The sequence below is a fragment of the Henckelia pumila genome, chromosome 2 (genome assembly GCF_033568475.1).
Source record: "Henckelia pumila isolate YLH828 chromosome 2, ASM3356847v2, whole genome shotgun sequence".
In the NCBI taxonomy this organism is placed as follows: Eukaryota; Viridiplantae; Streptophyta; class Magnoliopsida; order Lamiales; family Gesneriaceae; genus Henckelia; species Henckelia pumila.
In genome coordinates, this window is record NC_133121.1 from 137848165 (window position 1) to 137920253 (window position 72089).

General features: G+C 33.5%; 3 protein-coding genes across 4 annotated transcripts; 2 read left to right on the forward strand and 1 right to left on the reverse strand.

Annotated features, from left to right (window-relative positions):
• Positions 1-20659: 20659 nt before the first annotated feature.
• Positions 20660-22846, forward strand: LOC140882300 (exocyst complex component EXO70H1-like). Its single transcript, XM_073288232.1, has one exon. The coding sequence runs from the start codon at positions 20759-20761 to the stop codon at positions 22634-22636; it is 1878 nt and encodes a 625-aa protein (XP_073144333.1). The 5' UTR covers positions 20660-20758; the 3' UTR covers positions 22637-22846.
• Positions 22847-23691: 845 nt separating this feature from the next.
• LOC140882361 (ankyrin repeat-containing protein At5g02620-like) lies at positions 23692-26613 on the forward strand. 2 transcript variants are annotated; one of them, XM_073288322.1, is made up of 5 exons: positions 23725-23756; positions 23844-23919; positions 24171-24718; positions 25031-25440; positions 25524-26613. In XM_073288322.1, exons 3-5 carry the CDS (start codon positions 24376-24378, stop codon positions 26400-26402), a joined length of 1632 nt encoding a protein of 543 aa, XP_073144423.1. In that variant the 5' UTR covers positions 23725-23756; positions 23844-23919; positions 24171-24375; the 3' UTR covers positions 26403-26613. The 2 variants fall into 2 exon arrangements, with proteins under 2 accessions (XP_073144422.1, XP_073144423.1); XM_073288321.1 differs by having other exon boundaries at positions 23692-23919.
• Positions 26614-27223: 610 nt separating this feature from the next.
• LOC140883152 (receptor-like protein kinase At3g21340) lies at positions 27224-30064 on the reverse strand. The gene is made up of 8 exons (XM_073289513.1): positions 29817-30064; positions 29194-29719; positions 28562-29037; positions 28163-28295; positions 27999-28067; positions 27850-27921; positions 27680-27751; positions 27224-27584 (listed from the first exon to the last, which is right to left on the reverse strand). The coding sequence occupies exons 1-8, from the start codon at positions 29944-29946 to the stop codon at positions 27437-27439; spliced, it is 1626 nt and encodes a 541-aa protein (XP_073145614.1). The 5' UTR covers positions 29947-30064; the 3' UTR covers positions 27224-27436.
• Between the last annotated feature and the right edge of the window lie 42025 nt (positions 30065-72089).

Genomic DNA, 72089 nt, shown 5'->3' on the forward strand with positions numbered 1-72089 from the left:
TGTATAAAATACTAAAATCATAATGTATGTGTGTGTGACAAAAGTGTGGTTTAACCATGATTTTTTATAAAAGTAACACACGTGCCTCTTCATATTAGTGATTTATTGAGCACGCGCCACTTATGCGATTGAACAAACATTTTGAGGTTTTTTTTTGCACCAAATAACCTCTGAAATATTGAAAATGCGTATTTGATCTCTTTCAGTACCGTTTGAAGTTAAGGATGAGATAAATAATGTAAAGATAAGTAATATATTGTAATAAAAAGTAAATAAGAAATGATAGTGAATATAGTATTTGATTTGATTGATATATTATAGTATGTTTGATTAGATTGATTAAATTTTATATAAAAATAGTAAATTACCATTTTGACCTTTTAATAATTAATAAAATATGGATATTATTATTTATAAAGGATAATGTAGTAATTTAAATTTAATGATTTGATTTATTTATGATAAATAATTAATGATTTGATTGATTTAAGATATATAATTAATTGATGGATAAATAATATGACAAAAAGAACGTGAGATGAGATAAGATAAGTTATACATAGATTAATAATATAACAAAACAAACGGTACCTGAGAGTATAATTTTTTTTATCTATTCAACTCATAATACACAATTTTTTAAAAAAACAATTATAAAATATTTAGTAAATATTTTTTTATTTTATTAATTATTAATTTTTTTTTCATATTATTAATTTTTCTGAAATTTTTTATATATTATAAGCAAAATTAATTTAAAAAATTAAATAATATTTCTAAATAATTTTATGTATACAATTATTTTAATTAATTTAAGTATTACATTTTATTTAAAAAATAACTGAACACGTTACTTAATTTAATATAATGATAAAATTTACGATTAAAATATTTTTCGTATAACTAATTAATATTAAGATAAAATAATTAATATTTTTTATAGTTATTTAATTAAAATTATATTATTTTATTAATTAAATATAGAATTGTAAACAAAACTAATTTAATTATTTATTTAAATGGGGTAATTTTCTGTATTTTATATATCTTCAAACCATGATATATAATTTTTCTTAAGATTCAATTATAAAATATTTATTAAACATTTTCACTTTATATTTTTATTATTTACCGCAAATTTTGCGACAATGCATTTTCTCGAAAAATTTAGATTTTTGTTCAATAATATATAGTCCTAAATCGAAAAATTAATATGCATGAACTTATCATTTTGGTTCAATATTTTGGTACTTTTAGGTATTTCAATCATTTTTTATGAATGCATGTTTAATGGAAAAGTTGGAAACATGAAGTGAGTTTAATAAAATAATGATAGCAAGATAAAATAATAATATTTTTTGAAAAAACAAATTAATTAAGAATAATAAATTTAAAATAAAAATAAAAATTAACAAAATGAAAAATGTTTGATAAATATTTTATAATTGAATCTTAAAAAAATTGTTTATTATGAGTTGAATAGATTTAAAAATTATACTCTGAAGGGGTCAAATATGTATTTTAAATATTTCACAGGGTATTTGGTGCAAAACAAACCTCAAAATATTTTCCCAGGCGCATGACTAGTGGTGCGTGCTCAACCAATCACTCATATGAAGGGTCACGTGTGCTAATTTTATAAAAAAATTTAGGGTTTGAGATGTCTATTAAAATTTCACAGGGATGAAATGTGTATTTTTAATATTTCACGAGCTATACAAAGTTTGAGAGTGTGTTTGATTGGAAAAGTGAACTGAATTTTTTTTTAAAAAAAAAACGTTTTTTTCTTAAAAATATATAAGGAAATTTTTTTTGTTTTCATTAATTTGTCCATGTTTTGGTTTTGGTTCATTAATTTTTAAAATTTGGTTTTGGTACACTAACTTTTAATTTTCAGTGATTTTGGTCCAACTGCACACATGTCAGCTATTCATTGGCACACGTAAATATTTTTCGGGTGACGTGTGTCAAAGTCTAACTGACACGTATGCAGTTGGACCAAACATCAAAATCATTTACGTATTCTTTTTTTTTCTTAAACACTTTAAAAAATCTGAACTTATTTTATCATTTTTTTTTAATCCAAACTGACCCTAAAACTAATTGTGCTATTGCCATTTAATTGTGATAATTCATCCAATTATATATAAAGCGGATAGTAAACCCGTCCAAAACTAGTCTAACTTCATAAAGGTTTTTGAGCCCCGGCCCGTCGAATTTAATTTTCTTATGTTAATGATTTTTTCCCCTTAGATTTGTCGCTATCAGAATTAATTTTTTTAAAAAGAAAATATAAGATCATTTAGTCTTCTTCAAGAAATATGCCCACGACAATAATTCACGGGTTTCTGATCATTAATTCCAACATTTAGTCTTCTTCAAGAAATATGCCCACGACAATAATTCACGGGTTTCTGATAATTAATTCCAACGGGGTAGTTAATTGATTACAATGGGGTCCCAATATTTTTGGGAATGTAGTGGAAAGAGACGAAGCAAGGGTAATTATTGTATTGCATTTTCTGCATGTCCAGATGGCTAATGTGCCACATTAGGTGGGCATTGATTACATATATAAAGCTACTTCCACAGATGACTAATGTACCTAATGTGGCACATTGAGTTACTTCAAAGTTTTACTTACAAATTCAATATGATAAGAATTTGGAATACGTATGTATATAGCTTCGAAGAGGACACTTGTGTTATAGTTTGGGCGGATGTATAGAAAAAAGTATTGTTGTTCGAATAAATAAATATTAGGCCGTGCTTAGATTTATTTCAAATCTTTAACTTCATCTGATGGACAGAACTGAAGCGAATTTCAAATTAACCCAAAGTTAATCGAGTTGTGCAATGTTAATAATAATTGTGATGGATTCAAATCCACAAAAGATATATATTCATTTGAAAGTAAAAAGTTATATTTACGATGAATGTTACACATAATATATATTATCTTTGAGATTATAAAAGTAACTCAAATTCATTTTTAAAACGTTTTTCTATTAAAGTGTGTTGGATGCAATAATTGTCCCTGCTTAGTCGGGCGATCGAATCATGGAGTTTGAGCTGCTATGTGATTTAAAAGATTTGAGTATCACCAGCTATAGCTTTTGGTAAAGCGGCAAACGCTCGGTCCTACAAAGTGTATTTAAGATAATTTTCTAATTTAAACGATAATTTTTTAGATGATTTGAATTCATCTATCAAATCATTGCACAAATCAAATCTTCTCTTCCAATCAAATACATCAATCCAAACACATTATATATTCTTTCTAAAAAAATAATTTCGCTTTAGCCTTTTAAAATATCAACGAAATGATATATTTGCATCTAGTTATATATTAGCAAACGTTGCATTAATGTTATATATATAATATAATACTGGCGTTTCTCGCTCGCGATGCGTATGTATACGTAATTATTTTTATGTTAATTAATTTTCGTGTTATTTTAAGAACTCACATGATGAATAAAATATTTAAAAATTTAAGAATGATAACTATCTAATCTAAAATTTTAAAAATACAAACAAAGACGCGAATGTCATTTTGGTAAAAAAAAAATTTAATTGCTGAAAAAAGACCATATAAAATATTAAAATGACTAATTTGTTTAATAATTTTGGTTTTTGTTGGGAATTAAAGTTAGGATATAATATTAATTTTATCTCAAGTTTTATCAATTAATTGAAAGTTAGTTAATTAAATGGTTTCTACTATAATAAGATAGTAAAAAAAGATAGTAAGATATAAATTTTGATATAACTCGTGAATCTTTTATAATTGCTAACGATTGAGGTACATGTGATACATGTAACATAATAAATAAAAAAAATACGTAAATAAAAAATTTGAGAAAGATAAAAATTTAAAATATATATTAAGTGATAAGCAATTCATTTAAATTTTAAATTAGCAAAAATATATATTAGTATTTTTATAGGTTTTATGTGTATTAGACGGTAGAGAGAGTATAATTTTGATTTCAACATCTTTCTTTTGCTAATAGAAATGAATACTTTGATTTCAACATCTTTCTTTTGTTAATAGAAATGAATGAGTATTTTTATAGGCTGAATATGTAATTTGACATTGGTGTAACATTATGGACCAAATCGGTTACTATAAATGTCTGAGGCTTTATATATATCTAGTATATCAACCTAAGAGTTACGTGTTTGAACAATATTTTTTTATTAATTTTATTTATATTCAAATATGAGTAATATAATAGATGTAAAAATTATCGATTAACTAAACTGCAATTTGAAATGTCGAAATTAAAAAAAAAAAAACAAACAAACGTGTAATATCTATACTACATAAGAACAAACTTGTTATATATATATATATATATATATAAATATATATATATATATATATATATATATATATATATATATGAATATAGTATGACCAGACAACAGACATCAATAATTCCCAAAATCTGAAGATATGCGAACAGATCCATGATAATGGCCCCAGGTTTTCTTTATATATAAAATGATAATGTAATTAAATGGGATTTAATTAAAAATGTTTAACGTATAATTTTACGTAAATCATGCATTAACTTTTGCGAATACAACAATTAAGTGCATGGCACGTTACGGGAAAAACTGACGAATCATTACTTTTATCCCTTCGGTCCCTCAATCATTTATGATCGATAAATTATACAATTTTCTAAATGAAATTATGTGGTTTCAAATTTAATTAAAAATGATACACATTTTCAAAAAAAAAAATTCAACCAAAAAAAGAAAGATTAATCAAGATAGCATTGAAAAATTCCAAACTCTGAGTAATATCATTTATATTCTAGGAAAGCAAGGGAACCATAAAAGATTTCATTGCATGTTTTAATTAGTATATGAGAATAAAAATATAAATTCCCAATATTCGTTAATATTCTCTTAGTAATACTCATTCCAATAGGATGTCTATTCGGATTTATTATTTTTTAAGTGAACCCCGCATGTATTGATAAATCAGGACCCTTAGATCTATCATTGAGGTAATGCCTGTAAAGGTAGGTTGAAATGAACCTGTCTATTCTCATAAATATGGGAATATGTATTCCTACAATTTGGGTTGAACTTGATTAATCATATTTATGTTAATCGACTGCGTTTACTTTAAATGATGAGATTGAGTAAGCATATATTAAAGTATGATTATTAAGATAATTTGATAGGATATAGAATGATTATGGATAAATAATAATATGTTTAGTTGGATGGATTAAAGTTTTTTTTCACTCTCTCACCTTGTAAAGATTTATAATCCCATGAAAAAATTAGGACTAAAAATTATTTGTGAATCCTATCATTAACGGCCCAAAAGATTTATACCAATTTTCAATTTTGCAAGTAACATAGGATTAGTCGGTATTAATTATGTAATCTTTCATTTATCAAGACAAGTAAACGCAGATGTGACAAAAATATTAATTTACATTTATAATCCTCGTACTTTAATTAAATTAATACGAATATAAACATTAATATATAAATTTGAAAAACTATTAACATAGAAGTTTGTAAAACTGCTTCTTCAAAACCTAAAAAATGTCATAACACACGCTTTCAATGGGTATCCGAATTGATGAAATAGATAAGTTTGTGACAAATGATCATTTGATTCTTTTTGCCAACATTTTTTCGAGAGAGCATATGACACCGGATTTGCTCAATACGCTTTACTTGGCTAGCTTAGTTTGTAAGCTATTGCGATAATCCGAAAATTTACCCAGTTCACTCCAAAAATAATGATTGCAGGTTTTCATCTCATTAAAAAAAAACTAACATAACACACACCAAGTGTGCCGATCCCTAGTAATTGATAATAATTATTCCTTAATGTTTTATAAGCAAATGAACTCATAAATCATTTTTTAAATAGAGAAATATTTATGTCACTGATGTAGCAAAAAATTGATATTATCCGATTAGAAAAAAATTGGGTAACTTGTGGAGATCTGAATAGACGGATTAATACTCGAACTGTTCCAAAGACCGAACTTCGTGGATTGTCACCTAGGGATGGCAACAGGGAGGGTTTGGGGCGGATTTTGCCAAATCCGAGACCCTTCCCGCCAAAAAAATATTAGACCCGAACCCGAACCTGCCCCACCCCACATCAAAATCCGGCGGATCCAACCTGGGTTTGGACCCGCGAACCGTTAACATTTATTTTTTTAATAAAAATTAAATATATTATCATTTATAATATTATAAATATATTTATAGATACATATCTATTTATTTATATGAAATATATATATACAGTATGTATATATATATTTATACGATATATACTGTACAAAAAAAATTATACATATATATAATCTACGGTATATTACTGTATATAATATATTATATATCTAAAATATATATACTATATATATAATATAATATATTATATAGAGCTACTGTATATATTAATATATACTATATATAATATATTATATATGTTATATATTATTTTATATGATATATATAAAATATAAATGTATATATATATACGGGGCGGGTCCGAGGTGGGTCTCGGGTTGGACCCGTTGACCTAGATCTGCCCCGCCCCGAAACCCGTTTGACCGGGTTTGAACCCGCCCCATCCGAAACGGGTTTGAACCCACCCCATCCGGAGCGGGTTTAACTTGGGGCCGGGTTTAAACCCAACACATTGCTATCCCTATTGTCACCTGCATCACAAAGCAAAGTGAATGACGCCGGGGGTTGTCAGGCGAAAACACTCCGACGTTCAAGTCAGTATTTGCCCAACGAAAGTTTTAGAGAATTCAAGCATGTGACTATAGAGTGCGTACCTTAATAATGAGAGGACTTGATCTATTTATAGATAGTCGGAGATTTTCAAGAGCTTGACCCTCTTATGGGCTTTTAAGAATTTGTGAAACTTGATAAAGTGTCCAAATAAATAATATGAGACCCAAATGAATTGAGTTATTGGTCTTGGACCGAGAGAAAATCAAATTGGGTCATAACCAGAGGCGTATGGTATGTATGGGCTTGGGTGGGCTCAAACCCAGCCAAGACCCCAAATTTTTTTAATATATATATATATAAGTGTAGTCCATAATTTTACCAAAGCCCACCTAATTATTTTAGGTTATCTGAACTCTATTTTATAATTTAATTATCTCTCTTAAAAAAATAATCTGTTTCTCTTCTTACTCCGAAATAGCTGCAGATGGTAAAAATAATTCATCGCGCACTTTGTGACTCTCATGACTCATCCATGTAGCTTAAAATTTTAATTTTCCAACCCCCTCTATTTCAAAGTCCTAGCTACGCCCCCTGGTCATAACACATCAGTCACCATTCCCATGTAGATGACCGATAATTGTGTTTTCGTCAAACGTTTGTTATTAAATTTGCTCGAAGTACATTTTAAAATAACGAACTAAATAGACTCATCTGCGTAATTTACTTGAAAAAGTATAATTATTTTTTGTTCTAACATCAATAAATATTCGCGCCTTTCACTCACATCAGAATTTATATTTATTAAATTGTGACCACTTTTCTTGGAGGAATCCAAAATGAAACCCCCGATGAGTTCATTTTGTATGCATTAGTTCGTGATAGGTTTATGTCTATTTTGTATGTATTCATATTGTTTTTATGTGTTTTTATGTGTTTTAGTGCATGCTTGTGTATTTCACTCCCCGGATTAATTTTGTAGGAAAATGAATTTCTGAAGAATGAATTACGGAGCAGCCTTGGTAAAAAATTCAAATGTAATTTTATAGAGACCCAAATCAAATCTCCACCGTTCAAAATAAGTGCAAGATGTTTTGAAGCTTCTGTGCAAATTTCAGCTCGATCCGACGGATAGAACTTAAGATATAAATTTTTCAAAATCGTCGCGCGAAGCAAAAAAATCCACTCGCTCGAGCAAGACTTGTGTCCACTCGAGCGAGCGAGACGTGTCAAAAATCTTTCGAGACGGAAAGTTGCTCGCTCGAGCGAGCGAAGCGTGCAGAATTTGTATTTTTGGAAACTCTTCCTCAGATTGGATGCTATCTTTTGAAGACCCTTGAACATATAAATACAAATCTAATCATCATATTAAAGGGTTCCAACACGCAGAGAACGCAGAGGGCGGCTACTACAACTTGGGAGAGAAGATTTCTCGTTTCTTATTCTTTTCTTATTTTTATTTTTAGTTAATGATTAAAACATTGTTTGAATCATGATTTTGGTTCGTGAGTAGTTTTTCTTTCGATCAAGGCCACGTGATTGGGCCAGACAAGTTTATGTAGAAAACTTGGATGTTTGTTTGGGATTTTTTTAGACTTGATTTTATTTTATTGATTATCAGATTTATATTTAACTTGTGAATAGCCTGATCAACTGTTTGCTTGCATGTTAATCAATTTCAAGTCGACAGAGGAGGTTTCGATTTCGATCACTTTGATAATCAACATATTGTAAAATCGACTAGAAATAGAATTCGGTTTCAATGTGCGGTTTAGGTGTTTACTGAATTCTCATTGTTATTCATGCATTCAAATTTGATTAGAATTATGAAAGATTAATCCATCAATATTTGAATAGGTTTGATTGTTTTAGAAATAGTCCTTTGAACAAATTAGGAGAATTCCCGTGAATTAAGATTAAATCTGAGTCTTGAATCAAATACTTGTTACATAATTTGTCTGGTACCTACGTGTGGCCTTGATCGAGCTTTTTCCCAAATTGAATTTTAATCCAAAATCTTTGCTGCGTTTTTACTGAGTTGAATTATATTTTCTATTTAATTTCTTAGTTTAAAATCTGAAATCACTCTTATTCATTAGTCTAGATTAAGTAGGAATAATCATATTTTGGTATTCATAATTATACAGTCTCTGTGGGTTCAACATCTGGATCTTTGTCCACTTTACTATTACTTGATCTGGTACGCTTGCCAGTAGATTCTTAATCATACCGATTTAAGTGGTCAAGTTTTTGGCGCTGTTGTCGGGGATTGTTTGAGATCAAAATTTTTATTTCGCTTGAGATTAGACTTAATTTTAATTTATTTTATTAAATTCTGAAATTTTTTTCTTTTCTTGGTGATTTTTAGGTACTCATCTGCTAGTGCATGCACCGATCTCGACACACCAAAGATCTCTTACCACTTGACTTGGAGATCGAGCACACACTTAGCAGGATTCGGAGAGCTAGGAGAGATATTAATCTGGAACTCGATTCAGAAACAGAAGAAGAGATGGCTGACAACCGTACTATATGAGATCTGATTAGGCCGCCAGTTGAAGGTTATGAATCTAGCATAGTTCGCCTCGCTGTTGAGGCGAACAATTTTGAGCTGAAACCCTCTATTATTCAGCTGATCCAACTGCAAGCGAGATTTGGGGGTACGTCTGTGGAGGACCCCTACGCTCATCTGAAGAGTTTTCTGTCGATTTGCGACACGTTCAAGGTTAATGGGGTAACATCTGATGTAGTCCGACTGCGGTTATTCCCATTTTCTCTACAGGGAGATGCACTTGAGTGGCTAGATGATCTACCTACCGGTTCTATCACTACTTGGACTGAGCTTGTTCAAACTTTTTTGAACAAGTATTTTCCTCCTACAAAGATGGCGAAGTTATTTTATGACATTATTTCTTACAGGCAAAAGGAGGGAGAGTCCTTACATGAAGCATGGACCAGATTTAAGAAGATGTTGAGGATGTGTCCTCAACTTAATCTCACTTAGATCCAGCAGACGCTGACATTCGATAATGAAGCTGATCCATCAGTGCGTTCTATGTTGGACGCTGCTGCTAATGGCTGCTTATTCGGGAAGACGCCAACAAAATCTTGGAAATTATAGGTAATATGACAGAGAGTAACATTGGGTGGCCGGATGTGAAGAAGGAGAAGAAAGCTGGAATTCTAGAGGTTGATGCTTTAATGGCCCTAAATGCAAAGATTGACGCTCTGACACACCAAGTGACACTTATGAAAGTAGCACAAACGACTCAAGTACAAGAGAATCTGCCAAAGGAACAGCAGTTATTTGAAGTTGAAGCGGCTAATTTTGCGGGTAACCAAGGACGACAGCCGTTCAACTCCTACAATAACAACTACAATCAGAGCTGGCAGCCCAAGCAAGAGGAGAAGAAACCGAGTTTTGAGGAGATTACGATGAAATATGTGGCTGGTACTGAGGCTCGGCTACAGAATCAAGAAGCTATGCTGCAGAAGTTGGAGACTCAGATGGCTCAGATAGAACCCAACTGTCTACTCGTCCTACTGGAGCATTGCCGAGTAACACCGAAACAAATCCCAGAGGCGTGAATGCTATCATGGTAGTTAATAGATCACAATCTGAAAAACTTGAGCAGCAGAGGGATGAAGAAAACACTATGGAGGGGTCGAAAAGTACGGAATTAAAGAAGGATGCGCGTACTGAAAATTTCTCCATGGCAGATAGAAAAGGTAAGACTTTAAAATTTGAGGTTAATGATAATGTTAATATTTCTAGTTTACCTTTTTCTCAAAGAGTTAAGCAGTTATTGTTTGATTTTCAATTTAAAAAGTTTCTTGAAACTTTCAAGAACTACATGTTAACATACCTTTTGCAGACGCTTTAGCTCAGATGCCAAACTATGCTAAATTTCTGAAGGATTTACTGAGGAATAAAAAAATTTGAATGATGTGACGTAGGTCACAATGCATGAGGAGTGTTCGACTGTGCTTCAGAATAAACTCCCGCAAAAATCTCAAGATCCAGTGAGTTTTTCTATACCTTGTCAAATTGGAAGTTTATCAGTTGATAATGTTTTGTGTGATTTAGGATCAAGTATAAATTTAATGCCTCATGCACTTGCTATGAAATTGGGTATATGCAACATTGAACCAGCAAATATTTCTCTTAAATTTGCTGATGGATCTATTAAATACCCAAGAGGAGTCGTGGAAAATATTTTAGTCAAGATAGACAAATTTATTTATCCTGTAGATTTTGTTATTCTTGACATAGATAAAAATTGTGAGGTGCCTCTGATTTTTGGGCGTCCATTTTTAGCCATGAGTCGAGCCTAAGTAGATGTTAAAAAGGGAGAGTTAGTTTTGAGGTTGAATGATGAGCAAGTAGTATTCCATATGTTTAAGTCGGATAGTGATAGTTCGAATTTAAAATCTTGCTTTGTTGTTAATTTTATTGATGTGATTAATTATGTTGGAGAATGTCAGCAGGTTCAGTTCTCCGCAGGAATTGGTTCCTTGAAAAATCTCTATAGAAGTGAAGAATGCAGTTGCAGGACTGATCTAAGATTTTCCATGACGGTGGATAAGCCACCTTGAATGTCGCCACTCAAGAGAGGACTATAGTCGGACTATAGACTATAAATTTAGCGCTGACTGGGAGGCAACTCAGTGTTATTTACCTTGCCTTTTATTTTATTTTATTTTTGGTTTTTGGTTTGTGTTTCTTTTTATTTTATTTTTACTTTTTTTCCCATGCCAGTTTGCCGTGCCTGACTGATATACCCAGCCTACTGCTACCGTCCCAGTACTGAGAAGAAAGCGGATGAATCTGCGACCAGGGGAGTGTTACTTTTCATTTTGTTTTTGTTCGTCTTGCATTTGTATATTTGTTATGCATTTTGTTCATTGTTTCAGAAGCATTGAGGGCAATGCTTTGGATAAGTATGGGGGTGTTATTTAGTTTTGTTTCGTAAATCATTGTGTTTTACATTCATATGGTTTAGTTCTTTGCATATAGTTCGTAATCATGCCTATCAATGTGTTGTTGTTTGTGTTGTGGATAAAAGTAGAATGATGACTGTTAGCCGATGAGGATAGAGTTGAAAAAAAATTATTTTTGGAAAATATTGCTTTTGATTGAACATGAGAAACTGTTGGTTGAATCGTGAATCATCTTAAACATGCATGTTAAACTGGTGTATTGTAGCGAAGTAATTGATAAAGTTCGTATTTGTTTGACCATTGCACGACAATAGATGCTTGTTGATCATGATAGTATCTTTGGATTCTTGATGATTGTTAAACATTGCATGTGTGATCTTGCGCGTACTTATAAAATTTTTGAAATTTTTTTTTGTTGAAAATTAAGTTAACTCCATCCGGGTTACGAGCAGAGATTGAAATCCTAATCTCTTATTCTTGACTAAGTATGCGGATTCCATGAGGTTAATAATTTTGAAATTTTAAAATAACAATTCCATCCGGGCTTGGACAATGATTGAAATCCTAATCATTGTTCCATAGCTAAGTTTGAGGGTTAAATGGGATTGATGCTCCATTCGAGCTATAGACGAGGGGATTGAAATCCGAATCCTATCTTAGTTATAGCTAAGTTTGCGGGTAATTACTGAGGCTTATAAAAAAATACCGGGTGCAAAATCCGGAGGTACGTAATTAATCTCAAGAAAGAGCATGTTTTTGTTTGAAATTGTTGAGATGACGGAGTGCTGAATTGTGATACTTGCATTGAATTGTCATAGGTCGCTAAACATTCTTAGGATGGATTCTTTTGAAGTTACACGAAACTGGAATAACATGGCACACACACGTTTATGTTAAACTGACAGTGTATTGTGAACAATCAGAAATTTGTGGTTTTCAATTTTTTAAGTTGGATTTATCGGAGGCTATGTTGTTCATGATTCATTCTTACTTATGTTTTTGTTTGCATATTGTTTTTGTATGTCTTGCTCGAGGGCGAACAAGAGTTAAGTATGGGGGTGTTGATGAGTGCATTTTGTATGCATTAGTTCATGATAGGTTTATGTCTATTTTGTATGTATTTATATTGTTTTTATGTGTTTTAGTGCATGCTTGTGTATTTCACTCTTCGGGTTAATTTAGTGCATGCTTGTGTATTTCATTCTCCGGGTTAATTTTGTAGGAAAATGGATTTCTGAAGAATGAATTACAGCCTTGGTCAAAAATTCAAATGTAATTTTATAGAGACCCAAATCCAATCTCCACCGTTCAAAATAAAGTTCAAGATGTAAGCTGTTGTCCAAATTTCAGCTCGATCCGACGGCTAAAACTTAAGATATGAATTTTTCAAAACCGTCGCACGGAGCAGAAAAATCCACTCGCTCGAGCGAGCGAAGCGAGCCCAGAAATCCTTCGGAATAGATTCATGCTCTCTCGATCGAGCGGAGCGTGCATAATTTGTATTTTTGGAAATTCTTGCTCGGATTGGATGTTATCTTTTGAAGACCCTTGGACATATAAATACAAATCTAATTATCAGATTAAAGGGTTCCAACATGCAGAGAACGCAGAGGGCGGCTACTACAACTTGGGAGAGAAGATTTCTCATTTCTTCTTCTTTTCTTATTTTTATTTTTAGTTCATGATTAAAACATTGTTTGAATCATAATTTTGGTTCGTGAGTAGTTTTTCTTTCGATCAAGGCCACGTGATTGGGCCAGACAAATTTATGTAGAAAACTTGGATGTTTGTTTGTGATTTTTTAGACTTGATTTTATTTTATGGATTATAATATTTATATTTATCTTGTGAATAGCCTGATTAACTGTTTTGAAACGACCCTAACTCTATAATTAATAAATAAATATGCGGAAATTTTTTTTATATATATACTTACTAAATAAAATATGCACATATATGCCCATACATACATGCACAGAATAAAAAGATTTAAAATAAATAAATAAATAACTTAAATAAATGACTAAAATGAATAACTTAAATAAAAATTGCATTCTTTAAATAAAATAAATATCTGAGTCAAACATTTAATTAAAAATACTGCATAAGAAAAATGATTTAAAATTTGCATGCACTGAAAATATTCAAAACCACAACCACTGAAAAATAATTAAAAAGTGTAACATGCTGACATAATTAAAACATGCAATGTGACTCAGACATCTATCACGGTCACGGGGTCACTGCATGTCCGCTCATATGTCCTCGCCGCCGGTAGGAGCTACATCCTCCTCTACGAACTCACCTGCACCATACCAGTGTAGTGAGCCTAGAGGCCCAACATGCTAACATAACAAGGGTTTAAAATAATTTAAAACAATTAAATATTAATACATAACATATACATGAATGAGCGTGCTTAGAAATATCATAACATATCATAACTTAAATTTACTTAAATAACATAATACATAAATATTGTTGAGCAATTAATTTTCTAACATCGCATGGTTGTATACGTAGTGTAACCTTAAATCATACATTAAATACTGATCAGCGTGGAAACCAACGTACGTGGCGGTGACGAATCACCTCTTAAATTGGCAGTAAACTGCCCTTCAATAATTCACATATGGGGACGAATCCCCCTCAAATTGTCACACTACTTCAACTTCCAACATAAAAATATTTTATTATTGCTCAACCTTAAACATTTAATCGTACCTAAAATTATTTCATGAATGCATGTACTTAAATAAAATGTGTGTCCTTCATATATATTTAATTTAATTTCTTACTATCATATAAATATTAAAATAACTTCAATGAATAAAAATAATTAAATATATATTCAGGACACATGCAATTTCTCATGGATTGTACTGGACTGCTGGCCCTAACACTCAAGCCCAATTACTTAAATCTGGCCCAATATCATACTTAAGCCCAATAAAATTATTCTAAGCCCAATTAAATAATTAAAGCCCATTAACAACCAATTCTGGCCCAATGGGCCCAAAAGCCCAAAGATTGACCCAATAACTTTCACGGGCCCTAAAGCCCATAAAAATTATTGGACTTACTTAATTAAATTAATTTAAATCCCAAATAATTAAAATCAACCCAAAATAATTAAATGGAGCCCAATAAAATTTTAAAATTTAATTAGGCCCATTAAACCTTTAATTAAACTTAAAACTTAAAAAAATAAAAATACCCGAGCCCAACTAACTTAACCCGGACCCGAACCCAACTAACTTAACCCACTTACTTCCAGACCCGACCCGGACCCAAGACCCGACCCGGACCAACCCTAAAACCCTAAACCCGATCTGCCCTATTCTCACTTCAGCTGCGGCCGTGAGCAGCAGCCCCTCCGTGGCTGCTGCCGGCCTGCTCCGGCCACCCCTGGCCGGAGCGCCGCCGCCCAGACGTAGCCCACGTCTGGGCGGACCTAACTTGCACCAGCCCCCAGCCCTATGCAGCCTACTACCATGAACCCGAACCCCTTCTCTCGGAAACCCTATTCTGCACCCTCGATGGCCGATCGAACCACTGTGGTTTCCTGGGCTCGTTTGGCTCGAACCACTCGAGCCATTCGAGTCCAGGCAACCCCCACAGTTCCTCTGAACCTAGACCAGCAGATAAACGTGCCATGGAATAAAGAAACGTGAGCATGAATGGAGAATACATCAAATCGAGCACCAAGAACAAACTCAAATAAATTTCTGAAAATTTTCAAGAACAAATCAACGCATACACCACGCACACATAATATTCACTGATATTGTACGAAAAAGTAGAATAAAAACATGCCTAGCACCGAAGTTTGAAGAGAAAAACGAGCGTGGGACGATTCCGGGACGACGGGACGACGAGAAACCTTGAAACTTTGAAGAGAATCGGCTATGGGGTCCTTCCTCGGCTGCTGGATCGACGAGAAAGATGATGGAGATGGGGTGAGGCGGCTGATGGAAAGAAACGTGGGGTTTGGGTAGATTAGGTTTTGTTTTGTTTTAATTAAAATATAGGTTAATTAAATATAGATAAAAGGTTTTAAATATAAAAATATACAACTTAAACTTTCAAATAAAAGTTAAAATCTGATAACTCAATTTAAAATCCCGAAATTACAATTTAAGGGAATTTTAAAAATAATTAAAAGTCATTAAAATGGCTAAATTTGGATAAAAATGGACTCCTAAAATTATATAAAATTAAATACTAAAAATTTTGAGGTAATAAAACTCAAAATAATATTTTTGGGCTCTTAAAAGGCTCATGAAATAAATTGGCTAGAAAGTTGTCATCTCGTCCGTCCACGGTCCTCTCTACGCGATAAAATAATTAAAATACTAAAAATCATAAAATCACTAATTATGGGTTAAATTCTTAAAAAAATAAATTAAATCATGCACAAATAATTCACATAATTATTTAACCCATAAATCACAAATTTAAATAATTAAATATCCTAATTATGCATGCGGATTTACGTATTTAAAATACCGGGTGTTACATGTTTGCTTGCATGTTAATCGATTCCAAGTCGACGGAGGAGGTTTCGATTTCGATCACTTTGATAATCAACATATTGTAAAACCGACTAGAAATAGAATTCGATTTCAATATGCGGTTTATGTGTTTACTAAATTCTCACAGTTATTCATGCATTCAAATTTGATTAGAATTACGAAAGATTAATCCGTCAATATTTGAATATGTTTGATTGTTCTAGAAATAGTCATTTGAACAAATTAGGAGAATTCCCGTGAATTAAGATTAAATCTGAGTCTTGAATCAACTACTTGTTACATAATTTGTCTGGTACATACGTGTGGCCTTGATCGAGCTTTTTCCAAATTGAATTTTAATCCAAAATCTTTGCTGCGTTTTTACTGAGTTGAATTTTATTTTCTATTTAATTTCTTAGTTTAAAATCTGAAATCACTCTTATTCATTAGTCTAGATTAAGTAGAAATAATCATATTTTGGTATTCATAATTATACAATCTCTCCGTTGTTCATTTTACTAGTACTTGACCTGGTACGCTTGTCAGTAGATTCTTAATCATACCGATTTAAGCGGTCATCGCCCTCTATATTTAAGCAATCTTTTTATTTTATGGTCGTGTGGGGCTTACTCTGATTCTTTATTTATAAACAAATAATCACGCGTTTAAAGTACTAGTGGTCCATTAATTAACCGATAATACTGAGAAACTACTTTGGCTAATCTCCAACTTTAGTGTGTTTTAATCATTAATTTATTTATTTTCTTGCTTTATCCTTTTTTTTTCTTTTACTTACTTTTCATGAGTATAATTTCCCCGATCATGTATATGGATCTTCTTTCAAATTCCTTTTTACCTTCTTTGATTTCTTAAATTTAGAACTTATATAGCCTAAAATTCTTAGGTATAATATGATGCTTGGTTACTGTGGATCTTATTTATTGATTGATACTGAGGATTTATGAAGGTCGGGATTATTTTTATTTTTTTTATGACGGGGAACTCGCATGTCGTCGCCATCTTTCAGCTCATATTGAGAAAGTCTTGTGCTAATATAATTGTCTGTAAATCACGTTATTTGGTTAAACTACACTGAACAAATCCAATAGAAGATGTTGATCATAGGAAGAATTGGATTTCTAATTCTAGACTATTGGTCAAGCCGTGGATTTTGTGTGTGTGTCCATGCACATTATAATTATATATAAGAAACAACATACATGTTAGATTACATTAGCAAAATTAGTTTTTCTAGATATTTTGTCTTTAATTACAGTCTGATTATTGTGCATACTAGCACCTAATAATCAGTATCAATCACATTTAACAATTTAACGTATAACTAAGAATAAACTAATGCGAAGAGGAAAATATTCTTAGGAAACTAACATAAATCAAGCTAAAGAAAGAAAACTTCAAAATTTTTAAAGATAAATGCAAAATTCATTACTAATCAATTACCTTCTCCCAAGCCAACCGTTTCTACTTTTTACGGTGGAATCGAAAGTACAAATTCTATCAACACCTACGTAAAAAAAATAAAAATATCATTTTAGATTTCATGTTTTAAAAATGAGATAAAAAAAACCCTACAATTAGGGCCTAGGGGTAAAAGTGCCAATGTTTTTTTGTAATATGATATTAAATAACACCAATCATTTGACCAACAATGAAGCTGATCGTATTAATCTTGCCAACCTCGCATCCCTTTTCTCGTTGATATTAATTATTTTTGTCTGAGATTGATTTATTGAGTGGGTGTGCTTTTGAAATGCTATATATGAAAAAAGAAAGAGTAATTCCATTGTTTTATTTGAAGGAAGGAAAAAATAGTTTTATGTTTAGTCTTTTACTTATATCACGAGCATTAGTTTTATTTTATTTTAATATTACTTAATTTGAAGTGATATAATTTATAATAACATGATTTTTTTTTATAAAAGGTAATTAATCGTCGGTTCATGTCCGCTGTAAACTCCAAATTTTTGGGAAATAAAATCAGAGAAATATGAGTCAATAATTATTATGCATGTGTCCATGATTGGTGGATATGACTTAAAAACATTGGGTATCGCATGTAGGTAGAGCTGTTAAAATAGATTGGATCCGTTGCTCCTGTTGGAACAACGAAACTCGGATATCTTCACAATAGTATGATAATGTCCATTTTGGGTATAAATCCTTATGATTTTGATTTTGAAACCACCCAAAAGGTCTCATACTAATGGAGATATCATTCCATTTATTAACCCGTGATCATTTTCTTGATCTACAAATATGAGACTTTGATTGATATCCCAACAATCCTCCCCTTAAACGAAGTCGCACCATTATTCACATGGTCCGGGCCTCTTCTCAATCCGTCCTCCAATCGAGGCTACTCCACTTCACCGCGTTGAGGCACACGCATTATATGAATTCCCGGGAGCATCACCCCTCAAGAGCTTAATGCAGACCTTATCGGGAGCCTCTAGGCTACTCCACTTCACTGCGTTGAGGCACACGCCTTATATGAATTCCCGGGAGCAACACCCCTCGAGAGCTTAACACGGATCTTACCGGGAGCCTCACCTCCTTCGTTTAATTCCGAGGATTCTACCCACATTGGCTCGATCAGACCATGACTCTGATACCACTTGTTGGAACAACGGAACTCGGATATCTCCACAATGTTATGATATTGTCCACTTTGGGTATAAACCCTCATGTTTTGATTTTGGAACCATCCTAAAGGCCTCATACCAATGGAGATAACATTTCATTTATTAGCACATGATCATTTTCTTGATCTACCAATGTGGGACTTTGATTGATATCCCAACAACTCCATCCCATCCCGCTAAATAGGCGGGTTGAGTTGAAAATTTTTCAACACGCTCAAACGGCGGGCCGGGCCACCGAGTGATGGGTTTTGACGGATTGCGGGCCAACTTGCCCTAACACGCAAATATAACTAAATATCGAGGGATCAGCCCATTCCACACTATCAAATAAACGGATTAGATTGCTAATTTCTCAACAATCCCAAATTACATAATGATAAGTTTTGGTAGGTTGTAGATTAGTCCGCATCTATCGATCTGTTTTGATAGCTCTAAAATCTACGTTCAAAGTGGCGAGACCTACGTATAATTTATCCGCACACGGGAGTGGACCATAAATTCAATGCTAAAAACAAACGAGAATGAATATCGCTAAATAAAACACTATAATGAAAAACAGAAAACATATAAAATTTGAGATTTCTAATTTTTCGAATATTCGTAAGGAAAAAAAAAAGTGGGATTTGGGACTTGCGGAACGAAAAAACGTTGAAAAACTGGAGGGCGACGGGCCAACTCACGCTAATATAATCAAAATCAATTTTTTTTAAAAAAATTCTCAGATAAAATCCATGTAATCAAATTGGATTCTTCCACCCAAATATAACTAAATTGAACACATGAAACAATGAAGGTGAAGTATCCTCCTTTAAAATCCGAATCTTTCTAAAATATCACAAGAACAAAAGTCCAGCATTGGAAAGCCTATAAAAGTCCAGCTACGTATAAACTGTAATCTGGGCCGCTTTGCCTTAATCTCCAACTCCAATGCTAAACACGCGTTAATTTTGCTCATACAATATACTTAAAATTGGCCACGTTTGTCTCATTCTTTTAGTTTTTTTTTTTACAATCTTAATATATGTGAGGAAATTACAATTTCGGTCCAGCAATTTTCACACTTTGTGATTTTGGTCGGTCATTTATGTTTTATGTTTTGAGCTTTCATTTTTAGTCATGTATGTTTTGATTTTTGACGATAGTATTTTTTTTGTCGAAAATGTTGATGTTACACTACATACGTCAGCTCTACATTACTGCTACATTGGTGTCACATCAAAAAATTGATTAAAATTATAAAAAAAAAATTACAAACCGACAGATAATAGACTAAAAATGAAATCTGTCATCGAAATCGCAAATAGACTAAAAACAATTTTCATATATATATATATATATATAATTATATATAAGTATGTATCGATCCAAATATCTACCATGATATATATACATATATAATAATAATCACACGTGGTACAAGAAGTCTTGCATATCATCTTAAAAATTTGAAGTATCGACCTTCAAAAAAAAAAATTGATGTATCGAGTTCATGCTATATTTTATTTATTTATTCATTCTTTTATTTTTAAAAGATCGTGCAATATTTTATTGGAGGCCTCGGTCCGGAGTGACATTTAATTTAAATAAAGACAACATGTCTGAAATTTTGAAGTTAATTTGTCCTACATTGTAATTCACGTACACACACTTGCACCATAAAAAAGGTCAAAATTGCGATTATTACCATTCAACAAACGCGTTCTCATTTAATTTTCAAAACTTTCTCTTTACTTGGTCAAACCCATTTCCTCTTTATTTTTTTTATAATTTTTTTTTTATTATAAGATATTTCCTCTTTAAAAAAATCAGATCAGATATATCAACAACCATTCAACGCCTCATCTTCCAAACCATCTTCTTCTTCGCTGCCACTCCACTTTCTGTCATTCTCACAACTGGAATCACTTTATGCTAGTGGATGAAATTGGATATCGACCGAAAATGAAGAGTCCTGTATCATCTAGGCCTTCGTCTCCATTACACTCTTCCCATCAACACAACTCCGTCTCCCCTTCTGCCACGCCGCCTCGCCGCCGCCAAAACATCTCAGAAACGCTGATGGAGGAGGACATAGACAAGGCCGAAGCCATTATCAAGAAATTGAGCTTGGATTTCTCCGACGACCATTCTTTCCCATCACTGTTTGCGGGGGAAGACAGGACAGATGCAACCATGTTTCTTGAAGCTGTGAGCAGTTTGCAGAATGCAATGCATTATTATGTGAAGCAGAGTTCGAGCTCTGACATGCTCGTTCGAGCTCAAAGCTTAATGCTGACCGCTGAGAAAAGATTGGAGAAGGAATTTTATACGATTCTGTCGGCAAATAGGAAAGTTTTGGATAAGGAATCTGTTCTGCCGCAGGTTTCACCTCCGACCAGCTCCAGCACTTCAGGATTTAACGAAGATGATAGAGTTTCTGGGAATTTCATATCAGCTTCGGGAGTTGCGATGGCGGATTTGAAGAACATTGCGGATACAATGATCGGCTCTGGTTATGGAAAAGAATGCGTTCGTGTATACAAAATTATAAGAAAATCGATCGTTGATGAGACTCTGTACCATTTAGGAGTTGAATATCTGAACGCTTCTCAGATTCAGAAAATGGAGTGGAACGTACTGGAGCCGAAGATCAAGAAATGGTTGCACGCGGTTACTGTCGCAATAAAAGATCTTTTTTACGGCGAAAGAATCCTCTGTGATTACGTTTTCTCCTCCTCCGAAAGTATCTCGGAGTCATGCTTCACCGAGATTTCTAACGATGCAGCTGTAAATTTATTTAATTTCCCTGAATTTGTGGCGAAAAGCAAGAAAAATCTGTCACCGGAGAAAATATTCCGAGCGCTGGATCTTTACGAGGCTGTCACCAAGCTATGGCCGGAGACCGAATCGATTTTCTCCCACGGCTCTCTGTCGCCGGTGAGGTCTCAGGCGGTGGCCGCCCAGGTGAAACTCGGCGAAGCCGTGAGAACAATGTTGAACCAATTCGAGGCGGCGATTCAGAAGGACTCTTCAAGATCAGCGTCTGGAGGCGGAGTGCACCCGCTCACCCGCTACGTGATGAATTTTCTCGTGTTCATCGGCGATTACAGCGGCGCGGTAGCTGACATAGTGGCGGACTGGCCCGTGAACGTCCCGACTCAGCTGCCGGAATCTTATTTTCCCAGCCACACCGCGGCTGAGGACCCATCAACGGCGGCGATCACCGGACGCCTCGCGTGGCTGATACTCGTCCTCCTCTGCAAGCTGGACTCGAAGGCGGCGCTGTACAATGACGTCACGCTGTCGTACTTGTTCCTCGCGAACAACTTAAACTACGTCGTTTCGAAGGTCCGGAAGTCCAACCTCGGGGCCCTGATGGGACCCGAATGGGTATCCAACAACGGGTCGAAAGTGAAACAGTACTTATCCAACTACGTGAAAATGGGGTGGAGTAAAGCAACTTCGGCCCTGCCCCAAGATCCAACGGCCGAGATTTCTCCAGAGGAAGCCATCGAATGCTTCAGAAGATTCAATCTAAGCTTCGAAGAGGAATGCACGAAGCAGAAATCGTGGGTCATACCCGACCCGGAATTCCGAGAAGACGCCCGGATCCAAGTAAAAAGAAAGATTATCCCCGTTTATCGTGTCTACTACTACAAACATAGAGGGGGCTATATGATGGAGTCAATTATCAGATATGCCCCTGAAGATTTGGATAATTGCCTGTCGGCCCTGTTTTCAGCTTCTCCGGATAGTAGCCATACGTCGTCGTACGAAACGTCCCGCCAGTCGTCTCCTCTCCGTTGACAGCCATTATGAATGTTCCATATAAGACTAATTTTACCAGCTTTCCACTTAATTGTTGTTGATTAAGGTGTTAGAAGCTTTGAAATATCAATTAATGTCTATATCATGCATCTTGTATCGTCTCATCCAATAAGTTGATCGGTACATTTTTTTTTAATGATATTTTAATAATATTGAGACTTGAGAGAGATACAAAGTGCTTATATGCAACTAAAAACTTCACCCTTAGGTTAAACGATCTTCCTATTTAAATTCAGAAGTAATATGTTTTTTTTTTTAATTGTCATTGTTAATTTCACACAATGTCACTTATATGACACTCATCCTCCACTAATATCATGTGTGGAGAGGTATTTGCCATCAAACTTACATCTAATCTCACACCAAGCCATGAGATATCATTGGGTTAACAAAAAAAATGAGAGAAACATGAGATGAATAAAAATTTGTGTTTCATTCCACTTTCATTTCATGTATCAAACGGTACCTAAGTTGATCGGTACAATTTTTTTTAATGATATTTTAATAATATTGAGACTTAGAGAGATACAAAGTGCTTATATGCAACTAAAAACTTCACCCTTAGGTTAAACGATCTTCTTATTTAAATTCAGAAGCAATATGTTTTTTTTAAAAAAAAAAAAATTGCAGCTCGACTTTTATTTATTTATTTATGAACAAATTAATAGAACCATCTCGACAATTACATGTGTGTGTGAAATTTATTTAGTTTTTTTATTATTTATATTCGAGAAATTAATATTTATTTTGCGCAAAAAATCTTCTCAAATCAGAAATCAATTTATTGACAAAACTCCTGTTTAGATTATATATTCACTATATTATATTATTTTTATATTAAAAATATTAAATTTATTATTAAAAAAATAAAAACATAAAATTAATATATCTCAATAAAGATTCGTGAGATAATATCGACATTTTTCTCGTTTTGTCCTCTTATCACAGCAGAGCCCACTTTTTTTTATTAGGGGATCTATCTAAACGTGACTCAGAATATATGTGTACTTAAAATAAGCCATTAGTATGTTTTGTTGCATCCATGTGGCTTTAATGGCCTCCATTCTATGAGCCACCACACTTTGTTTTCCTCCTAAATGTTATTAATATAAGTGCTTCAATTTATAACTTTTCTCTCTCTTTTTGATGCCAACTAAATAAAACTAATTTTCTTGAACATCATCAGGTCTTGATTGACGTACAAGGACTTCTGGTTTTTGAAAGAGGGAGGACAAAAAGGTTCCTCTTTCTTGGCGGCCAACGTAAGTTTTTTCTTTTTTTCTTTTTCTTAATCCAATGATTGTGTTTTGTTGATAGAAGAAAATGGTCGGTAGTTGATGCATTGAAGAGATATTTGGAGGCGGCAAATAGAAAGGGAACACGTTCTTGATCGTTCCTGTTGAGATTATTTGTAAAGAAATATCTCGAGGGGACAAGAAACAAATGTGTTCTGTTGATTTAAGAACATTGGTGTTTGGGACCAATTATTGAATCATTTTATTGTTCTGGGCAGGGGCCTGCAATTGAGATTCATCGACAAGAATGGATAAATTTCAACGTTTTGTTCGACTTCCCTACGTTGATGAAAGGGATAGGATATAAAATGCATTTGTTGATTTGGGTGTTTGAGGGGAGAAAGAAAAGGGTTTTAGTTCTTGATTTGCATTAGTTTCTTGTGTGTGTGAGAGGAGAATTCTCAGGGTATAGGACTTTATAAAATGGAGGCATCGTTAGCAGCACAGCCACCTGCGACTCCCCGTAAGAAAATGGTGAAGCAATTGACGGGAAAACGAGACGATACAGCGTTGCATTCCGCTGCTAGATCAGGGAATATTCTCGCCATTCAAGAAATAATCGATGATTCTGGAGAAGGTGGTGAATTGGCAGACTTGCTGGCAAAAGAAAACTCGGCTGGCGAAACGGCTTTGTATGTAGCTGCGGAATATGGCTATTTCGAGGTGGTTAGGGAGATGATCAAGCATTATGATTTGATGACTGCTGGGATTAAAGCCAAGAATGGTTTTGATGCACTTCATATTGCGGCGAAACAGGGGGATTTGGGTATGTTTCTTGACACAAACTCGGGTTTCTTGGCTGTTTCTTTTACTATTCTTTGTTATGTTTGCTAATCAGCAAAACAAGAGTAGTTATGTTTAAACTTGCTCCATGGAGTAAAGATCAAGCTATGTTTTGATTCTTGAGACCTTTAAGTTTAAGTTATCAATATGTGTCAAATAAAATAATAAGCAATTCCTAAGTTAGAAGATAAACAAACTAATTTTGATTTGAGTTCAGATCAAAATGTTGATGTTAATGATTCTGCAAACGGGTTGAATGGTTTTCACCTTTACACTCCGTCTATGAAATCTGCAGAAGTTGTGAAGGTGCTAATGGAAGTGCATCCAGAGCTTGCGATGACCGTAGATGCATCAAACACCACGGCTCTGCACACAGCTGCGACTCAAGGACATATAGAGGTCGTGAACTATCTGTTGGACGCAGAGAGCAGCCTGGCCACCATTGCAAAGAGTAATGGAAAAACAGCCCTCCATTCTGCAGCAAGAAATGGACATTTAAAAGTTGTGAAAGCCCTTTTGAATAATGAGCCGCAGATCGTGTTTCGAACGGATAAAAAAGGGCAAACAGCTCTTCATATGGCTGTTAAAGGACAAAACCTTGAGGTGGTTGAAGAATTAATTAGAGTGGATCCTTTGACGATTAACATGGTGGATACTAAGGGCAACACTGCGCTGCATATTGCAACCCGAAAAGGGAGGTTTCAGGTAAAGTTATTTGCATTCTTTAAATTCACAAATGAATTTAGATTCTTTGAGGACTTTTACTCACATGAAGTTCGTTTTTGCAGATTGTAAAGATGCTGCTACGCCATGATGTATTGGATACAACAGTCGTAAACCGGTCCAATGAAACCGCCTTTGACACGGCTGAAAAAATGGCTCATTCTGATATTACAGTCATTTTGCAAGAACATGGAGTTCCAAGGGCCAGAGAAATCAAACCTCATTTAAGCAATCCAGCTCGGGAGCTAAAACAAACGGTGAGCGACATAAAACACGAGGTTCACAACCAATTAGAACACACACGCCAAACAAGAGAGCGTGTCCAAGGCATTGCCAAGCGTCTCAACAAAATGCATGCGGAGGGGCTCAACAACGCAATCAATTCCTCGACAGTCGTGGCAGTTCTAATAGCCACTGTCGCATTCGCGGCTATTTTCACGGTTCCTGGACAGTATGTGGACGACCCTCAGAATATACCACCTGGAATGTCTTTGGGAGAAGCGAGAATCGCTCCAAAAATCCCTTTTCTAATATTCTTTGTCTTTGACTCAGTCGCTCTGTTCATTTCCTTGGCAGTCGTGGTGGTGCAAACCTCAGTTGTCGTTATAGAAAGGAAGGCAAAGAAACAGTTGATGGCTATAATAAACAAGCTAATGTGGCTGGCTTGTGTGCTCGTCTCGGTGGCCTATTTAGCCCTGGCTTTTGTTGTTGTAGGCAAGCAAGAGATGTGGCTCGCGATTTGTGTGACAATCATAGGAACTACGATATTATCGACAACAATTGGTACAATGTGTTATTGGGTGATCAAGCATCGAATGGAGTCCAAGAACAGTAGGAGCATCGGCAAGAATTCTTTGGCAAGTAGATCAAGATCATGGTCAGTCTCAGTGCTATCAGAGGCAGATGTTTTGAATGCAGACTTCAAGAAAATGTACGCAATCTGAAAGATGAAACAACCCCTCGAATAACTTTTAAGAAATTTCCGTTGGACTTTTCTGAAAAACTGAATTTTAATTTTACGTTGGGAAAAATTGCCCTCAATCGAGGGAATTGAATCCATTGTACATTTTAAATAGCCCCCGCAAACCACACAATTTTTTTTGGGGTTTGGGAGTGGTGAATCCACGAAAACATGAAGTTGTGTTGTCTTTTCAAGTTTTGTCAACCTACGTTACATGTTCAGTTTCTTGATCATGAATGATTGCAGATACAATGTAACTCGATGAGACAGGGCACATAACATGTCCAAGAAACCTTGTTTATACTAACATATAAATAATTTTGAAAAATCTCTCTCCACGTGTATTCGAGTTCACAAATACATTTGACCTTGAATTTTTTTTTCTTTTCTATTTTTTTTTTAAAAATCAAATGTAGTTTTGATATTTTAAAAATGTAAATCAGTTTCAAATATAGATCTAGTACTGTAATCTAAGTTCATCTCATTGAAACTTTTAGGATTTAATTGCATATATTATCTAGATGAAAATTTGATATTGCTAAAATTCTTTCATAAAAAAAAAAAACATTAACTTCTCGTATTTTAAAATCTTGAGTAAATAATAGAGATACTCAAGCCCTGTAAGCTTATATGTTCGGCATCCCGTCTGCTACTATAATTTGAGGTTTAAGTACGCCAGTGCTTCCTATATTTGAATTCTATGAACTCTAATTTAAACTTACTTTTATTTTTAAGCTCATATAAGGTCGTTTGTAAGCTTATATGTCCGGTATCCATTAATGAGATGAATCGAAGTCTATGTCATCTTAATTAAAGGGTGAATCTTAAACAATCCTTAACAGATTTGGGGATATAATAGACCTCTTGCAAAGTTTTTAATTGAAAGAAAATATCCCATTGCATGTATGACTTCTCAAAAAAAATTTCAAGCAATATCCAGGGTCTTCCTCAATTGAAAATACCATGTAGCCTAACTCTGGATATTTTTCAAACAATAGTTGGTATTTATCCAATTTGCTAACACGATCTTGTATCCAGAACCAAGATGAAGGACATAATGGTGATGCCAAGAACAATTGGTAAACTGTTGTATCTCCGTCTCCAATCGTTTGAGGCCGAAACAAGGCAAGGCTTGTCTGATGGACACAAGGCATTGCCAGTCGTTCTGCATTATTTAGGCAACAATCAAGATATATAGTTACAAGAACCGATGGAATCGTCCTAAGATAGAGTTCTCAAAACTGAAAGAACTAAACTTACATTATGTTTAGACCCTTTTTCTGTGAAAGTGAAGGCGGTATGGATCCATTGAACTTGTTATCTGCTAAATTCCTGAAAACAAAAGAACACAAATTTATTTCCTTTATGTTGAGTTGGTGGTACACAATTACAATTACAAATACTTCTTCTTCTTTTTTTTACTAACTCACAGTTGTTTGAGGTTTGGCAGTGCTCCTAGAAAAGCCGGGATAGGACCCCTCAAGCTGTTGTTATGAAAATCACTGCGAAAGAAAAAAAAAATCCAACAAATTTCATGCAACTCTATATACAATTTAAAGATTTGATGATGAAAGCTCACATAGTTTCAAGTTGGTCCATGGAACTAAAATTGGGAAGCAGCCCTGAGAGACCAAAACTACCAAGAAACCTGTCAAGTTAACAAATTTTCCCAGTTATTACTTGTGGAAGTATAAGTTTTTGAGAAAGAAAAAAACAATGGTAGCTAGTAGATAATATACTTACAGAGCTGTTACTCGCGGAACAGAGTCGCTGCTGCAATTGATCCAATCCCAAGGATAAGAAGAAGGAAGGCATGGATCGCCGCTCCAGCTTTGCAAAACGTCGAACGACTTTTGTAAGGAAGCTAAACCAGTCACTAAACCAAAAACAAGAGTGAATGATTAAGTGTCACACTCTCAAAACTTGTTGCAAGTGACCAAATTATCAGAGGGCCGTGAAGCTCGTAAGTGGATAGCTTAGTTCAATCTCTACTCGAATTCGCTTCTGATCGAGTATAACTCAAGTTCGAATTTCAAACTATGGGATCAGCTAATCAAGAGACTGGTTGTTCAAAGTTCAAACTCAAGAGGATCATATGTATTCAGTTATCTAAAGTAAATAAAATATAATTTAATTACCCACCATCAGCAACATAGGTTCCATTGGTGATCAAATCTCCGATGGAATACACTTCCATGGCATTAATGAGTGGAGGAAGTGTGGAGTAGTTTGCAGGCACCAGAGAAACCTTATAGTTGGGGGAAACTGTGAAGTTGCTAGCAGAATACTCGGAGAAATTACCGAAAGGCGGGGAGAATTCTTCCGAGAACACCGAGTCGTTCATGGAGATTTTCAAGGTTCGGTTCTGGCCTGGCGGAAGCCGTGTAACCTCGGAGAAGTAAAAGGTCAAGTACACGGAAGCAACAGGAGGAAATCCCGTGTCTAATACCATGGTCGTCGCGTTGCGATTAATCGGCGTGATAGCACTCTTGAGTGCTAGAGGTGGAGGAATATCCATCCATCCTGGATTACTGATCACATTGCCTCCGTGTAACTCTACGAATCCTGGTCCAGCCGGTTCCGGAGTCCATATTCTGTCGTAGGCGTCGTTCGGGTACCTATGAACACGATGTTTATAAAGCCAAGTTAGTACGATATATGAACCAATTTTGTCAAGGCAAATGATCACTTCTTATGACAGGGCTAGCTTATTCAATTCAAAAAAAAAAAGCTTTGCATCAGATCAAGAAAATAAGTAGCTTGTACATATATACCTTATCGTAGAATTTGCAGCATAAGCAACCCTTTTCAACAAAAAAAGTGGATAAGTGCCATTTATAAGAAAAGTATACATATTAGACTCCAAACTTCGAACTTCAAGTGCAGACATAAAGGGGAACTCGTCAGCTCTTGTCTGAGCAACACATATACTGATATTGTTCTTCTTCATACCATAAATCACTTCATATGAAACATATTCTGTACTCGAGGTCGTGACGCTAGTCCAATGATTCCCATCGAACTGAAGATCGAACGATGGAGGCGTCGACTTGCCGTCGTAGTTGCCGTAATAAAAGCTAGCACGTACAAGTATACGTCCCATTCTGATACCTCCGATGTTGTAACAGTTCTTTCTTCGACTAGTGAATACCCTGAGTGTGCTCATCACTTGCGATATCGAGCCGTTGGATTGGACCGAGCGGGATTCGCCGGTATTGATGTAGGCGTCGTCTCCGCTCCATTGGATCAAGTTTTCGTCTTGGTATGAACCCGACGACCCACAGTCGATGCTTGCGAATACTGAAAATTAACCAAGAATTTCGATATCAAGTTCATTTGGATTAGCAAAGCTTGGGAACATAAAGTTTTGAGGTGTGTGGATATATATTGATCCTACCGTCGGCAATGGTGAACGTGAATAATGCGCAGAGGGAAAGAATGAGAACGAAGATGAGGGGAGGAGCTCCGGCCATGCCCCCCTGTTGAATCTTGGAGAAAAGATCAATTGATTTTTTTTTTTTATTCATGTGAAGAAATATTGGACATGATGGATGGAACTTTGATTGTTTTAGGAGTTGAATAATATAATTGGAAATGTTCAAAGTTTTTTGGTCAACCACATGGTAGTTTATTATTGTTGGTGTGTTAATCGCATCTTAACATGTCGAAAAAATAAACGAAATTTGAGATTGTTATATTTAGGAGTAGTTTAACAAGTAACGATGGGTCCGAGTAGTTATATTTACGAGTAGTTATATTATTATAAAATTCATCGTGCTGGCAAAGTTTTGTGTCGCATGTCGTGGTTTAATTGTAGTTAGCGCGGAGCAACTAGATAATGAAAATCCTAGAGGTACATGTAATTAATTACTTAATTTTAATTAGGCAATTAATTGTTTGTTGACCTTGCGAGTGAAGTACAAAGTCAACTTCTTGTTTGTGGGGCGATGATGGTGTTAGGAAACAACACCGCGTCATTTACCAGTGGACTATTGACCTTTCCTGTAATTAAGTTCGTCAACGCTTGATAATAATCATAATATAAAGGGTATCGATGAACCATTTTTTAAAGAAAAGCTTATTAATTTGACTTATTCACTCGTCATGTCCTTGCTATTGTGTTAGTTCTTTTCCAGAAGAAAGCAACTGATAATAAACATTTTTCTTATAACCAAAATTCTAGAGAGGGAATTTTATAATTTGAATATTAAAATCAAAATTTTATTCAAAAAATAATGAATGTATTGTATTTATATTACAACCCAAAAATAAAAAAAAAATATCATAAAAATATAACTAAAGATATCAAAATATCTCCTAGAAGTTTTTTAGTAGGCTTAAAAGTCTCAAAATAAAAAAATATATCATAAAATATGAAAAATCTCGCACACACACACACAACACGCCGAACTATGAGAGAGAGAGAGTGCAGGCGCGCAACACAAAGGGCGCGGGCGCGCATGACCGTCTGTCTAGCATTATTGAAATACACTTTCACATGTGCGGGCGCACGACAAAAACATGCGCTCCAGCACTTCAAAAATCACTCGAACGCGCGGACGCGCGCTAACAAAGGCACGGGTGCTCTGACTTCTCGGCTTTGGCATTTATTTTTGTGTTTGCTTTGATAATTTCTCCACTTTATTGACTTCTTTGGACTTCAATAACATTATAACATCCCCCAAAGAGATCTTCAAGTATTCCAATGTCGTTTTGATAATTCACCATCAACAATTGAAGTGGTTCCTTAAAATTTTTAGTTCGACCTCTCGTAATTGGTCCTCTTGGCATTTTCAACGGGTTCTTAGCCACTTGATCAACCCGCGAGCCATTCACGATCGCATCACAAGTTATCTATTAATTTATACTCTAAAATCTTTTAGTTTTCGAGAGTACATATTTTGAGATGATCGCTAACTTGAACGTCGGAGAGTTTTTGTCAGGGGCGGCCCTGCCCCAGGGCAGGCAGGGCTCATGCCCAGGGCCCCAAAATTGGTGGGACCTCATATTTATTTAAAAAAATTATTATATATATTATAAATATTATTTATTATGTTGTTCAATTAATTATTATTAATATATTATAATATTTATTAAAAAATTGAAGAATATTTATGCATCGTCATAACAAAGCTATCACCTAAACTGATGTGTCAATCTTCGCTTCGTTCATCACCACTCAGTTTCGCGTTGTTTTTCGTCTACACTTTCCATTGTCTCTCATTGATCATCGACTTTCTTATCCTTGAGTTTTATAGCTTGATGTTCGATCAATTTCTTCTCGAACTCTGTGTGCATTAAAATTTGATTTATGACTCGTTCAATTTAATTTTGATTTAATGTTAGATTTTATTTATAATTAATTTCATGTCGTGGTAGAAAATTTATAGATTAAAAGTACTTATTTCAAAACTTAATTTTGAAATTTGGAATTTTTATTTAATTTATAGCTGATTGGCTAAATTAACTACTTTTAAATTAAATTATCACTTAAATTGTGAGTTTTAGTGATTCAATGTGATTTTTTTTTTTTTGCATAATTTCATAATTATATTCATAAAATATGAAGATAATTTCATATAGCTCGATTATATTTGATTTTTTAAATACGAGCTGATATTTACACTTCATTTAATTTTGTGTTACCTACACTTCATGTTTGGATCGGTTTAGAGTGTGGAGAGGGGGTGAATACACTCAAAAATAATTCTACTAGTACGGTTTGAATTCAATCGGTTTAGTGATTGAATTCTAAGTTTATCTTGATGTCTAAACGTAATTTGACAAATTGGATAAGTGCGAAAATATGTAAAATTACGGATTCGAACACTTATGAGTTATGGAAAGCAGTTTATGCAAGATAGTGAGTGAGTAAGTAAACTGATAAAAGACACAAGGAGATGTTTATTGATGTTCGAAGATTTCAATCACTCCTACGTCATCCCTTCTTTCACATCGAAAGGATATCACTAGAAGATTTTGAATTTTACAAACAATTTGCAAAACCACGATCCAATTTAGGACTTAAATACTGCCTAACCAAGAACTTCTAGTAACAACTTAGTTTCAATCCTAGACTGATAAAATGATGATGTTTACAACTCGATTGATTTGGCACAAAATTGATCCTTCAATGATCGGAATAACACTTAGGCGTCGAGTTCCTTGATCGATTTTCAAGCTTTCAATACTTTGAATATTCACACGGTGAGCACTGTAAGCAAAAAAAATTATTCTTCAATCGATCGAGATCCCTATTTATACTCTTTGGATGTTAACGATCATAAATTCAAATAATGATCTTTAGATAGAGTTTGAATTATTCTCGTTGCATTTGTCATTTTCAAGAACAAATTCTGAAGCCGATTGTATCGCGGCACTAACTTCTGCAGAGTGTGTCAGAGTACGGGAAATTTTATCCAAATGAGGTACGAAGGTAGACTGGTGATGAATTAGTTTAGCATGGATAAACTGATAGCGGGTCAGTTCAGCGTCTTCGGTTTAGTTGAATTGTTTACTTTTAGTTGAGGGTCAAACGCGAGAAAGTTTAGCGCTTCTTTCTTTGTATGGCAGTTTGGCGCTTCAACTTATCTTCCGCTACCCAGTTTAGCTTAGTACTTCGGTTTGGATTTTGTTAGATCAGTTTACACGATAACCTGTAAACACCAAAACTTAATTTCCCAACACTTCACCTCATATGTAGAACGTAGTGCAAATTTATTCACAAATAGAATGTAAATAAAAAAAAATGGACCGTGAATATCAATTTTTTAAAATTAATGTAAGAAACTCTGATTTTAATTTTTGCCTCGGGTATCTTTTTTCTTTGGACCGCCACTGATTTTCGTCAGTTACCTCCCGACGTCTCTAACCTTATTTTGCGATGCAGGTAACAACCCCAAATTTTGCTAGCATGGAAGCATAAAAAGCAGTTGGTCTCCCAAAACGACGTGTCCACTAGACTAATTGGTCACCCATGGTCCTTTCTTTAGGGTAACGCAATTTCTTATAGCATCAACAACCATAACTATATTGTAAATAAGTTATTTACAGTTATTCATATTATCTAAAAAAATGGAATATATATTTAGGACTGGCAAAACCTTTCAAAATTCCGATCCATCTTGAATTTCATATAATTTTCATCCCAAAAATCTTGACTCAATGTTTTCGAAATCAGAATTTTTTGTCATTTTTCTCGTCCTGATTAATTGAGAGAAGGATTGGACATAATATCCTCTCGAAGAAATTCCCGACTTGATCTCAAATAATATAATTAATATATTTAATTAGTAATTTATATCATATTGACTAAAATGTTATTGGGCTGAGACTTAATTAATTAATTCCTTAAAAATTGAAACATTTTTTTTAAAATTCTAAATATAATCTTGAGACATTATCTTGAATATTTTAATTTTATATGTTGTTCTAGTCGAATGTTTTTTTAATAAATACTATTTTTTATTTTGTTAAAAAAATAGAAACAAAGTTTTTTTAGTTTCTGAACAAAACCTTTAACGCGACAAAAAAAAATACTTGAATATCTTATTCCTATTCAATGGAACCCAAACATTCAGGTCTCGACATTTGTCAAGTACAAAATCGAGAGTAGAAAAAGGACTCTCAATTCTCATCATGATGGAAAATAAATAAGAGGGTTATGTAGGGCTGACAGAACGGGTATGTGGGATGGGCCAACTCGCAACCCACCAAAACCCGCAAGTCGGCGAGGCGGGGCACCATTTAGTTGGATTGAAAAATTATCAATCCAACTCGTCTATTTGACGGCGCGGGGCGGGCCGACCTGCCAATTTTTAGTTAAATTTGGCAGGTTGGCCAGCAACTCCCCACAACCCACAACTTGGCGGGCTGACCCACCATTTAGGCGGGTTAAAAATTTGTCAACCCAACCCACCTATATAATGGAGTGGGACGGACCCAACCTTCTTTGACATCCCATAACTTATATGGATGGATCTCTGCCCCCGATCTTATCCTAATTATGGGAGCAATACAAAACCCAAGAAATTTTAAGCCAACCTGAACTGGGTTGTGTGAACTTAAAAAAATCAGACCTTTGATCCAGATTGAGCCAATTAACCACCAGAGTGAATCTCGCTGGGATTCCACTGACATGATGTGGGTCCTCGTGTTTCTAATCTTATTTTAGGGCAAATTAATAATTAATCATCGTTAATATCAAATAATATATTCCCATCCTTTTCTGATTAGCATTCTCATGCGTTCTCATGAGAATTCAGGTTCTGATGAATGATTAATCTGGAATAATATCTCACACAAAGCATGCATTTACAATGAAAGCACAAAATCATGCAATCATATAATTCTTGAAATCATAAAGCATGCTCGCATATAAGTCACTTAATCATATATCACATTCCATCTCATGCGATATTAATCAATCATACAGACTCAATCTACCCCGCTCATTTACATTTATCTTAATCCAGAAACTTATTCTCTGATATCACCTGTTGTGGGGATCTCGGGTTGCTAATCTTATTTTAGAAAAAATTATTAATTAATCATCGTTAATATCAAATAATTTAAATTAAGCAAAAGATTTTTTTTAATATACACGAACTCCGTGCACAGGTCCGTGATCCGGTCCGTGCATTAACCTGTAGTAACATTTCAAATAATCGCAGGTACACGGACCCCGTTCCCCTCCGTGTTCGGGTCCATGCCCATGGTTCAAAAATTTTTGAACTACTATTTTTTTATCTCAACCACACGGACCCCTACACGGAGGTTGGCACGGGGTCCGTGCACTTTATTTTTTGCACATTTTCAAAATCTGTAGGGTACATAATAAGTGCATTTTGTATGCATTAGTTCGTGATATTTTTTATGTTAATTCTGTGTGCCTTCGTATTATTTGGTGTGTTATTATGTGTTTTATTGCATTTGTGTGTATTTCACTCCTCGGGTTCATTTTGTAGGAAAATGAATTTTTGAAGAGTGAATTACGGAGCAGCTTTGTTAGAAAAATAATATTTAATTTTAGATAGATCCAAATCCAATCTTTACTGTTCAGAATGAAGTTCAAGATGTTTTGAAGCTTCTGTCCAAATTTCAGGTCAATCCGACGGCTAGAACTCAAGATATGAATTTTTCAAATTTGTCGCTTGGAGCAGGTTGAAAGTTGCGCTGATGGTGAGTGTTGTTGCACGATAGCACTTGAGTTTGGCGCTAGGAAGAGTGCAAACGCGCTTGTGGTTAGCGCTAAGAAGCAATATGGAGTAAAGAACAGAGCAGCACTTGAGTTTGGCGCTCAAGGAAGCACTATCGCGCTACAAGGGAAGATTAGCCGCGCATGTGTGAGCGCTATCACGCAAGCTTCAGCAAATAAATAGCGCACGCGAGCGAGGGTAATAGCTCGCGCGAGCGCCACACAATTTTCCAGCGAATTGAGTAGGGGAATCGCTCGCGAGCGTGATGATCCTAGGCGCGCGCGCGTGTCGCGAAGATTGAAATTTCCGAGAATTATTGTTGCGTCAGGAATTTAATTTTAAGGGATCTAAAATACTATAAATAGGAGTTTTCAATATTTTTGAAGGGTTCCCAGTTCCAGTTCCGAATTTGAGCGGCAGATTTGCAGACGTGGGCGGCTACTGCTTGGGAGATTTCTTATTCTTTTCTTTTCTTTTATTTTATTTTCAATTCATGATTAAAACATTGTTTGAATTATGAATTTTATTCTTGAGTAGTTTTTATTCGATCAAGGCCACGTGATTGGACCAGACAATTTATGTATAAAACTCGTTTGTTTATTTGAGATTTTCAGACTTGATTTGACTTTATTGTTTATTGAATTTATATTTGTCTTGTGAATTTCCTGGCCAGTTATTTACTTGCATGTTAATTGATTCCAAGTCGACAGAGGAGGTTTCGATGTTGATCACTTCAATAAGCAACATAGTATAAAACTGACTAGAAATAGAATTCGGTTTCATTATGCGGTTTAGGTGTTTACTGAATTTTCATAGTTATTAATGCATTCAAATTTGATTAGAATTACGAAAGATTAGTTCATCAATATTTGAATAGGTTTGATTGTTCTGAAAATAGTCCTTCGAACAAATTAGGAAAATTCTCATGAATTAAAACTAAGTTTGATATCTTAGATCGACTGCTTGTTACTTGAATTGTCTGGTACCTACGTGTGTCCTTGATCGAGTTTTTTTCCAAATTTGATTTAACTCTAAAATTTCCAGCTGTGTTTTATTTAATTGAATTTTAATTGCAACTTTTTATTTTTAGTTTAAAATCTGAATCACCTTTATTCATTAGTCTAGATTAAGTAGAAATAAATATATTTTGGTATTCATATATATACAGTCCATGTGGGTACGACATCTGGACTTTAGTTCACTATATTATAATTTGACCTGGTGCGCTTGCCAGTTGATTTTTAATCACACCGAATTAGCCGATCAAGTTTTTGGCGCCGTTGCCGGGGACTATTTGTGATATCAAAATTTTTGTTTCTCTTGAGATTAGACTTTATTTTAATTTATTTTATTAAATTCTGAATTTCTCTCCCTTCTTTGTAACTTTCAGGTGTTAGGAAATATGGCAGATAGGGGTGATCACATTTTTTGAAAAACCGCCCGAACCGACTACCCCGCACCGCCCCGCACCGTCGTATTTTATTTTTTGAAATAACCTCGGTTTTAAAAAAAATAAAAACCGCCCCGCCGCTATGGTTCGGTTATAATTTTTGGCCCAAACCGCCCCGCATCGCACCGCCGTGTATAGTGGTATTTAACTAGGGTTATATTTATAGAACATTGTATATACATTATACACAATAGATTCGATTCTATGCCGCCTCCACTCTCTTCTCTCCCAACTCTTCTTCAAAAAAATTTCCCCTCTTTCTCTCTTCATAATCTATTTACTACTTCTCTATACAAATATTAATCATCAACTTGCCTAAACATATTATAGTTGATTAACTTTATTTTGTCGCTTGATTGTTATTTTATTTAGTTTTATTTTGTTTATTATATTTTTCATTCATTATTCTAATAATTTGAATAACTTTATTTTTTTTTTCATTTTACCTATCATTAAAAAAATCGCGAACCGACCGCAACCGCCGAAAACCGCAAAAATGATTTTACATATAAAACCGCAACAAAAAAATTATAATAAAACCGAACCGCAATTGACAATTCGGTTTGAATTTTTTATGAAAAACTGCCAAACTGCACCGCGATCACCCCTAATGGCAGATAACAGAACTGTCCTAGACATCATTCGTCCACCTACTGAAGGCTATGGATCTAGCATAGTTCACCCTGCTGTCGAGGCGAATAACTTTGAATTAAAGCCTGCCACTATTTAGCTTATCCAATTGCAAGCTAGATTTGGGGGCACATCTGTGGAAGACCCCTACGCTTATCTGGAGCGTTTCCTATCGATCTGCGACACATTCAAAGTCAATGGGGTAACCTCTGATGCAGTGAGACTGCGGTTATTCCCATTCTCTCTTCTAGGAGAAGCTGTTGAGTGGCTAGATGATTTGCCTTCTGGTTCGATCACTACATGGGACCAACTTGTTCAGACTTTTCTGAACAAATATTTTCCTCCCACGAAGATTGCAAAACTATTCTCCGACATCATCTCATTTAGGCAGAAAGAAGCCGAATCTCTGCATGCGGCTTGGACCCGATTTAAAAAGATGTTGAGGATGTGTCCTCAACATAATCTTACTCAGAGCCAGCAAACTCAAACGTTCTACAATGGAGCCGATCAGTCGGTTCGATCTATGCTGGATGCTGCTGCTAATGGATGCTTTTTCAGGAAGACGCCAACTGAAGCCTGGGAGATCATAGGCAACATGGCAGAGAGTAACATTGGGTGGCCGGATGTGAAGAGAGAGAAGAAGGCTGGAGTTCTAGAGGTTGATGCTCTAATGGCCCTGAATTCAAAGATTGACGCGCTGACACACCAAGTGGCACTCATGAAAACAGCGCCGATCAATCAAGCACAAGGGAATATGCAACAAGACCAACAGTTGTTTGAAGTTGAGGCTGTGAATTTTATGGGTAATAAAGGAAGGCAGACATACAACTCAAACAACAACTACAGTCAGACCTGGCAGGCCAAGCAAGAGGAGAAAAAGCCGAGTTTTGAGGAGATCATGATGAAGTACGTGGCGGGTACTGAGGCTCGCTTGCAGAATCAGGAGAGCATGCTGCAGAAGCTGGAAATTCAGGTGGGCCAGATAGCTTCCCAATTGTCAACTCGTCCTGCTGGAGCTTTACCGAGCAACACTGAACTCAATTCCAAGGGCGTGAATGCTATCATGGTAGTGACTAGGTCACAATATGACAAACCTGAGGAGCAGATGGACGAAAAGAATAGGATGGAGGGGCCGAAAATTGGAGAGTTCAAAGAGGATGCGCGGACTGAAAAATTCTCCAAGGCAGGTAAGAAAGGTAAGACTTCAAAATTTGAAGTAAATGATAATATTGATATATCTACTCTACCTTTCCGCCATAGAGCTAAGAAAATACTGTTTGAATCTCAATTTAAAAAGTTTCTTGAAATTTTCAAGAAACTACATATTAACATACCCTTTGCAGATGCTTTAGCTCAGATGCTGAGATATGCTAAATTTCTGAAAGACTTGCTGAGGAACAAGAAAAAATTGAATGATCTTACGCAGGTTACAATGAATGAGGAGTGCTCGGCAGTGCTGAAAAAGAAGCTTCCAACAAAATTTCAAGATCCAGGGAGTTTTTCTATACCCTGTCAAATTGGAAGTCTATCTTTTATTTGTGTGACTTAGGTTCAAGCATAAATTTAATGCCTTATTCTCTTGCTCGAAAATTAGGTATAGAAAATGTTGAACCTGCTGTTATCTCCCTTAAATTTTCTGATGGATCTATTAAATACCCAAGGGGGATAGTGGAGAATGTCTTAGTCAAGATAGAACACTTTATATATCCTGTAGATTTTGTTATTCTTGACATGGATGAGGATTGTGAGGTTTCATTTATTTTAGGGCGTCCTTTTCTTGCTGCTAGTAGGGCGTTAGTTGATGTTGAGAAGGGAGAGTTGGTTCTAAGACTGAATGATGAGCAAGTTGTGTTTAAAATGCTTAAGTCGGCTACTAAGAGCCCAAATTTAAAATCTTGCTCTGATGTTAATTTTATTGGTGTAACTCATGATGTTGGTAAATATCTGCAGGTGCAGAATTTTGCAGGAATTTGTCCCTTGCACAATTTTTTTAATGGTGTAACAGGCAAGTGCAGGACTGACCTGAGTTTTTCAAAGACGGTGGATAAACCACCTTGAATTTCGCCACTCAAAAGAGGAGTATAGTCGGGCTATAGACTATAAATTTAGCGCTGACTGGGAGGCAACCCAGTGTTTTTGCTTTTTTTTTTATTTTGTTTTTGTTTTGTTTTTATTTTATTTTTTGTTTCTTTCCCTTGCCAGTTTGCCGTGCCTGCTGATTTATCTAGACTGCTGCTACCGTCCCGGCTGATACTGTCAAGAAAGAAGAGGATGAATCAAAAATCAGGGGAGTGTTATTTTTGTTCTCATTTTGTTTTTGTTCGTTTTTCATTTTGTTCATTGTTCTGAAGCATTGAGGGCAATGCTTTGGATAAGTATGGGGGGTAGACTAGTATTGCATTATCTATGTGTTTGTGTTGCATCTGTCATGTTTCGTGTTTGTTTTCATATTGTTTGTTTTTGTTCGTTTGTGTTGTCTTGCATGAGTTGGATGAGTCATAATAGCCAATGATGATGAAGTTTATTTGAAAAAAAAATTGGATTTTTGAAAATTTTTGCTCTTGACTAGACATGAAAAACCGTAGGTTGAACCGTGAATATTTTTAAGCACTTGTGTTAGACCAGTGAATTGTAGCGAAAGATTTGATGAAGTTTCTGTCTGTTTGACCATTGCACGGCAATAGGTGGTTTGTGGATCTTGATTGTGTTCTATGAATTTTGATGAGGCTCTAGTTTACACTTATGATCTTGGGCGCACCTAGAGAAATTTTTTTTTTTAATACAATTTCATCCGGGCCTTGAAAGGATTAAAATCCTGTAAAAGATTAAATTTAAGGCTAAGTATGCGGATTAAATGGGATTGATGCTCCATCCGGCTATAGACGAGGAGATTAGAAAGAAAAAATAGAATGATTTTTTGTATCCTAGCCAGTTATAGCTAAGTCGGCGGGTAATTATTGGGGCTAAAGCAATACCGGGTGCAAAATCCAAAGGTGCGTAATTATTCTCAAGGGAGGTGGGTTTGTCTAGAGGTCGTTGGAAGGAATGGACACTTGAAAAGTGAAACTTGCACTGACTTGTCAAAGGTCGCTAAGCAGTTTTGAAATGAATTCGGTCTAAGTTGTATGAAACTGGAATGACATTTTCACACACACACGTTCATGTTAAACCAAAAGTGTATTATGAAAAGTTGAGAGCATGTGTGTGCTTTTGTTTTTGTGATTGAACTTCTTGGAGCCTGTGCACATTTATGAATCGTCCTTACTCATGTTTTTGTTGCATTCTGTTTTTGCATGTCTTGCTCGAGGGCGAGCAAGGTTTAAGTATGGGGGTGTTGATAAGTGCATTTTGTATGCATTAGTTCGTGATATTTTTTATGTTAATTCTGTGTGCATTCGTATTATTTGGTGTGTTATTATGTGTTTTATTGCATTTGTGTGTATTTCACTCATCGGGTTAATTTTGTAGGAAAATGAATTTTTGAAGAGTGAATTACGGAGCAGCTTTGTTAGAACAGAGCAACACTTGAGTTTGGCGCTCAAGGAAGCACTATCGCGCTACAAGGGAAGATTAGTCGCGCATGTGTGAGCGCTATCGCGCAAGCTTCAGCAAATAAATAGCGCGCGCGAGCGAGGGTAATAGCTCGCACGAGCGCCACACAATTTTCCAGAGAATTGAGTAGGGGAATCGCGCGCGAGCGTGATGATCCCAGGCGCGCGCGCGTGTCGCGAAGATTGAAATTTCCGAGAATTATTGTTGCATCGGGAATTTAATTTTAAGGGATCTAAAATACTATAAATAGGAGTTTTCAATATTTTTGAAGGGTTCTCACTTCCAGTTCCGAATTTGAGCGGCAGATTTGCAAACGTGGGCGGCTACTGCTTGGGAAATTTCTTATTCTATTCTTTTCTTTTATTTTATTTTCAATTCATGATTAAAACATTGTTTGAATTATGAATTTGATTCTTGAGTAGTTTTTATTCGATCAAGGCCACGTGATTGGACCAGACAATTTATGTATAAAACTCGTTTGTTTATTTGAGATTTTCAGACTTGATTTGAATTTATTGTTTATTGAATTTATATTTGTCTTGTGAATTTCCTGGCCAGTTATTTACTTGCATGTTAATTGATTCCAAGTCGACAGAGGAGGTTTCGATTTTGATCACTTCAATAAGCAACATAGTGTAAAACTGACTAGAAATAGAATTTGGTTTCATTATGCGGTTTAGGTGTTTACTGAATTTTCATAGTTATTAATGCATTCAAATTTGATTAGAATTACGAAAGATTAGTTCATCAATATTTGAATAGGTTTGATTGTTCTGGAAATAGTCCTTCGAACAAATTAGGAAAATTCCCGTGAATTAAAATTAAGTCTGATATCTTAGATCGACTGCTTGTTACTTGAATTGTCTGGTACCTACGTGTGTCCTTGATCGAGTTTTTCCCAAATTTGATTTAACTCTAAAATTTCCAGCTGTGTTTTATTTAATTTAATTTTAATTGCAACTTTTTATTTTTAGTTTAAAATCTGAATCACCTTTATTCATTAGTCTAAATTAAGTAGAAATAAATATATTTTGGTATTCATATATATACAGTCCCTGTGGGTTCGACATCTGGACTTTAGTTCACTATATTATAATTTGACCTGGTGCGCTTGCCAGTTGATTTTTAATCACACCGAATTAGCCGGTCAGTACACGAACCTATGCAGAGGGGTATGCACAGGGTCTGTGCAGTGTTCTAAAAATCAGAACTTTTAACATTTCAAATCTGAAAACTGATACAATCTAGCATGTATACTTTCAAACATGTTTCTACATAATTTACATGCATTCAAACACCTGTCTAGTTATCTAGAATACATGAAATCGTAAGCATAAATGAGTATTCTACAAATTTAAACATATACATGATTACATAAGTTATCATTCTTGAAAACATAACAAGTTCAACCATGTTTATCAAGTCTCAAAGTCTAACAACATGTCATCTGCTTAATCCCGAGTCACCAAGTCTATTCTTAATCTCGATCTATCCCTGTCGTCTCTGACTCGATCATGTCCCACCTATTGTCATGCACACATAAAGAAACATAGCAATAGCCGAATAACTCCGGTTAGAATATAATTCTCAGTATAAACAACATAACATGCAAGATATAATCATAAATGCAATGCATGTTTCAAGGATAGGCTATCAAGTCTCATACCAATAAAATCTTAGTTCTTGGGATCCCGGGTAATAAAATTTCAAACGAACCACCGACTCTTCCAATCGAGTTGGAGTCAAATATCTCAATCCCCTGACTTTGGTGCACCTATAATGAGTCATCTAGCTCTGGAAGTCAATCTACATTCCATGCCACTCAATTATAGCTCTCCAAACGTCATCTGCAATCTAGGTCATTCGACCATCTATACTTTTCAGGTTAGAGTTCAAAATGAATGCAACATAATCTTGATCCATTAAATACTGTAAAACATCTTGAACAAATAATTCAAATAAACATTCAAAGAATCAATGAGCATCTAAAACAAATAAGAACATATGGACAATCAAGTATGTGATTTGAAAATTCGAGAATCACGTCTAACTCGAATATTCTATCCCGTCTGGTTTCATGTCGATTTATACCTTTTCTTCTGAATCAGAGGAGCTTCAAGTCTTGATAATCTATATTAAAGAAAGGCATATTAAAATCGATGCAAGACTCTTGTCCAAATGCTGGTCAAGTTCATATTAATATCTTCAAGTCAAAAAGGGCTTCAAACCTTGTTCACAATTTCACCGAAACGAAATCTGAATTCTCGAGCTCGAACACTCCAAGACAATCTGAAATGAAGTGTAAATATGTTTCAGATATCAACAATCAACTCATATCTTATCCAGCTCAAACAATCTAAACTCAAACTCGATCAAAATCTTGAATCGACGGCATAACGATACAATATCGATAACCGAAACGATATCGAATTCAATACAACAACATATACAACACAAATCTTCATCTTATCAACATATACATGGTCACAACCCACAAAATCAAAAATGAAAATGTTCTAAAATAGCTTCAATAATTCATATCAAATCCGAACGTCATTCTTTTTCCGATCCGTTTTCGAATATATAATCGGTACTAGCTCAAACACATATATAACCAATAATAATAAAATTTCATCTTCAACTTTAAAATCAATTATGATAGAACTTACAAAAAATTTGTACGAAAACGTAGCTCTCGACGAGGTGATCGCAAATATATATGCAACTCTGAATTCGGACAGCCGGATCACGAAAACCCCAAGCTTCAAAAGTTGAAAATGGTGTGGGAATAGTGTTCTGATCTTCTTCTCCTTCTTTATGATATTTACGTGAGATTGGTGATTAAGGCAAGTGAAATAATAGATATATATTAATCAAATTGTAGTTTAGTCTCTGAACTTTAGCAAAATTGAAAATCATTCTCCGGACATGCGATTTAATTTAATTTCAATGCTAAATAATTTAAGAATATTAGAATTTAATTATAAACTCTAAATATTTCCAAATTAAATATTATCGGATAAAAATTAAATAATCTCAGGTCTTACACACGATTGGTTTGAAAGAATGAAAATTACTTGGAATCAAATATCACACAGATAAATATGCAGTATGCTCTTGATCTCCAGTTCATTGTTGAAGCATGGGTTACTCAAATGCTTATGTCAACTACCATTTTCGAAGAAGTGATTAAATTTATAAATCATGAAAAATGTATAGAAAAATAAATAATGAGTGATATTTAAAAACAAAAATGAAAACTAAAAAAAAAAAAAAAAACGTGTAGTGTTTGATGTATAAATGATTCTAATGTTTGACTCCGTATGTTAAATTGGACAGTTGAGATTGAGTCTGGCCACGATTCAATTATCAAACGGTCGTCATCTCTCAATCTCGTAACCAATGGATTAAAAGGATATCAGTTAAGCAAAAAAAATACACAGTTATCTCAATTGGTTTTTTGAAGAACTCTAAAAAACAGAGCATCAGTGGATCTTTTTTCTTGGCTGGTAGAATTCTGTACGTACTATAATCTTTCTTCTTCTCATTGATTGATTCTATAAGTGAGCGTGAGTGTACCTACTGAAAATTCTCTTTTAGAGATTGTATATGATCTCGTTGTATCTTGGTGAGAGTTGGAACTGGTTGTAATATGTGTTTATAGTGGATTCAATTGGATGATTCCCAGTACCTTGGATGTAGGGATTGCCAAATTTGAACGAAGTAAACTATGTGTCATTGTGTTCTTTACATTATGCACATCCTTTATTGCTTTCTTGTGTTGGTTTTCTCTTTTGGTGTTGTGCTCTTAACACACTAATTTTTGGATTTAAATAAATTAAGTATAAGTTAACACATGATATTGGTATAAAAAAAACATGCAAAATATATATTTTTAAGCCATAGGACAAGAATAACTTTTTTACCGTTAATTGCAAACAGTCTTGTCGGTAATTGGGTCCAATTAGGATTAGTCTGTGTTGCACCGAGAATATTTCTCTCAATATTCCAATATCATTAAAATATGTATATGAATTCCTCACATTTTTACAAAAATTGATATACATGATGATCCAAAAGCTAAGATCATAAAAAAATAAATATTCCAAACATAGTTTAAAATAAGGATAATGGTCCAACTACCCCTTCAATGCTCTTTCTCGTTAATTTTTCTTTCACTCGCACTTGATGGGAAAATATATAAAACACTCAGTATGTAAATTTAATTTAATTAATTCGCTTAATGCGGATGTCACGTACGTTACACGTTATTAGCTTTTAAATTAAAATGAAAACGTCGCTGTGATGCAAATAAAGTTACTCAAAATTGAGAGGCTTAACCGAGCCAAATGGAGATTAGAGACCATAGAGACATAATAACATGACAAATTCATGATTTGAAAATTTTATATATGCTAGCCATGGGACACAAGCGTTGCGTGTGTTACATAGACAAATATAAATACTTGTTTTTTTGTTGCGTTGTTATATAAAATCAATGATACACTAAACAAATTATCTTTGGTCAAAACAAAAACAAATTCATTCATGAACGATACGTGTTCTTCCTCACAACATTAGAAGAACTTAAATTAGAGAAATTGTCAAGGATAAAAATTTAACAATGTAACACAATTTAATAATGACATTTCACTACTTACATATTGTGAACTGTCAAAAACTATAACAATTAATAAAATAAATCAAACTCTAAACTTTTGTACTAATATTTTAACCTAAATAATGTATTTCCTTAATGTGTATCTTGCGATTGTCATTATGCAACATTGAAAAATAATATAATAAATAAAAATATATAATAATAAAGACATGTATAGAATATTACTTTTTTTGTTATTTGATGTTTAAATCTCATCATTCAGCCAAATCAATTCGCTTTGCAATATATTTTTTGAAAAAAACAATATCTTAAGTAAATTAGAAAAAAAGGCATTTAATAAGAGAACTTACATGCGCCCGCTTTTGTTTCTAAAAAAAGGCATTTAATAAGAGAACTTACATGCGCCCGCTTTTGTTTCTAAAAAAAGGCATTTAATAAGAGAACTTACATGCGCCCGCTTTTGTTTCTGTATGAATCTATAAATGAGTTATTTGCACCAACCACCCTGTGAAATATTGAAAATGCACATTTCTTCCATGTGAAATTTTAATAGGCATCTTCAACCCTAACCTTTTAAAAAATTAGCACACTCGTCCCTTCAAATGAGTCATTGTTGCGCACGCGCCCTTCATGCGACTGGACAAAGTTTTTGAAATTTTTTTGCACCAAATACCCCTGTAAAATATTGAAAATACATATTTGACCCTGTGAAAATAATTTTTTAATCTATTCAACCCATAATACACAATTTTTAATAAAATACAATTATAAATATTTAGAAAACATTTTTTGTTTTATTAATTTTTATTTTTTATTTTAAATTTATTATCATTAATTAATTATTTTCTAAAAAATATTATTATTTTATCTTGTTATCATTATTTTATTAAATTCACTTCGTATTTCCAACTTTTCCATTAAACATGCATTCATAAACTAGTATTTAAATAATTTCAAGTACCAAAATATTGAACTAAACCGATAAGTTCAAACATATTATTTTTTCGATTTAGGACTATATATTATTGAATAAAAATTTAAATTTTTCGAGAATATGCATTGCACAATTAGAAATAAATAATAAAAAATAACATGATTATATAATTCTAAATCGAAAAAGTAACATTCATGAACTTATCATTTGGTTCAATATTTTGGTATTTTTAGATATTTAAATCCTTATTTATGAATCATGTTTAATGAAGAAGTTGAAAACACGAATTGATTTGATAAAATAATGATAACGAGATAAAGTAATAATTTTTTAAAAATAAATTAATTAAAAATTAAAAATAAAAATAAATAAAATTAAAAATGTTTGGTACTTATCATTCACCTATCATTTTGATTTAATATTTTGGTACTTTTATGTATTTAAATATCGTTTATGAATGCATTTTTAATGGAGAAGTTGGAAACAAGAAGAAAGTTTAATAAAATAATGATAACAAGATAAAATAATAATATTTTTTAGAAAACAATTATATAATCATAATAAATTAAAAATTAAAAATAAATTAATGAAAAGAAAAATGTTTGCTAAATATTTTATAATTAGATTTTAATAAAAATTGCGTATTATGAGTTAAATAGATTTAAAAATTATTTTCACATGGGTCAAATATGCATTTTTAATATTTCACAGGGGTATTTGGTGCAAAAAAAATATCAAAATCTTTGCCCAGATGCATGAGGGGCGCGAGCACAACAAGCACTCATCTGAAGGGACGAGTGTGCTAATTTTTTAAAAGGTCAAGGTTGAAGATGCCTATTAAAATTTCACAGGGGAGAAGTGTGCATTTTCAATATTTCACAGGGGTGGTTGGTGCAAATAACTCATCTATAAATATATATGTTAAAATATTATTTACATGGAAATCAATAAATATTATTCAAATTACAATAAATAAAAGTAGCCATCAAACATTAAAAATCAAATATGTAATTTCGATATTCGATGTAATTTGTACTCAAAATATATATATATATATATATATATATACACACACACACGTACAACCTAACCAATCAGAATTTGTACTTTAAATTGTAAAATGGTACTTAAAAAGTAAGAATAATTATCTGAAAAACATGTTTCAATATTTGAGAATTATTATCTGGAAAATAATCTATAGACTATAGTTAACAGCAAAAATCATCATGTTGCGACGAAGAAAAATAATGAAGAGTTTAGAGAAACAGGAAAATGCACGCGAAAATGTACATATTCATATATAGAAAAACTCTTAAATTTAAGGTACAAACTAAACCTTACGTAAAAGTATGAGTGAGAATTAGCACAAATTACTGAAGATATCAACATAAGACCAAATTAAAAAAAAACTTAGCAACAAAAAGTTCAGAATTAAATCAGTTATTCAAATGTTTAACTTTAACAAATTAAAAAATGGCCTTATTTCCTAATACTTGCAACCTAATTCACAAAAATGCACTGAATATATTAGCAAGAATGATGCAAAAGAAAATGATAAAATTTTAAAAGAAGCGATTATCATTAGATGAGAGAGGGGTGCGTGAGGCGTGGTTTCCATGGCTTGAATCCTCCATGGATGATGAGAACGAAAAAGTGTAGCATACAACCAACGTAATCAACTGATACAACGAACTTGAGGAGGAAATTAATAGCTCATGAATATAGAGGCTTGAATCCTCTCTGTAAGATGAAAAGAAAAGAGTGGACCAACACGATGGAAGAAAAAAGAGCTACACGATTGACGAAAAATTTGTTGCATGAAGTTTTCTTTTGCACATATAATCAAACTGGTTCAAAGAAACTTACTTGAGTAGCAGCGATATGCAAAAATAGAGATCATTATCAGTATATCACCATCCTTTAACTGAAAAAAGAGAACAAAGATTAAGAAAATAAATTAAACCACATAACTGAAAAAAGAAAACAAAAAAATCAAAATATCAAATTTATCCCATTAATTTGGAAGGAAATTGAACCACATACCTAGATCTAAACAATGTGTGAAGGATGAAATCATGAAACAATGTGTGAAGAAATGGAAGTTTAGATATTTTTGGGTTAGAAAACTGCTTTATGGCAGTGAACAGATGAAATGAGAAATCGGAAATCTGAGGAAGACACGAAAGAAGTATATGCGAGGCTTGAATGGGTGGAATGTGGGAGAAAGAAGTTTTAGATAGGAGAGTATAAGGTGGCCGGTTGTTGTGTTAGTGGGTAGTTTTAGTGTTAGTGCCTCTTTCCCATGTTTTAATTTTGGGTTTTTTATTTATTTATTTTTTTTGTTGTAATTTTTTTTTTATTTGGTCCATACCAAGAGACCATGATACGGTGTTGTTACATATTGGGTTTTTTTTTTAATTTTTTTTTGTTGTAATTTTATTTTATTTGGTCCATACCAAGAGACCATGATACGATGTTGTTACATAATAAATAGTAATATATATATATATATATATAAATATATATATATATATATATATATATATATATACACTAGAAAACGCGCACGTGCGTTGCACGTGGAGAACATACGATGAAGTAATTAAAATTCAAAACAAAACAAAAACAAAAACTCTGATAAGACAATCTCATGAGTCAACGTGAGATTAATTTTTTATTTAGGTCACCCATGAAAAAATATTAATTTTTATGTCAAAAGTATTATTTTTATTTGTAAATATGAGCAATATTGACTGATCTCAAGAATCCATGAGACCGTCTCACAAGATATCTACGCTAAAATTAAGTAACTCAACAAAAGATAACAACAATAGTATTAAACTTCAACTCATGTTAATTAATTACTCATATTAACAAAAAAAATATATGTCTTTTTATAATTTTTAAAGATTTGAACTACTAAATTCTTTCAAATATCTGTTTTTATCATATCATTTTATTTTGTCATATTTTATCGCAATGATATTTTATCATGTTTTATTAAAATAATTTATAAATCCAAAGAACAAGAACACATTTTTTGGAAAAAATTATTACAATTTATAAAATTAAGAACTCTAAAAAAAATATATTAAATCGATATTTTATTATGTTTTATTTACATAATTTTTTTAAAAAAATCACAACAAAATGTTTGTTTCAAAAAATTTTAATTTAAATACATAAGTTAAAATGGACGTGAGATTCTCATGGCTAAATATATGCAACACAGTTTTCTGAGTAATCCAATCTATATTTGAGTTCCCATAGCCATATGTTCGAGGGGTAGCAAGGAGTAGTGTGTTACTGAGGTCGTATTAAAATTGTGTTCAATTGCAGAGCTCTCGACTTCTACGAACTAACGATAGATAAAAGATAGTCTCGAATACTTAATATATAGTTATTGAAAGTATCTATTGGATTAATATAGACTTTTTTAGACTCCATAGAATATGAGCTACTAAACCATTTTTTAGAGACACTAAAGTATTGACTGAGATATCCAGCTCAGTACGCATTTTTATATGTTGTAGTATTCTCTGTCATATGATGCATGATTGTCATATAATGTATGTATGAACATGTGCTAATCACGTTTTGCCTGATATCCGTTTAGATAGTCAGTTGAGTAGAGTTACTCAGCTCTTGTTTCTTCTAACCATGTGACACACACTAGATCTATAGAACAGTGTGTGCGGTTATCCAGGACAGTGTATATCCAAGATCATGGTCAGTATTTTTAGCATCCAATAGATTTTCGGAACATCGAGCTCATACTACTCTAAGCATGAGTTCTAATTTTTTTAATATCGATTTGCCAAAGTAGTAATGCTTTGTGTATTGCTCCACTTACGTCCTTGCTTATATCATGGACATCACATTCGATGGTTAAACTTGCAAGTTGTTTACGAGATGAATCAATGTTCAATCAATTTTAGGACCTAAGAGCAGAGGACATCGTTTGTTTTAATTAAATATATTTCTATTTTTTATTGTAATTCGATTGTGTTGCATAATTAATTCTCAAGTTTTCTGATATATTTAGCTATTTATATGTTAATATTTTAATTAATTTAATTACATGTTTATCGAGTTATTAGTAGTGGATCCTGGACGTGAAGAACATACGTTGGAATAATTATAATTTGAAAGAAAATTAAAAGAACAACTTCTGTAAGACGATCTAACAAGTCAATTTTATGATATTTATTTTTTATTTAGGTCACACATGAAAAATTATTAATTTTTATGTCAAAAGTATTATTTTATTTGTCAATATAAACAGGGTTGACTCATTTTAAGGATAAAGATCTGTAAGACCATTTCACAAAATATCTACCCAAAAATTAATTAACTCAACAGAATATAATGAAATAGTATTAAATTTCAAAAATTCATGTTAATTACACATATGTGACTAATTTGAATTAAAAACAATTTTTAAAAAAAATTAAAAATTGGAATACTCATTTTTTTTCTCATATATGATTTTATTGTATAATTTTTTGTCATATTTTTTTATCGCAATGATCTTTTACCATATTTTATTAAAATAATTTATAAATATAATCCACAAAAAACGTTGTTTGGAAAAAAAATATTACATATTATAAAATTAGAAATTCTAAAAAAATATATCAAAATGATATTTTATTTTGTTTTATTAAGTAATTTATAAATAAAAATAAAAAAATGTTGGCTATAAAAAACTTTTATTTAAAGACATAAATTCAAATAAAGTTGAGATTCTCATTCCTAAGGGCAACAAAATTTCATAAGTAATTCAGTTTAAATTTAAGTGTTTCTAACCATATTATCGAGGATTAACAATGAGCAATGTGCTACCGAGGTCGTCGCAAAATTGTGATCATGAGTTGAGGTGCTCTAGACTTCTGCAGACTAACTATAGATGAAATTATTGTCCCGAATCCTTAATAGTTCTTTTTAGTAGCATATACTTTGGTGCATCACATTATTAATCCATGTATAACTTATTACTCGCGTTCTACTCGCCATATTATTTATCAATCTATCAATTATTAATTTTTCATCAATCAAATCATTAATAATTTATCTTACTTCAATCAAATCATTGAATTTAAATTATTATATTACTCCTTCTAAATAATATTATTTATATTTTATTTATTGCTAAAAAAATTGTCATTTAACTTTTTTTATATAAAATTTATTTAATCAAATCAAATAAACTATAATTTATCAATCAATCCAATACTATATTAATTATCATTTATTTATTTTTTATTACATTATATTACTTGTCTATGTATTATTTTATCTCATCTCTCAAAGAAACGGTACTCTAGATTATAAAAGACTTATGTTTAGGTTGACACTTTAGACTTTGCATGTGTTCCTAAACCAACTTTTTAGAGGTACATAAGTATCGACATATGTATTCAGCTAAGTATATGCATGTTTATGTGTTGCATTATTATCTATCTATGATGTATTTTTATTCCGTCTTGTTATGTATGAACATGTGATAATCACGTTGAGTCTGATATCCCTTGAGATAGTCAGTTATGTTGGGTCGCTCAACTCTTGTTTCTTTTAACCTGCGGGTGACGTGGCGGCTCATGATTGGTCAAAATCAGTAGGCCCCACATGGAACCTATTAATTTGGACCAATCATGGGGTTACACATCACCCGCAGGGGAGTACCCTGCGGGCGGCATGTACTAAACCGTGACACTCACTGGATCAATAAAAACAGCGTATGCTGTTACCCCGGACATTAATGTTTGTCCCATATCATTGTCAGTATTTGAGGACACCACATTCGAAGGAGCAACTTACAAGTTGTTCAGGAGGTGAATCTGTAGTGACCCTACATGGAATCACCTACTAACTGGCAACTAATAGCATGCATTAAAACTTAATACAGCAAAATACTTAACAGAGTAAAAACGCGCGGAAACATAATCCATAATTTACATATCAGCTTAGTAATATAATCCAGGCTTAAATCTGTAATGATACAACCATATCGAAATTCTTAACCAGTAAACATTATACAGCTATATCGAATCCTGCTGTATAATAAAATCCTCAAGGCTCCTGCTCCCTAATCCTGCCTTGAACTACCAGCTTCGTCCATCCTGCGACCTGCCCCATGGAATAGGGTGTCCAAGATAACAACTAGGACGTGAGCGCTACGCCCAGTACATAGACATGAGTAAACATATGTATATAATGCATGCAACATGATGACTGGTACAGGGTCATCTGAAAAGTCATGCTCAGTACCGGCGCCATATGAGTGCTGCCACCGCACGGATCAACCTCTGGGTGCAACCACACTCGTCTAGTACACCAGAGTAGACAGACATAAATGCCCCCGCCGTCGCGGTACTCTCAGTGACAGACTATCGAGTATAGAGCTGAGCGGCTCTATAGTCAGGTATAACAAGGTATAGGCTCAACGTGTATATGCACATGACATATGAGTATAGAAAACGGTAAATCATACATCATGCCATATAATAATGCCAAATAAATGCAACATATAAACATGTATACTCGCTGGCAATCTCAGTCAATGTGTACGTACCTCTAGGCTAGTTTAAGTATAATAGGATCCTAGGTTCCAAGCCTATATTCAAAAGTTCACCGTATCACTACATAAATTCTATAAGCCTTAACTAAGCTAATAAGTACTCCCAAAACTTAAATAGATTCCCGGACCATACCTTCGTCCGTAGTTAGCCCTTTGGAGTCGCTAGTCCCGGATGACTATAACCACACCTTGGTTATTCCAGAACCTCTATTATAACCGATAGGGCCCTCAAGTGTATATCTCACACTATATAACTAAAGAAGGAAACTCGGGAATTCGTAATTGAAAATGAACTCCGAACGACCCTATTTATAGCCAAATTTCTCGGCCAGGATCGGAACTTCCGATTTCGGGATCGGAGCTTCCGATCCAGCTCATTGCGTGCATGTCTGCCACGCCAGGATCGGAGCTTCCGATCTGCTCTATGACCGACACTTGTCAAAACTCGCGACTGAGTCATCGATCATTTTTGACAGCTGGGGATCGGAACTTCCGTTCCAGGATCGGAGCTTCCGTTCTGATCGGAGCTTACTATCCGGGATCGGAGCTTACTATCCGGGATCGAAACTTACTATCCGGCCCAAAATGAAAAAGCCCAAATTTTACTTCTGAAGTCCAATAACACTCCGAAATTGGTTAAATACCAACCCTTAATCATGTTTAACATATTATTATCTTAAAATGGTATCTGGGTTACTACATTCTCCCCACCTTTAGATATTTCGTCCGCGAAATAACATCTAAAGACAAATCAAGATAACAATATAAAACATCAAACCATGTCTTATTACAACAACGGTAATTACATCTTACATGGTAATCAAAAATACAAAGCAAACAACTCAGGATATTCTGCTCGCATATGACTCTCAGTTTCCCAAGTTGCTTCTTCAATGCCTCGGTGCTGCCACTGTACCATCACAAGTGGTATAGTCTTGTTCCGAAGAACTTTCTCCTTCCTGTCTAGGATACAGATTGGTCGTTCAACAAAAGACAGATCTGGCTCTAGCTGAATATCAGTAGATTGAATCACATGAGATTCATCAGCTATGTACTGTCGAAGCAACGACACATGAAAAACATTGTGTATACTGAAAAGAGATGGCGGTAAAGCCAAACGATAAGCAACATCTCCGATCTTCTCCAGTATCTGGAAAGGCCCAACGTAACGAGGAGACAACTTGCCCTTCACACCGAATCTCATCACCTTTCTGAAAGGTGATACCCGGAGAAATACATATTCACCAGGCTCAAACTGAAGTGGCCTACGGCGAATATTCGCATAACTGGCTTGTCTATCTTGAGCAACTTTGATCCTATGCTTGATCAAATCTACCTTGTCTACAATCTGCTGCACCAATTCAGGACCCTCGACTTGCCGTTCCCCGACTTCATCCCAGAATAACGGAGTACGACACCGTCGACCATACAATGCCTCGAAAGGTGCCATATCAATACTACGATGATAACTGTTATTGTAGGCAAATTCAATCAAAGGTAACTGATCCTGCCAAGATAAGCCAAAATCCATGACAGAAGAACGTAGCATATCCTCCAGCGTACGAATAGTGCGCTCTGACTGCCCGTCAGTCTCCGGATGATACGCAGTGCTCAAACTCAGAGTGGTACCCAACGCCTGCTGAAAACTACCCCAAAAACGTGAAGTAAATCGCGGATCTCTATCACTGACGATACTCACTGGAATCCCATGTAATCGCACAATCTCCTGGATATATAAGCGTGTCATGCGATCATAAGAATACTCACGGTTATAAGGAATGAAATGTGCTGATTTTGTCAAACGGTCAACGACAACCCAGATAGCATCACACTGACGTGAAGTCATAGGCAAGTGGGTAACAAAATCCATAGTCACGTGCTCCCACTTCCATTCGGGAATCTCAAGATTCTGCAGTAATCCACCTGGTCGTCGATGTTCAGCCTTGACCTGTTGACAAACCAAACATCTCAAAACAAACTGAAAAACACTTCGCTTCATTCCCTTCCACCAGAATCTAGTTCGCAAGTCCTTATACATTTTCATACTTCCAGGATGAACTGATAATCGACTCCTGTGAGCTTGAGATAGAATATCATTCCTGAGCTCCGCAACATTAGGTACAACCACTCTATTGGATAGGCACAATAAACCATCTGCCTGAAAATGGAATCCAGATGTATTAACTCCATTGGCTAGACGTGCCAATCGCTGAGTCTTAACATCAGATATCTGAGCATCTCTGATCCGAGAATACAATACCGGCTCAGATAGAATAGTATACAAACGAATCTCATTCCTCCCTTTCTTGTGCTTGAGCGTAAAACTCAATGAACAACATTCTTGAATCATATGAGATATTTCATTAGTCTGAAGTGCAGACAGTCTCACCTGCCGACTCAAGGCATCAGCAGTAAGATTAGCAGAACCTGGATGATATTTGATTTCACAATCATAATCCTTCAGGAGATCCATCCAGCGTCTCTGTCGCATATTCAACTCTGCCTGAGTGAATAAATACTTCAAAATCTTGTGATCCGTAAATATCTCAAATTTTTCGCCATAAAGATAATGTCTCCAAATCTTGAGCGCAAATACAATGGCGGCTAACTCGAGATCATGCACTAGATAATTACTCTCATGCGACTTCAACTGTCGAGAAGCATAGGCAATAACATGTCCATGCTGTGTCAAAACACATCCTAACCCCTGACCAGAGGCATCAGTATAGACAACATAACCTCCTGATCCAGAAGGTAGAGCTAGCACAGGTGCAATAGTAAGACGTCTACGCAGCTCGTGAAATGACTCCTCACAATCCGAGGACCAAATGAAGGCAACATCTTTCCGTGTAAGCTGAGTCAAAGGCCTTGCCAACTGTGCAAAATTCTCAATGAACCGACGGTAATATCCAGCTAGACCCAAGAAACTACGAATCTCAGCAACCGTCGTCGGACGAGACCAGTTCAGCACTGCCTCTATCTTACTAGGATCAACAGATATTCCTTCATTAGAAATCACATGACCGAGAAATACTACCCGATCAAGCCAGAATTCACACTTGCTCAATTTCGCATATAGCTGCTTATCTCGTAACGTCTGTAGAACAATCCTCAAATGCTGTGCATGCTCATCCTTGTCATGAGAATAGACAAGAATATCATCTATGAAGACGATGACAAATCTATCCAGATAATCTCGAAATACCTGATTCATCAGATTCATAAAGACTGCCGGTGCATTCGTCAAACCGAATGGCATCACCAGAAATTCATAATGCCCGTATCTGGTCCTGAAAGCAGTCGTAGATATATCTGAGTCTCGTACCCGCATCTGATGGTATCCAGATCTCAGATCTATCTTTGAATAAACAGAAGTACCCTGTAGTTGATCGAACAGATCATCAATCCGCGGCAAAGGATACTTATTCTTGATGGTGACACGATTCAATTGCCTGTAATCAATACATAATCGCATCGATCCATCTTTTTTCTTGACAAACAAAACAGGTGCTCCCCACGGAGAAACACTCGGACGAATATATCCCTTATCAAGAAGATCTTGTAACTGCTGTTTCAATTCCCTCATCTCAGACGGTGCCAGACGATAAGGTGCTCGGGATATAGGCGTAGTTCCTGGTACTAGATCAATACCAAATTCAACCTCTCGAACCGGAGGAAAACCAGGAATCTCATCAGGGAATACTTCAGGAAACTCGCTGACAACCGGTAGCTGATCAATGCCCGTACTACTCATGGACATATCAACTGCATAGATGAGGTAGCCCTCCCCACCTGACTCCAAGACATGACATGCCTTCAGAGCCGAAACAAGTGGCATCGGAGGTCGCGCACCCTCACCATAAAAGTACCAGCTATCACCCTCAACGGGATGAAACTGTACCAAACGCTGATAACAATCCACAGTAGCGTGATACAAAGTCAGCATATCTATTCCCAAAATACAATCAAAATCCGTCATCGCTAATATCATCAAATTAGCCGATAACACATTACCTTCAAACTCCAGAAGGCAACCCATCACTAGACGCTTAGTTATTACCTCCTGCTCCAACGGAGTAGATACAACTAAATCCATATCTAATGATACGTAAGGTAATCTATGTCTCTTAACGAAGCGACTAGAAATAAAGGAATGCGATGCTCCAGTATCAATTAATACAAGTGCAGGAATACCACATAACAAGAAGTTACCTGCCAACATGCGATCGCTTCCCTCAGTAGCCTGCTCCTGAGACAGAGCAAACACCTGCCCTTGAGTCTGGGGACGAAAACCAGAAGAACTCTGTGGTGCTGGCTGCTGACGTGGAAAAGTAGAAGCCTGAGATCCAACCTGTGATCCCGATCCACTAGCAGAACCCATGCGCTGAGGACAATCTCTCCGCAAATGTCCCTGCTGACCACAAATATAACAAGCCCCAGTAGCTCTCCGACATGAAGCTGCAGGATGCTTCCCACCACAGTGGCTACAAAACTCCTCCTTCTTCTTCTTCTTCCCAAAGCGGAAAGTACCTCGTGAACCACGAGAACCAGACGAAGTAGTAGGAGTAGAAGAAGACGTAGGTACAGATGACACAACAGATTGAGCTCGAGGCTCAATAAATCCACTAGGCTGTGCTGGCATCATCAACTGTCCACGCCTGTTGCTGGTCTCCACAAGACGGCAACGGTTCACCAAAGTCTCATAAGACACCTGGTCATCACAGACGGCAACCTGAGAGTAGATATCTTGGTTCAGGCCTTGTAAAAAGATATCATATTTCGACGCATCACTCTCATTGATATGGGGACTGAAAGGTAGCAGATCAAGAAATCGCTGTTGATACTGATCAATAGTCATTGATCCTTGCCTCAAAGTAAGTAACTCCATAGATCGTGCTTGGCGAACAGCTGGAGAAAAATACAATTTCTGAAACTCCCGACAGAAATCCCCCCAAGTCACCTGTCCTCTCTCAGTACATGCCTGAGCAACCTTGGCATCCCACCAAAAACGTGCTCTATCCTCTAGAACGAATTCTAGAACTTCCAGTTTCTGCTCCTCAGTACACTCAAAAGCTCGGAACGTGCTCTCAAGTTTAGACATCCAGCTTCTAGCTTGTTCAGGATTCTCGCCTCCCACTAAGGGTTTCGGTCCTACCTGCATAAACTTATTAATAGTATAGCGACGTCGACCCTCATGAGGACGATGTTGATCATCCTGATGATGATGGCGACGATGATGATGACCACTTCCCTGGCCAACACTACCGTGACTCTCGTCAGCCATATCCTGAAAATAATTGCACATTAAAATCCCAAATGCGCAAGAATTACTCAAGACTAAACTAAATCCCAAGTACTAATCCCAAAATCTATGCATGCTCTGATACCAAAAATGTATTGACCCTACATGGAATCACCTAATAACTGGCAACTAATAGCATGCATTAAAACTTAATACAGCAAAATACTTAACAGAGTAAAAACGCGCGGAAACATAATCCATAATTTACATATCAGCTTAGTAATATAATCCAGGCTTAAATCTGTAATGATACAACCATATCGAAATTCTTAACCAGTAAACATTATACAGCTATATCGAATCCTGTTGTATAATAAAATCCTCAAGGCTCCTGCTCCCTAATCCTGCCTTGAACTACCAGCTCCGTCCATCCTGCGACCTGCCCCATGGAATAGGGTGTCCAAGATAACAACTAGGACGTGAGCGCTACGCCCAGTACATAGACATGAGTAAACATATGTATATAATGCATGCAACATGATGACTGGTACAAGGTCATCTGAAAAGTCATGCTCAGTACCGGCGCCATATGAGTGCTGCCACCGCACGGATCAACCTCTGGGTGCAACCACACTCGTCTAGTACACCAGAGTAGACAGACATAAATGCCCCCGCCGTCGCGGTACTCTCAGTGACAGACTATCGAGTATAGAGCTGAGCGGCTCTATAGTCAGGTATAACAAGGTATAGGCTCAACGTGTATATGCACATGACATATGAGTATAGAAAACGGTAAATCATACATCATGCCATATAATAATGCCAAATAAATGCAACATATAAACATGTATACTCGCTGGCAATCTCAGTCAATGTGTACGTACCTCTAGGCTAGTTCAAGTATAATAGGATCCTAGGTTCCAAGCCTATATTCAAAAGTTCACCGTATCACTACATAAATTCTATAAGCCTTAACTAAGCTAATAAGTACTCCCAAAACTTAAATAGATTCCCGGACCATACCTTCGTCCGTAGTTAGCCCTTTGGAGTCGCTAGTCCCGGATGACTATAACCACACCTTGGTTATTCCAGAACCTCTATTATAACCGATAGGGCCCTCAAGTGTATATCTCACACTATATAACTAAATAAGGAAACTCGGGAATTCGTAATTGAAAATGAACTCCGAACGACCCTATTTATAGCCAAATTTCTCGGCCAGGATCGGAACTTCCGATTTCGGGATCGGAGCTTCCGATCCAGCTCATTGCGTGCATGTCTGCCACGCCAGGATCGAAACTTCCGATCTACGATCGGAGCTTTCGATCTGCTCTATGACCGACACTTGTCAAAACTCGCGACTGAGTCATCGATCATTTTTGACAGCTGGGGATCGGAACTTCCGTTCCAGGATCGGAGCTTCCGTTCCGATCGGAGCTTACTATTCGGGATCGGAGCTTACTATCCGGGATCGGAGCTTACTATCCGGGATCGAAACTTACTATCCGGCCCAAAATGAAAAAGCCCAAATTTTACTTCTGAAGTCCAATAACACTCCGAAATTGGTTAAATACCAACCCTTAATCATGTTTAACATATTATTATCTTAAAATGGTATCTGGGTTACTACAGAATCAATGTTTAGTCAGTTATCAGATCCTAAGAACAGAGGCCAGAGGGTACTGTTGGTTTTAATTTAAGAAATTTTCTATCTTTTATTATATTCAAATGTGTTATATAATTAATTCTCAAGTTTTCTGTCATCTTTAGTTATTTATGAGTTAATTTTGTAATTAAGTTTATTATATGATTATCAAATTATTGGTAGTGAATCCCGCGTGGTATGATAACAAGTAAAAATAATTTAGAAATTAAAAACTTTAAACAAAAAAAATATCACATTAACCCTTTTTTGTTAAACCATCTTTTATTTAATTATTTTTAAAATACAAACCTTAATTAAAATAAAAAAATAAATCAGATATCGAAAACCAATCAACATGATATAATTGATGTTATCATTTAAATATGTAATTTATTCATATAATTTGATTAATGGCCACATTTAGAATAATTAAAATCAACTTTAAAAATAAAAAAAATGTGAAAAAATACATATAAGTTTTATGTTTGCACATATAATTTCAGGCTAATTACTAAAAGTAAAATTAAGAGATTATAGAATTATAAAATAAAAAAAATCATATCACGGTGATATTTTATTATATTTAAATAACTAAATGATAAATGTAATTAAAATATTTTTGTTGCATAGTTTTTTTTAAAAAAACATATTAGTTGTAGTTAACGCCACAAAATAATGGCTGCAAAAAAATTAATTTAAGCACATAAGTTCTAGTTTTGTTTTTAAAATAATGAATAGACAAAAAGACAAAGTGTAATGAAAAACCAAACAAACAATGACAAAAAAATAATTAATGAGAAAATGAAAACAAAAAAATTAATTCTAACCTTGTTTTAAAAATAATCAATGAACTTGTTAAAGGTAAAGTATTATTAAAAAAAATAAACAAACAATGCACAAAACAACTTGTTGGGTTTTGGAACACAATCAATCCTGATTTTGATGATAACAAAACTTGTTATTGTGTTTCTAACATATTTACACTAGTGTGAAGTTGTCAACTCAAGATGGAAGCCAAAACTCGAAATTAGCTAAGCTGAATTTCTGGCGAGCTCCAGTGTTTCAATGATATCTTACATCTCAGTAATCCAAATGATTATACTCTAAAACAAATGCATAAAAAACTCAATTTGGAACATATTGTATTTCACGTCAGTTGAGCAAAAACGAATGTTATCTTGGTCAAACTGACGTTGCAATAACAAACTAAATCCAATCAGTTTAGCAAAAAATACACCACTAGTTTACCTCGAGCAGTTCTGGTATTTTAGCCATATATTGCAGCTAGATTATCCGAATGGAACGATTCACCATGCGTTGGAAATATAAGAGCAGAATTTCTGGAACAGTCTGGTGTATTAAGCATAACTTTCGCATATGAACTCCGAATTGAGTGATTCTTGATTTTGTGGAAAGCTAAGAAAAGGAGCTACAACTTCTATGTTTTTTACTTTGCCCAGAAATCAACGAATCAATATATATTGCACTAAATGGATCGTATACACTTAACTAATCCTATGCTAAATTGATTTTGAACAGTTCTGGTATTTCGAGCATAACTTTCGCATATGAACTCCAAATTGATTGATTCTGATGGCAATGGAAATCTCATATTAGGAGCTACAACTTTTGTATTCATCACATTGCCCAGATATCAACGGATCATGTGAGGCTATTCGATCAGTTTATCTCCGAGTTATTCAATCAGTTTGGCACTCCAGAAACAGTACAGAAACAGTACAAAAAGCATTCTAACGGCTCTATTTCTGTGTCTAACGGCTATATCATTCTTAGAGACTATAAATACAACATCTTGGAGTTCAAACACAAGCTTTTGAAGGAGATTCAAAACATGAGCATCAAAATCAGATTTACCAGCTAGTTGAGAACAAGCTCAAGGTGTGAAGAACACATCAACAGATTTCTTGAGCTTCTCCAGTCAAGTTCTTCACACCCCACCCAACTCACTCACATATTCTAGAGATGTACTTTGATGATTAGTTGAGTGAGAGTATTTACACAAAGACGTTAAAGATTGTGTTTGTAGTCTTGGCATAAAGACGTAAAACATCATGCGAATTATGAGGTTGCGGCCTACAATCGAGTGGTGGCTAGGAGTTCTTGTTTAGGGAATGGGTAAGCCCTAAACCGGATTGGGTTTCTACAAATTGCTTGTATAAATCAAAGTCTTCTAGTGAATCCTTCTGAGGAGGAAGAGGGGTGACGTAGGAGTATTTGAAATCTCCGAACATCCATAAACAAATTCTTGTCTCTTTATTTCTTGAATTTATTCATTCCTACTGTTTTGGATTGCATTGTTGAAGCATTTTATGTGTTTGATAAAATACTTAAATGTTGCATTCAAAGTGCTCGATAAAATGCTTCAACTAAACTGTTTTCATCTTTCAACTTGCATCCTTTTAAAATGATTTACAAAATGTTAAATTAGTTTTTACGAAGGATTATTTCGAGTGTCTTCCGCTTGCTTTGAAAACCAAACTCGATTTAATTCACCGGTGCTCAATATTTAAAAAACCGAGCTATTTTAGCTCAAAATATTTTAAATTGTGTATTCACCCTCCTCTACATACCGTTTTCGATCCTATCACAACTAATGAAGAAATAAAAAACAATTAAATTAATTTGTATATTTAAGCTAAAAAATATTGGTTGCAAAAAAATTTTATTTGAAAATAAATTTTAGTTAACAACCACAACTAAAGAGATAAAAAGGAGAAAACTGTCATTTCGGTCCTATGTTTTCGTCACTTTGCGATTTTGATCATCTATGTTTTCATATTTCAGTTAGTCATGCATATTCTGATTTTTTGCAATTACAGTTTTTTTTCTTCGAAGATGTTTACGTGAAACAATACACATCAACACCATATCAGCACTTCATTGATTCCACATAAGAGCCACGTCGAAAAAAAGGACTAAAATTGCCAAAAAAAATTAAAGATAACAGAATAAAATGAAATATGAAAACATAGAGGACAAAAATTGCAAAGTGACAAATCTACATAACCAAAAAATAATTTTTCCTAAAAAATAAGAATTCAAATGGGGAAAAAATGGCTCACAATAAAATTTCATCATTTTTTATAATATATACACAAACTGTTAGGATCGAAAATATGTGTAGAGGAGGGGTGAATACACACTTAAAAATATTTTAGAGCTACAATAGCTCATTCTTGAAATGTTCAAAAATAAAACGAGCACCGATGAATTATATCGAGTTTGGTTTTCAAACCAAGCGGAATACACTCAAAATGATCCTTCGTAGAAACCAAATAAACATTTTGAAAGTCATTTGAAATCATGCAAGTTCAAATAAAAAAAAACAGTTTGGTTGAAGCATTTTATCAAACACTTTGTATGCAATATTTTGGTGAATGAAGAACACATAAAATGCTTCAACAATGCATCTTAAAACAGTGGCAATAATAATGTAAATGCGATAAACAAATAGACACAAATTTGTTTATGGATGTTCGGAGCTCAATCTCCTACGTCACCCCTTCTTCCACCTCGTAAGGATCCACTAGAAGACTTTGATTTATACAAACCCAATCCAATTTAGGACTTATCCAATGCCTAAACGAGAACTTCTAGCCACTCTTGATTGTAGGTCTCAACCTCACAATCCGCATATTGTTTAACGTCTCTTATGCCAAGACTACAAACACAATGTTTAATGTCTTTGTGCTAAGAATCACTCAACTAATCTTTGAAGATCATCTCTCTTGTATATTTGTGAGTGATTGTGTGTGAAGAACTAAGGTTGCTCACGCTCAAGATTCTGATGATGTTCTTCACACTTTGGGCTTTGCTCTCATCTAGCTTGTTTTCTTCATGTAGGCTGCCCACACTTTGAATCTCATGCCCAAGCATGTGTTTGATCTTCAAAGTGTTGTATTTATAAGCTCCAAGAATGATTTGAATGTTAGATTCAATAATATGACCGTTTGGGATGTTTCTGGACACTTTCTGAAGTTGCAACGGTCATATTTGAGTTGCTGTCCACTTTCTGAAGTTGAGCTGACTTTACTGTTCATTGGACTGGTTTGACCGATTCGATCTGATCAAACTCATCTGGTCTGGTCAAGCTTTGATCTGGTCTGATCCAACTTTGATCTGGTCGAGCTTTGATCTGTTCTGGTTCAATTGATCTGGTTAGAGCCACTTCGATCTGGTCTTCTTCACTTGATCTAGTTTGGCCATGTTTGATTTGATCTGTTCATTTGCTTATAGCTCTTGATTCACTGATTTCTGGGAAAGGTGATGAACATGAAAGTTGTAGCCCTTTCTCTTGGATTTCCACGGAATCAAGAATTGCTCGATTTCGAGTTTGTATGTGAGAGATATACTTGAAATACTAAGCTGTGTCAGAAATTCTGTTCTGCAGAATTTCTGTGCAAATCTCGAAACTTCATCCTGCTTTATCTGCTTCTTACACTCCGATTAAGATTAAACTTCTTGAAGATGATTTGTAGACCATTGTCTTAGATTCGTAACTCATACTGAATCATCCCGTTTGGATAAGCGATCTGTAAGTTATGGTCAAAATACTAGGACTGGTCTGTTTGATCTGGTTGCTGTAACTTCGATCTGCTTTGCATCCAGCTCGATGTTGCGACCAACTTTTCTCCTTGATAACTTCCGAATTAACTCCTCTGACCTGAGATATGACTTGTATATATTTGAGTAAGCTTTCCAACCGTTTTGGCCTCAAGTAATTTGGATCATCGATCTGTGAGATATGATTGATTTACTAAACTGCGCCAGATTGACTTATTTGATTTCCAGCTCAAACACTTCTATCTTTGATCTACTAACTACAACACTTGATGAAATATGTTAGAAACACAATAACAAGTTTTGTTATCATCAAAATCAAAATTGCTTGTGTTTCACGACCCAACACAAACTATATAAATTAAATTAATTAGAAAGCCACAAATAAACTTCATGAATTAAAGTCATTAAACAAACAAAGGCGTATTTACAAATTTAAAATGAAACTTAAAAATTATGTATAAAAATTAATATTAGTTTGAAAACATAAGTTTTAGCTAAAAACCACAAATAAAAAACAAGAAATTCAAATGAAAAAAATAGCTCACAATAAATTTTTAATTATGTTTTATGCAATAATATATAAACATAAAACATGTTTGTAAATTCACAGTGAAGCTTGCAGATCATGTATAAAAATTAATATTAGTTTGAAAACATAAGTTTTAGCTAAAAACCATAACTAAGAGATAATAAATTCAAATGAAAAAAAAATATAGCTCACAATAAATTTTTAATTATGTTTTATGCAATAATATATAAACATAAAACTTGTTTGTAAATTCACAATGAAACTTTCATATTTATATAGATAATAGATTAAATTAATTTAAAAACCAAAAATAAACCTCATTAATTAAAGTCATTAAAAAACAAAGACATATTTGTAAATTTACAATGGAACTTACATATTTATATATACAAATTAATATTAGTTTGAAAGCATAATTTTTATCTAACAATGAAAACTAAATAGAAAGAGATAATCAATAAGAATTCAAATTAGAAAAAAAAAAATAGCTCACAATAATTTTTTAGCTATGTTTTACGCAATTAATATATAAACATAAATCATATAAATTAAAATTATTATAAAGTAATAAAGAACAATCACTAATTAATGTTATTAAACAAAAAAGGACAAGTAAGTCTTTTCACAAATCAAAGTGACATATTTATATAAATAAAATAAAATAAAATAATTTATAATATATACACAAACTATATAAATTAAATTAATTAGAAATCCACAAATAAACTTCATGAATTAAAGTCATTAAACAACCAAAGGCGTATTTATAAATTTAAAATGAAACTTACAGATTATGTATAAATTAAAATTAATATTAGTTTGAAAACATAAGTTTTAGCTAAAAATCACAACTAAAGAAACAAGAAATTCAAATGAAAAATAGCTCACAAAAAATTTTTAATTATGTATTATGCAATAATATATAAACATAAAACATGTTTGTAAATTCACAGTGAAGCTTGCAGATCATGTATAAAAATTAATATTAGTTTGAAAACATAAATTTTAGCTAAAAACCATAACTAAGAGATAATAAATTCAAATGAAAAAAAATATAGCTCACAATAAATTTTTAATTATGTTTCATGCAATAATATATAAACATAAAACATGTTTGTAAATTCACAATAAAACTTTCATATTTATACTAGCAACTTTGGCACACGCGATGCGTGTACATAAAATATAAAAGATGAACGATTTTTTTTAATAAACAAATATGATTATATAATTATTTATAATTGTGGCGGAACACATTAAACATTCTTTGACTAAAAAAAGAAAATAAAGTTTAAATAAATAAATTAAAAAATTAAATCAAATTTGAATTAATAAAACAAAAGCCACAACAAATTAAGGGTATATTTGGAATATTAAAAAAAGCTTCACCAAAAGTAGTTATTATTAGGCTCTCTCCCTTTATTAATAATATAGATAGATAATAGATTAAATTAATTTGAAAACCAAAAAAAAAACCTCATTAATTAAAGTCATTAAAAAAACAAAGACATATTTGTAAATTTACAATGGAACTTACATATTTATATATATAAATTAATATTAATTTGAAAGCATAATTTTTAGCTAAAAATGAAAACTAAAGAGAAAGAGATAAGTAATAAGAATTAAAATTAGAAAAAAAAATAGCTCACAATAATTTTTTAGTTATGTTTTATGCAAGTAATATATAAACATAAATCATATAAATTAAAATTATTAAAAAGTAATAAAGAACAATCACTAATTAATGTTATTAAGCACACAAGGACAAGTAAGTCTTTTCACAAATCAAAGTAACATATTTATTATATATAAAATAAATAAAATAATAGATTATGCAATAATATATAAACATAAAACATGTTTGTAAATTCAAAATAAAACTTTCATATTTATATAGATAATATATTAAATTAATTTGAAAACCAAAAACAAACCTCATTAATTAAAGTCATTAAAAAAAACATATTTGTAAATTTACAATGAAACTTACATATTTATATATATAAATTAATATTAGTTTGAAAGCATAATTTTTAGCTAACAATGAAAACTAAAGAGAAAGAGATAAGTAATAAGAATTCAAATTAAAAAAAAAAAAAATAGCTCACAATAATTTTTTAGCAATTTTTTATGCAAGTAATATATAAACATAAATCATATAAATTAAAATTATTAGAAAGTAATAAAGAACAATCACTAATTAATGTTATTAAACACACAAGGACAAGTAAGTCTTTTCACAAATCAAATTGACATATTTATAAAAATAATAATAATAATAATATAAATATAAATATAAATATAAATATAAATATAAATATAAATATATAATTTATAATATATACACAAACTATATAAATTAAATTAATTAGAAAGCCACAAATAAACTTCATGAATTAAAGTCATTAAACAAACAAATGCGTATTTATAAATTTAAAATGAAACTTACAGATTATGTATAAAAATTAATATTAGTCTGAAAACATAAGTTTTAGCTAAAAATCACAACTAAAGAAACAAGAAATTCAAATGAAAAAAATAGCTCACAATAAATTTTTAATTATGTTTTATACAATAATATATAAACATAAAACATGTTTGTAAATTCACAATGAAGCTTGCAGATCATGTATAAAAATTAATATTAGTTTGAAAACATAAGTTTTAGCTAAAACCATAACTAAGAGATAATAAATTCAAATGAAAAAAAAATATAGCTCACAATAAATTTTTAATTATGTTTTATGCAATAATATATAAACATAAAACATGTTTGTAAATTCACAATGAAACATTCATATTTATATAGATAATAGATTAAATTAATTTGAAAACCAAAAACAAACCTCATTAATTAAAGTCATTAAAAAAATAAAGACATATTTGTAAATTTACAATTTTTTTCCAAAAGCCGCCTTTTGTGGCGGGGGGTTAGGCGGACCCCTACCTGTTTATTAAAAATTGTGAAATCAAGAGAGGAGACTAGAGACCAAAACCTCTCCAAATTACAAAAAATCCATTAAAAAAAGTCTTAGAAAAGAAACCTTATAACAAAGAATTAAAAGGAACTAATCCTAGCTAATATAAGGAAGACTCAATCTTTCCAATCTTCAAATTCCTTTGAGACGACCCTTGATATCCTGAGGATGCAAAATACTTGTTTTTTAGCTCACAATAATTTTTTAGCTATGTTTTATGCAAGTTATATAAACATAAATCATATAAATTAAAATTATTAGAAAGTAATAAAGAACAATCACTAATTAATGTTATTAAACACACAAGGACAAGTAAATCTTTTCACAAATCAAAGTGACATATTTATATATAAAAAAATATAATATAATATATATATATATATATATATATATATATATATCAAGTTTAACACCTTACTGATCTAACATTGTTACACCAATTTGATTTTATAAAATTTTCTTACTTCATTTAATAAAAATACCATAAAAACCTAGTTCAAAAGATTTATAATTTATCTTTAACTACCGTATAATAGTAGATACATGTATAGAGAACCATATAATTGTCATACCTGATGGGATGGAAGCCCAATATGTTAATTAATAACATAAGCCCAAATCTGTAAGCCCAAGATACAATCCAAGCCCGCGAAGCAGTCATAAAACATTTATAAATAGATGTGTCTCTCTTATATCCAGACTACATTCTCATTTTTTGCTATCTAACTTGATCTCTCTTATCTTTGGAGATTATTATTGTGCTCTTTGTTGACTTGAGCATCGAAGTGCCTATGTCGGATAACCACCCGACGCATCTGACAAGTGTTTGTGACGCATGTGACGACCAACGAAGTTACAACTTACCGACTTACGGTTGTGAAGCTCTGACCTACGAAGTTATAGCTTCCTGGCTTACAGTGACGATCCATACAGTTGCAGCTTACAGGTCCACGCTTACGAAGTTCTGACTTACGAAGCTTCAGCTTACGCACCTTACGCTTGCTAGGTTCGGCTTATGTACCTTACGTTTGCAAAGTAAAGCTTACGGACCCTACGTTTACGAGATTTCGCTTACAAATAAGTTGAATTTCATACTCCGATTTACGTAGTACGAACAATTGTATTTTTTGGCTACATCAATACAATTTCCGGATTGATTCATCTATGATAAATCTAGTGTGAAATGTCATTATTTAAGTGTCAATTTCAGCTTGCAGATAACCCGAGTGGCTACATATATAAAGCTTACAAGTAAATATTGATAGGCAGGGGCGGAGGCACGTTATTGAGTGGAGGGCCTTGCCCCCCCAACTTTTTTTTTTTTTTAGGTTTATTATATATGTGTATATATATGTGTTGTAATTTTGTTATTATTTCATCAAAAAAATTTACATAATTATTTATAATATCAAAATAGTAATATATTTTTTATTTATTTGAATTAATTTTATAAAACTGAGAAACATAATATATGTAACGTCGATCTCAATTTTTCATGCAATATTTGTTATTTAATTTTTTATTCTCTTCTCTCCATCTTGTTTAAAGGCTACAAAATAAAAGATGTTCTTTTATTTTATTTTTTTACTCTCTTGAAAGATATTAAATTTTTGTGAGACATTTTTTTAAAAAAAAAATCCATTGTCATTAATGTTTTATTACGGGTTTTTTAAAATAACTTTCTTTGTTTCATTTATTTCTAACATGTACTCGATAGGATTCTTAGTATTTTGAAATATATTGATTTTTATATTTTTTAAATGTGTAATTATATTATAAATATAGTCATAATTATGCTTCATAATATAATGAAAGGTGAAATTATTAATGATTGTTTGCTGGTGTATATTGAGAATCAAATTTTTGAAAAGTTGATATAGTTTACTTGTAGTTGTAAACGATATTCGTGATTTGCAAAGAGAATATTTAAATTCTAATAGATTCGAGAAATAATGATATATTTATATTTTTTATGATGAATGTTGATGTAATATTTGATATTAATATAATATATTTTAAATTTTATTGTTATATATAATAAATATTTGATCTTTCTCAAGTTTGATATTGGCCCTGGGGGCCTGGGGCTGTAAACGAGTCGAACCGAGCCGAACTATAACAAAATTTCAGTATTTGAGTTCGAGCTCGAGTTCGAATTGAGATATTAGAAGTTCGGTTCGAAGCTCAAATTTTTTTTAATTTTCGGCTCGAGTTTGATTCGATAGAGAGTTCGAGTTTGATTCGAAAATAAGGAGCCAGCTCGCGAACTTTTGATAAATTTATTATATTTTATATAATATATATATATATATATATATATATATATATATATATACATATTAAATAAAGGCTTGCGAGCTTTCAGACAATATATTTTCGGCTCGAGTTCGGCTCGACTAATAGTTTGAACATGTTCGAGTTCAGCTCGAATTTGAAAAATTCGAATCCGAATCGAATATTTTTTCGAGCCGGATCGAAAAGTTCGCGAGCCGGCTTGGTTCGTTTACAGCCCTAATTGGCCCCCCCTAGTATCTACTTCTGGCTCTGCCCCTGTTGATAGGTGTAAGAAAAAATACATCATTAATTATTAAAAAAAGGTTTTGATCATGAGATATTTATATATTATGGTATTAGGTTTTGATTATGATGCTGATTGGGTCAATTTCATATTTTCACGCCATGATAATTTATTGATTAAAAGCATGAATTCTTTCATAATTATTCAACCAAACCTTTTGTAATTAATACCTTATTCTAGGTTGATATCAAATTGATTTATTTAACTTTAATCTGACGTAAGACAATTGATTTCGAAAAAGAATAGGTGGAATATATTTCAAATGACACATGTTTTAAGAATATTTTAAAATTTATCATAATTATCACTTAAATAGTTCAACTGATATATGATGAATTTAAAATGCTCTTAAAATATGTACATTCGAACGAGTTAAGAAAGTAATATTTTCTCATTTCAAATCCATCGGTCCAAATATAAATTTGTGGAATATATTTCAAATGACACATGTTTTAAGAATATTTTAAAATTTATCATAATTATCACTTAAATAGTTCAACTGATATATGATGAATTTAAAATGCTCTTGAAATATGTATATTCGAACGAGTTAAGAAAGTAAAATTTTCTCATTTCAAATCCATCGTTCCAAATATAAATTTATTTAACCTCGAGACGAAGATTAAAAAAATGTACAATTTGGTCAATTCAGAAAATATTTCCCCTTGAAATCTATATTATTATTTTATATTAGTTGAGACATTTATAGTAACTGTCTATTTGAAGACACCATCATTTGTTTCGGTTTTACCTTTCCTTCATTTACCCTTCAATTATGTTTTTTTTTCTAAAAAAAATAAATTTGTATTTAATGTTCATATTTGACTTTCATTCTATTTTATTCACTTGCTATATAATGTAAATCGCATTATCAAGAAAAATCGAAACAATTATATTTTGATTATTTCGCAACCAGTTGAATTTTAAATTGTTTTTTTAAAAAAAAAATTCATACATTATTTTTTTATTGTTAAGTAGATTTCACACATAATATTTTTTGTAATAAAAATCTCATCGTATCATATTAAAATATATATTAAAATAATCATTTCACACACGTATGTTGATTACAACTAGTCTGAAGTATTTGTCTTTTTTTATACCCTTTTGTTTGTAAAATAAATTTAACGGAAACTAGATATAACTC

Bases quoted from the DNA above. Each gene is read 5' to 3' on its own strand.
- LOC140883152 (XM_073289513.1), bottom strand. From the start codon at position 29,946: ATGAATAAAAAAAAAAAATCAATTGATCTTTTCTCCAAGATTCAACAG. The intron at 29,720-29,816 runs GTAGGATCAATA...GTTAATTTTCAG, and splicing joins CACGTTCACCATTGCCGACG to TATTCGCAAGCATCGACTGT. The intron at 29,038-29,193 runs GTATATATGTAC...TCGTGTTCATAG, and splicing joins GCTGCAAATTCTACGATAAG to GTACCCGAACGACGCCTACG.
- LOC140882361 (XM_073288321.1), top strand. From the start codon at position 24,376: ATGGAGGCATCGTTAGCAGCACAGCCACCTGCGACTCCCCGTAAGAAA. The intron at 24,719-25,030 runs GTATGTTTCTTG...TGAAATCTGCAG, and splicing joins GGCGAAACAGGGGGATTTGG to AAGTTGTGAAGGTGCTAATG. The intron at 25,441-25,523 runs GTAAAGTTATTT...TCGTTTTTGCAG, and splicing joins CCCGAAAAGGGAGGTTTCAG to ATTGTAAAGATGCTGCTACG.
- LOC140882300 (XM_073288232.1), top strand. From the start codon at position 20,759: ATGCTAGTGGATGAAATTGGATATCGACCGAAAATGAAGAGTCCTGTA.